Below are 72,089 nucleotides of genomic sequence, written 5' to 3'. Positions count from 1 at the left end.
ACATCTAATTCGATAGGGTACATAGTCCATTTATGTATATTGGATTTCAGATAAATTATAAGGGGCTGGTGGATTCCAAGTCTAAGCTCTGCTGGTGTACTCGCTAATAGTGAGTCATGGATCGCGATCGCAATACCCTTTTTTGTTCACCATATGTTTTGATTGCAGTACATTGGGTCATGAAAGCAACTCACCTGGAAGCCACCATATTTTACAATCGCTATAGCGACTTTCGAGCACCTGGGAAGGATATAAATACCCCCATTTCATCCTCTTTTAGCCAATTTCTCATCCATTCTCAAGAGACTTAACCCTAAAGAGTAGGAAACCTTAGAGATATCAATAGTGGGTGATAGGGGAGCTTGGTTAACAATTGTTTACATGATTTTTCATTGAATTCTTGGTAAGATCCTTCGATTTCGTTGTTAATTTTCCCTTTTCTTTCCTAAATCGCTTAAACTTGGTGTCTTGATTTTAATGCCAATGTAGCTTTGATTTTAATCATTTTATAGGGTAATTAATCCCTGAGCATGAGGGAATATTGGGTTCTCTTTAGAAATGCAATTTCTATAGATGGGACCCACATGGAATTTTGAATAATTTTGTACCCGAAGAATAATAGTGTAATGTGGGCATTATGGTTCTCGTCTTGATGAGCAGATTTTTATTTTGATAGCGTGACATCTTGTTTAAACTTCTAAAAAAAGGAAAGTTAGTAATTTAGTTGATTCTTTGAGCTTTCATAGGTGTCTGGGTAGGCTAGGTTTCACTCACCCTATAGATTGAGCTAGTTCATAGTATATTTATGGTATTGTATGGATTTGGGATGGCTTGTAGGGATTGGTGTGATAAATGGCGAAACTTTATTTTTTTGGACCGTCTAGGATATTCAAAAACCGTTATTTAGGCATAATTGGCTTAGTTTCTCTTGTTTTAGGTAAAATCTTTATCTTAGGGTTGATTATGGCTTAGATAACATCTAAGAGTAGAATTAGGTAACTTAGCTTAGTCTGGGGTAAACTTGGACTTTTCAAGGTTTTCGGGGAGTTAGAGGTAGGTCCTTTGACCCACCATAGGCCAAGACCTATGTTATCTATTGAAAACCTTTTATACGTTTGTAGTATGCCCTGAAAATGCTTATAGAGGTAATATTGAAAAACTTTGACATTTGATGGTTATGATGGGTTGGCATTAAGAGATTATGTTATTGATTACTAATGATCATTCTTTTTTATTATGGTAGTGACTAGTGATTATGTCTTTGATTATGCTAGTGTTTTTGCTATTAATTATGCTAGCAATTATGCAATTGATTATGCTAGCGATTATGCTATTGATTGTGCCAGTGATTATGCTAGTGATTATGATGCGAATTATACTAGCGATTATGCTATTAATTAAGTTACTTATTTTGCTAGTGATTATGTTATTTATTATACAAATGATTATGTTAGTGAATATACTAATTTTCATGCTTTAGATTATACTTATGCTGATATAGTTATCGGTTCAAGTCTTGATATTGGTGATGATAATGATAATATCGTTACTGGTTCATGTCCAGTATTGTTGATGATCATAATGATATAATTAATGGTTGAAGTCAAGAGATTAGTTATGATAATAATGATATAATTACCAGTTCAAGTCCGGATATTTCTTATGATATTGATCATGTAATCACCGATTTGAGTCAGGAAAATTTACTATGATATGGAATTCATGATATTGATGATATGACATTGGAAACATTAGGGTGTGATACTGATTATAGGGATACTGCTAAGTCTAACTATGGGAGAATGGTTATAATGAGGTATGTCATAGATGGATTCTAGTTGTATCATGGAAGTAATTCCTTTGACCCACCATAGGCCAAGACCTCATCAACTGTTGGACTCGAACAAAACTCATTTTTATAAATCGTGTCAACAAACCATATCAACAAGCAATGTTGATAAACTAACTCAATAAACTATACCAATGAACTATAATTATAGACCAACCCTTTTATTTATCTTTGTACACTAGACTAAGAATCACAACCATAAGTCATATCAATACCCAAACCCAACAACTACACCATTACCGTATTAACTAAGTCGTGCCAATAACCATGCCCTACAGGCGATGTCATTCGTCATATCCATAAGATATATCAATAACCATATCTATAAGCCATTAATCATATCTATAAGCCATTGATCATATCTAAGGCCATAAGATTAATTATATATATAAGCCATACCATAAGCAATATCCAAAATTATTATCAATCTTTCAATATCCATCTAACTTACTCATTTCATATATTAAATCTCATCAAGTCCCAAACAAAAGATTAATAAGGTTGTATCATGCATAAAAAATACTACAAGGCTAACACAAGTCTTGACCAGAGGTGGGCTGGAGGAGCTTACTTTTAATCCTCAAAATTTATTTTAGCAATTCCTCCCAACCATGAGCAGCTAACTCAATCCAATCAAAAGTAATAGCAACTAATGCAATTTAACCTAACTTGAGAAACTAAGGAAAATTTCAATCTTAAGCCTAAGCCACTAAGGTAATTTCACCTAAGACATGAATAACGAATCTAATTTCACCTATGTTACGATTTAAAGATAGCTTAAATCGTCAAACCAACCCAAATACTGTCATACTTACCATCAACACCTAAATTCCATCCCATATCTAGAATAATATAATAATCATACTACGAAATAGCTCAATAAGTGAAAAGGGTAAAGCTAGCTTACCTGGATGCCGAAAAATCCAAAGAATCTGATAAACCATCTTTTTCTCTTTTTAAGAAGCTTCTGCAAGGTGCCATGCTATCAAAATCACAATCTACTCATAAAAATAATATCAATGAGACCCATATTGCACTATATGATTTAGGTTCAAAATTACGTATCTATACTATGTTAGGCCCATTTATAGAATCTAAATATTGATAACAACACAACGTCCATATATGCGCAAGGAACATTTACCCTAAAATGGGTGAATTTCGAGCTCTAATGGTTCTATAATCCAGACAGAAAGAATTTAGGAATTTTGAAAAAGATAAAAGATTTAATCCTAAAAAAGATGAAGCTTACCCCGAATTTGAGGAGAAAATGTGTAAAAAAACTTTACCAAGGCTCCACAACCACCCAAAATTTATTCTTCAAAGAATTCCTACTTTCTAGGGTCAAAATTTTAAAGAATGGAAGAAGAATAGTGAAAATTGGGCTAAGTAAGGTATTTATATACTTCCCTGGCCAACGGGTATCATTTAAGCAATCACCGGGTCTCTTAAGCTTCCAAGTGATGCTTATGAAATACTGGACACTCTCAAAAGTTGTTGCATTTGCGACAACACCTCCTTTTATGAGATACTAAACTCTGTCATATCTATCACTTAAGGAAAATTTGTTGCGGCCTTGGTAGATCATTTGAGCAACAAAAATCATCGCTTAAGAGATATTTTCTAGGCTTTGGCATATCACTGAAGTGATCAAAGGCATCAGTTAAGTGATGAACCAACACCCACAGCTCCAAGTCTTTGCTGACCCTTTTGGATTCATCAGAATTCCATATACACAAATATACTATTCTACTCTATCAAATTTGATATTTAAGACTCAAGGGTGCAGTCAAAATTTCCATTTGAGGTCATTTTTATGAAAAGTAGGTCCTATACCTACTTATTTTTTTCATAGTTTTCTACCAATAGCAGAAATGAGTGTGGGAGCTGTAGGACCAAAATCAAGGGTCCTCCAACCTGAAATTAATGTTCTGGAGCTGTTGGACAGTCAAAATTAGCATACGAGGTCCTTTTACTAAAGCTTTTGCCCAGTGGACAAATTGAACCAGCGAGGACTTTAAAATAGGGAATCGGCTCTAAAAAACAAATAAACTACCCAGTAACTGCACTGTAAGTTCTAACAAGTCATACGCAAAGTGGTGCAGCTATAGGAAAGCTCTAAATAACAAAAATAAGAGTAAATACGGAAAAAAAAACCTGGAGGGCTATTATTATATCCACTACTAAAAGAACTTTCATCCACAAAATTAAAGGATTAGAGTGTACCAGAAGTCACGAATAGGTGAGGATACTGGGTCTGGATATCACCCTTGATCTCCCAAGTAGTTTCCTCTACTAGGTGGTGCCTTCACTTTTAATGCCCCAAAATTTGATTCTTGAAATGCCACATGGTGCTCTGAACTACAAGTAGTCCTAAGCTAACCCTGGCTGCCTTTTTTTAAATCTGAATCTCAATATAGGGAAATACGGGTATGAAAACATAATAGATGCAGAAGTTTTTATCTAAAACATAGAAATCTCATAAATCTTGGTAAGGCAAATATTGAGAATCAGAGGACTGAATCTAAAGTCTAACACCAAAACTATCTAAAAATAAAATGAGAAACATCTACTAATAAATAGAAAGTGCAAGAAACTAAGTCCCCAAACTATGAGGACTCACTAACTGCAGAAATGTAGAAGAGATACTTGAAAATCAATCACGCTTCTGAGACTGAGCATCTGAACCTACATTATTAGACAATGTAGCATATAAACATATATGTGGATCAATAATTTGATGATCTACTGAGTATATGGGGGTGCATGCAATAAGTAAACAATAGCATCACAATTTATAAAATCATGCATACTAAATATAAATGACTCACTTAGGCTTGAGTAATCTGAAATCTAGATGTAAAGCATGAATAATAAAACGTGTAATTTAAATCTTGTGAGTTATCACACTTAGTTCTGAAATCTGTAGTTCTATTCAATTTCACAAATCACGTAGGCTAAGTGAAGTCTGAAAACTTATTTTGTATATCTTAAGGTTTCAAATCAATACACTGTTTTAAGAATAGGGTTCATCTTTTGGGAGGTTCTTCTAACTGACAATGCACCATGTGATCATCCATGGAGTCCCACGACTGGTCCCCATTAGATAGGGTTGTTCTACCCTTGCCATCAGAATAGAACATTCTAATCTAAGTGATCACAATCTGAGTCATCCACGTAGAATTGGGAATAATTTGATAATCTATACCTACGGTGACACGTAGTTTTGGGGTATGAAACTATAGTAACTTACCCATCTCGTTGCTAAATATTACTCAAAATCTTAAGAAATCCACTTTAGAATTTATAAAAAGGTTTACAGAAAAAACAACTATGTTTTGCTTTTCTTTAAATCTCAACTCTTCTAAAATAAAGTGGATTCTTTATCTAAAATTTTAAAATAATCTAGTCATGGGGTGCTTATAGCACAAACAATCTTGAAAAAACAATCTTTAAATGGGGTGTATTGACCCTAGCATCAATCACATGTTAAAACATCTAAAAATTCATGCATGGTAATGTAAACATTCATAAATCATCTTAAAATCTGGAAATTTCAGCAATATGCATGGAAACATAAACAAAATCATATATTTCAACTTCTAAATCATGGAAAACCTCATAATCTTGAAAAGAATGATAATGGGTATAAATCCTAACTTAATTTTCATGGAAAATCATATAAATTGCAGTAAATTTGTAAACAAAAATAAATTTTTGGGCACAAGGGTGAAAGAATTATCCTTGCTCAAACCCCACATATCTTAATTGATGATCTTTGATGAAAGGCTTGAATCTTGAATTCCTATGGATGCTTTGGAGATGAATTCTTAGTGTTCTTGTATTGGGAATCTTCAATCTTAACTTATCTTTTAGAGTTAATGGATGAATTCTTGAGTTTTTTGGAGAGGAAGTATAAGCCTTAGGGTTTTGTTTAAGAGAGAATGATGAATGGAGCATAAAGTGCTCTCAATTATGATAAATCTTCTATTTTTGGGATAGACTAGAGGTTAGGTAATTTACCAAAATTCCCCCTTTAAACTTTTAAATAGAACTGGAAAACATACATTTTCTTAATCTGGGTGGCCACCGCGATATGCCACTATCGCGGTGGCTCACTGGAAAATGACAACTTGAAACTGGGCAGATTCAGCAATGTAGAGTCATCGCGGTACCCCTTTGGAATGCCATTTTGGCACATCGCGCAACGTGCTATTATTGTGCTGGACCTCTGGAAATTCACAACTGGTAAATCGGCCCTCTCCACCACCGGAGTACACAAGGATGTCAACTATAATACTATGACAAACATGTATAGATACTGTTTGAACACTTAAGTCATGAGGTCCATGAAAGCTGTTGGGGCATTGGTTAGCCCGAAAGACATGACTAGAAACTCAAAATGACCATAACGGGTTCTGAAAGCTATCTTTGGAATATCACCTTCCCTTACTTTAAGCTAATGATAACCGGATCTAAGGTCTATCTTTGAGAAATAAGTTGCACCTTGGAGTTGATCAAATAAGTCATCAATTCTAGGAAAGGGATACTTGTTCTTCATTGTTACCTTATTTAGCTGACGATAGTCAATGCACAAATGCAAAGAACCATCTTTCTTTCTCACAAATAAGATGGGAGAACCCCATGGATAAACACTAGGCCTTATGAAACCTTTATCTAGAAGATATTTGAGTTGCTCTTTCAACTCCTTAAGCTCCGTGAGAGCCATACGGTAAGGAAGGATAGAAATAGGCTGAGTATTCGAGAAAAGGTTAATACCAAATTCTATCTCTCCATCGGGAGGTACCCCAGGGATATTTTCTTGAAAAATATCAGGAAACTCATTGAGCACTCGGATGGACTAAAGTGTTGGATTCTCAGAGTTTGTGTCTCAGACTGTTGGATTCTCAGAGTTTGTGTCTCAGACTCAAACTAAATGATAAATGCAACCTTTGGATATCAAATTTTTGGCTTTAATATAAGATATGAAATGACTCTTGGGAGACACCGAATTACCTGACCACTCAAAGACTAGCTCATCTAGGAACTAAAATTTCCCACACGGGTGCTACAGTCTATAGAAGCATAAAAAATTGAAGCCAATCCATGCCAAGAAGAAGATCAAAATCAACCATGTCTAACTCTATCAGGTCTACTAATATGAATTTATAAAGAACAGTGATAGAACACTTTCTATAAATTTGTTTGACAACAACTGAATCACCTACTATAGTAGAAATCAAGAAAGGCAGAGGGATCTTTTCAGAGTTTATCTCAAAATTCACAGAAACTAATAGGGTCACATAAGAAAAGCTCGACCTAGGGTCTAACAACATATAAACATCGAAATGTAAGACACGAAGCAAACCAATAACAACATCTGGGGAATCTTCCTGTTCCTAGTGGGATGGCAAAGGATAAAACTAATTCTGATGCTGACCACCACCGGTACTAGATGATGTGCCCTGAGGAGGGGCGGCAACCTAGAGGAGCTGGTGCACTATTAGCCTGAGTATGGGGATGAACATCTTTATTTACCCACCTAGCACACGGGTACTCTTTGATTCTGTGACCCTCCTGGCCATAACCATTACAAACTTTCTGACCCCACAAACATTTACCTCCATGATTTTTACCATAATTAGCACATGGGGGTTGATTAGGCCTATTACCCACATTATTCTGAGATCTAGACATAAAGGACTTACCCCACTGCTTCTGCCTATCTTTGTATGGAGTAGCATTGGCCAAAGAAGGTATAGGCATAGATGAATGATTATGAAACTGTGAATTATTTCCTCCTCCAGACCTATTCTGACCATGATCAAATTTCCCTGTTCTAGCCCTCTTATTTACTCTCACTCTTTCCTTCATCTTTTCTGCCTCATCTATTGAGCCATCATCATCAGTCTAGGAAGATCCATGTCCCTATTAAGCATAGCAGTCCTACACTCCTTAACTATTATCCCAGACACACCAGTCATAAACTTACTCATGCATGACCTAAGGTCAGCCATCTTATCAGGGGCATACTTAGGCAACTGGTTGAACTTGAGGCAATACTCCTTTATTATCATATAGCCCTGCCTCAATTTCATGAACTCTTCTATATTAGATTCCCTAATCTTAAGTGGGAAGAACTTGTCTAAGAATGCATCCTACAATATCTGTCAAGCCATGGGAGCTGCATTCTCCCCCTACTCTCCTTCCACATCACTACCCAATCATAAGAAACATCCTTCAGCCTATAGGATGACAATTATATACTCTCCTCTTATGAAATATATATAATTCAGGTAATCTTCTTTACCTCATCAAGATATAACTGTGGGTCCTCTCCTACTTTTGACCCTAAGAATTCTAGCAGGTTCATCCTTATAAAATCTCGAATTCTGGCTGCGACTAAGTCCTTATCCTGCTGAGATGGGACTGCAGCCTGACAGTTGCCCTGAATATTAGATGTCACAGCTTGGGATGGCGCCTGAAAGGCAGCCTAAAACTATGCATATGACACATTCTCATTCAAAGGATCTGTGGGTTGAGGTGGCTGGTTATCGTTTCTACAGGCGTTAGCTCGACAAGGAGGCATTTTCTATCACGTGAAAGCACAAGTTAGAAGTAAATAGAGACAATGAATACATAATAGATCATGAAAGAAGAGATGATTCCCTAAATTCTCCATAGCCTCTTTCTCATAAATGTGGTGCGCTTCACACCAATTATCAAGACTCTATGTAACGTGACTTGTCTGACTCCCTGGGACTCTCTAAACCTTAGGCTTTGATACCAAGTTTGTAACGCCCTGAAATCTAATTCTCGAAAGGCCATATGGTGCTCCAAACTACAAGTAGTCCTTAGCTAACCCTAGCTACCTTTTTTTAAAATCTAAATCTCAAAATAGGGAAATAGGAGAATGAAAACATAATAGATGTGGAAGTTTTTATCTAAAACATAGAAATCTCATAAATCTTGGTAAGGAAAATACTGACAATCTGAGTGCTAAATCTAAAGTCTAAAACCAAAACTGGTAGTCCGACAAGCTTCTACTATCTAAATCTACAGAGTCACTGTGACAATCCCCTACTGACTCAAACTATCTTAACATAAAATGAGAAGCACCTACTAATAAACAAAACGTATTAGCAACTAAGTCTACGAACTTTGAGGACTTACCAACTGTGGGAATGTAGAAGAGATGCTCAAAAATTAATCATGCTGCTGAGACTGAGCACCCGAACCTACATTATGAGACAGTGTAGCATATAGACATATATGTGGATTAGTACTTTGATGATGTACTGAGCATATGGGGTGCATGCAATAAGCAAACAATATCATTACAATTTATAAAATCATGCATACTAAATGTAAAGGACTCACTTTTGTTTGAGTAATCTGAAATCTAGAAGTAAAGCATGAATAATAAAACCTATAATCTAAATCTTGTGAGTCATCACACTTAGTTCTGAAATCTGTAGTTCTGTTCTATTTCTCAAATAACGTAGGCTAAGTAAAGTCTAAAAACTTATTCTGTATATCTTAGGGCTTTAAATAAATAAACTGTTTTAAGAATGGGGGTCATCTTTTGGGAGGTTCTTCTAACTGATAATACACCATGTGAGCTTCCATGGAGTCCCACGACTGGCCCCCATTAAGTAGGGCTATTCTACCCTGTCCATCAGAATAGAACACTCTAATCTGAGTGATCACAATTTGAGTCATCCACATAGAAGTGGAAATAATCTAATAATCTATACCTTCGGTGGCACTTAGTTCTGGGGTATGAAACCGTAGTAACTTACCCATATCGGTGCTAAATACTACTCCCAATCTCATGCTCAAAATCTTAAGAAACTCACTTTAGAATTTATACAAAGGTTTACAAAAACACTAACTATGCTTTGCTTTTCATTAAATCTCAAGTCTTCTAAAATAAAGTGGATTCTTTTTCTAAAATTTTAAAATAATCTAGTCATGGGGTGCTTATAGAACAAACAATCTTGAAACAACAATCTTTAAAAGTGGTCTATTGACCCAAGCATCAATCTCATGTTAAAACATCTAAAAACTTATACTTGGTAATGTAAACATTCATAAATCATCTTAAAATCTGAAAAATTCAGCAATATGCAAGGAAACATAAACATAATCATGTATTTCAAATTCTTAATCATGGAAAACCTCATAATCTTGCAAAGAATGATAATGGGTATAAACCCTAACTTGATTTTCAAGGAAATCATATAAATTGCAGTAAATTTGTAAATAAAAATAATGTTTTGGGCACAAGGATGAAAGAATTAGCCTTGTTCAAACCCCATATACCTTAACTGATGATCTTTGATGAAAGGCTTGAATGTTGGATTCCTATGGATGATTTTGAGATGAATTCTTAGTGTTCTTATATTAGAAATCGTAAATATTAGCTTATCTTGGAGAGTTAATTAAGAAATTCTTGAGTTTCTTGAAGAGGAAGTATGAGCCTTACGATTTTGTTTAAGAGAGAATGATGAATGGAGCATAAAGTGCTCTCAAATATGATAAATCTTCTGGTTTTGGACGGAGTGGGGGTTGGGTAATTTACCTAAATGCCCCTCTTAAAATTTTAAATGGAACTAAAAAATGTACATTTTCCCGATTTTGGTAGCCACTGCGACGTGCCACTATCATGATGGCTCACTGGAAAATAACAACTGGAAACTGGGCAGACTCCGCGATGTGGATTCATCGCGGTACCCCTTTGGAATGCCATTTTGGCACATGGAGTGACGCGCCATTATCGTGCTAGACCTATGGAAATTGACAATTGGGATTTGACACTACTTCGTGGTGCCCTAAGGGTCTAAATGACAGTGTTTAGCGACTGGAACTTTAAATAGCCATAACTTCTTACCCGGTTATCAAATTTAGGCGAATCTTATACCGTTGGAAAGCTAATTCAATTTCCTATACCATGGAAAGTCTAAATCTAAAGAATTCCACACAAAATAAATATCAATCATTCTAGAAGCTAATCCTTGTTATTTTCGGGATGAATTTAAGCTAGAAAAAATCGCAGGGTATTATATCACTGAACCTTAACTGCTGGAATCTTTCTAGTACACAACCTCCATATATCACTAACAAAAATGAGCACAAGCTCCTTTATGAAGGTCAACAGCTCATCCAACCATGTTGAATCCCATTAAAGCACATGAGAAGGATCAAGAATGTATCGTCGCAACTTAGAACCATTGAAAACTATGGACAACAATGAAATCTAAGGGTAATGCCAAATTATAAGCCACCTTATCAATTGCGCAAAAAATTTCAAAGGGTACTATATATATTGGGCTGACTGTGCCTTTCCTCCCAAACCTCATCAAACCCTTCATGGGCGACCCACGGAGGAAAAACCGATTATAAACTTTAAATTTCAAAGCGTAAGTTTACTATATTCATAATCCTTTTACATAATCTGAACTTCCCTTTACCAATCTAGAATCACCCTGACACTATCTAATGACACCTGAAGCAAGTTAGTACCAAGATGACTAATCTCGAAAGCCTCAACACATCCAATCGGAGAATGATATTACCTACCATATAAAGACTCTAAAGGTGTCATTTCAATACTTGAATGATAGTTATTATTATATATAAACTCTAGCAAGCCTTAGTATTGCTCCTACTAACCTCCATAGTCTATAACACAAGCTTGGAGCATATCCTTGAAAACCTGAATAGTTCGCTCTGACTATCCGTTTGTCTGAGGGTGAAAGGTTGTACTAACAGCCACCTGAGTACCAAACTCCTCCGAAAAAACCTCCAAAAGAAAGAAGTAACATTGAACCCCAGTCTGAAATGATAGATATAGGCGCACCATGCAAATGAACTATCTCACTAATGTAGATAAAAGCTAACAATTTGGCCTTGAAGGACATTTGAATAGGAATGAAGTATGTTGATTTGGTCAATATATCCATAATGACCCAAATATAATCAGAACCACATGAAGTATGAGTTAAACCACTAACAGTCCTTGGTGATCCACTCCCATCTCCACTATGGAATAGGCAATCTCTAAATCAAGCCACCAGGTCTCTGATGCTCAAACTTTATTTGCTGACAACATAGGTAATGAGCTACAAAGTTTGCCATATCCCTCTTCGTATCACTACACCAATAATATTATGTATAATGTCTTCACATCTTAGTAGTACCTGAATAATTAGAATATTTGGAACTATAAGCCTCACAGAAAATTAGCAGAATGAAGTCATCAACTCTAGGATCATAAATACGGCTAACAAATCTTAAGACATCCTCAATATCTATGGTATCTCTCCTGGACCCAACACTTAACACCTGATTATAGATGATGCAAAGTATCTTAACCTTAAATTGGCTATCTTAAATCCACTTTAATAGAAAGGAACTCACCTTAACACTAGCAAGAATCCTTCCAGGGTCTGAAATATAAAGTCATACTATCAGGTTGGCTAAGGATTTAATATCCCATGCTAATATCCTCTGAGAAATTGAAAAACAAGACAAGATACCCATGCTTACTACCTTCTGGCTCAGGTCATCCACTACCACATTCGCCTTTCTCGGATTATACAAGATAGAGATATCATAATTCTTAAGAAATTCCATCCATCTATGCTACCTAGAATTAAGCTCTCTCTGGGTCATAAGATGTTTAAGACAATAATGACCTCTTAATATCTCACAATGCACAGGATAAAGATAATGTCTCCAAATTTTAAGTGAGAAAACTACCACCACCAACTCTAAATTATTAGTGGGGTAGTTTCACTTATACACATTCAGTTACCTCAATGCATAAGCAATAACACAACCCTATTGCATCAATACATAAGTTAAATCGACAACAAAAGCATCACAATTCATGGTGAATCCCAAATCCTTAATAGAACAAGCTAAAATTAGAGATGAAGTGAGAAATCCCTTGAGCTTTCCAAAGCTCTACTCACACTCCTCAGACCATCAGAAAGGAACCTTTTTTTGAGTCAATCTATTCATCAGTGCTGCAATAGTAGTAAAGTTCTCAATGAACCATCAATAGTAATCGGCCAAACTAATGAAGCTACAAAACTCAGTCGGAGATATAGGTTTTTTCCTATCACGAATAGCCTCAATCTTCATTGGGTCTACCATTATCCCATCCTTAGTTATTACCTTCCTAAGGAATATCCCTGATTTAATCCAAAACTCACAAATGTTGCATTTTCTCCTATCTACACCTCAAATATAAATAGATGTCATTGATGAATACAATCATAAAAGAATCCAAATAAGTCTTGAACACAAGGTTCATCAAATCCATAGACACAGCTAGGGAATTAGTCAACCCAAAAGACAAACGAGGAACTCATAATGACCATTAATTGGTCCTAAAGGTTGTATTTGGGATATCCTTGGTTTGAATCCTCAACTCATTTTAATTGGACCTCAAGTCAATCCTAGAGAAAACTGCTACTCTATGAATCTGGTCAAACAAATCATCAATGTGAGGCATAGATAACAATTCATCATAAAATACGTTAATAAACTGTTAATAATTAATACAAATATGCATTGATCCAACCTTCTTATTCACAATAAACATAGGATCTCCTTAAGGAGACACACTCAGTCTAATGAAACCCTTACCAAGAATATCCAAAAGCTGAGAATTTAGCTCCTTAAGCTCAATAAGAGGCATCCAATAATCTACCATAGAAATAAGTCATGTGACTACCTCAAAATCAATAGCAAATACAATATTACACTTAGAAGTTTGTCTATATAGATCGATAAGGAAAACATCATAAAACTCATAAACTATAGGAATAGAGTCAAGTGACGGACTCTCCACATAAACATCATGAATATATGAAAGATAAGAGTAAAAAAAAACCTTGAAATAAGACTCCTAGCATGAATATAAGAAATAATCCTCATCAATTTGCAACTAATAGCACTCTACCATATAATCGAGGGTATACCGAGCATGTCTAAGTTAATGGTCTTGGCACAACAATCCAGGGTTGGATGATAGTGGGATTACCAGCCCATACCTTGAATCATATCAAAATCCACCATATCTAACAAAATAAGATCCACCTAAGTATCAAACTCTTGAACAATTACAACACATGATTGATAAACTCGATCCACTACTAAAAAATCACCCAAAGGAGTAGATACATATAATAGAACATATAATGAATCCCAAGACAACTCTAACCATTAGCATAATAAGCAGACATATAAGAATAAGTAGATCCTAGCTCAAATAAAGCAAAATCCGACTAACGGCATACCAAGATTGTACCTATATAACACCATCTAAAAAATCAATATCGGTCCTAGCATGTGTGGCATATCACTAACCATGCCCGTAACCTAGTTTGGTTCCTAATATATATCATGTCTTACCTGCCTGAGAAGCTCTATCAGCACCCTCAAAACTACCCCTACAACAATGTATACCACCTTTAGGTAAGGGATAAACTACCCTAATAGGTGGAAGACTCTAAGTAGAAGGAACAAATACTCCACGACTGGGGCACACTCTAAAGAAAAAAACAAAATCTCCATGTCCATAACATGCCCCAGGTGTTGGACTAAAACTAGAAGATTCCACTAACCCATAATAATCATCAGGAGTAAAATAACCAGAAGAAGAACCCCTTAAAGATAGACCATGACCCTGGCTAGGATGAGTAGTAAAGCTAGTTAGGCCCTCATCAATAATCTGAAGTGGGACATAAAAGGGTCTACTAAATTAACCCTGATGCTAATTTGATAGATACTAAGGGTAACTACCCTAAGAAAAACTACCGCTAAACCATGAGCCACTACGACTCCTATTAAAACTAATATGATATTGCAGCCTTTTATTGATGCCCCTTTGGGCCTCACGATGCATCTCATCCATAAATTGAGCATGATTAGAAAACTAATCAAAAGCTACCCACAACAACCAAACTTTGTATTTATATGTGAATAAAAAGGATTAATCCTCGAACAAAGTGATGAGCCCTCTCATGCTTCGTAGTTAGAATAGAAGTAGCATGCCTAGCCAGCTCATGACATCGAGAAAGAAGCCCTACTCCAACTTTTAGAACTAATTCCTCAATGATCCATAAGATTATGGGGCATATACTTATCCAAGAAAATCTCAAAGAATTGATCCCATGTTAATGGTAAGATCTACCTGGCCTGGATTCAAGATGACCTCTTTACCAATATCAAGCTACTAGTGAACCTAAAAAGCAATGTAATCTATATAATGAGTCTTAACAGGGCTTAAATTATTGATCCTATCCTTATAATAAATTAAGAACTCATACACAACTATATCACCCCGATCGTTCCTTATGTCTTAATCTATCTTTTGAGTATATGGAATTGACTTCCAAAGTGAATAATGATTGAACCATGTAGAATTTCCCTAATTTTCACTTTTTTCCTGTAGAGCATTGAATAATATTTCCATCGATACTAAATTTGCCCAAATCCAACACTCGGGTGAAGAGTTAAAGTCATTTTAGTGAGACAGTGTGCCACCTAGCACTTTAGCGCATCGCGGAGACAACCAAAATGACAATTGTCATTTTCCAGTGAGCCTTCATGATATTGACGCATCTCGCCAAGGCTCAATATTAGGATTGTCAAATTCTAGTGCACCAATATGATTCCACAGCATCGTGGTGCCCTTCTAGGTCACAAACAAAGGGACAACGTGATTTCACCGCGTTATGGCATTGAGTAGTTTCCTAATTGTCCAAATCTAGAAAAGGACCGCGATCGCGCTAGGACCAAAAATTGGGCTCTAGTTCTAGAATTTGCTCAAGGGTATTTTGGTCTTTTCCACCCGTTCTTATCCTCTATATATGTATATATCCAAGTAGAGAAGAGAAATTTATTTCTCTCTAATTTTTTTCCATGAACATTCAAAAAGCTAGGGTTTTCTCTCAATCCAAAAATGAAATCTTCTCTTAGAAAATTCAAGAACCTTCCATAAATACCTTCAAGTGGTTCAAGATTTAAGATATCTAAGTCAAGGCCTCAAGAAATTTAGCTCAAGAGTGCGAGAAAGAAGTTCCAATCAAGTTTCTTCATCTCAAAAATCATAATCAAGGTATGTGGCGCTTGAACAAGAATATCCTTTCATTCTTGTGCCTACAGAATTGATATTTACTATTGGAATTTCATGATCCTTGCAAGTGGGTTTACACCCAAATTTCTTTATTGATGATTTATGAGATTTGAGTTGAATAAGTTTGATATTTATGATTATTTTACCATCATATTTCTTAAATTGAGAATTTATGCCATGAGTTGTATATTGCCAATTTGTATTTATGATTTCTAAGCAATTTAAGACAAATGTCATGAGTTATGCTTTTTTTTTCATGACAAGTTTGAGTATTGAATATATTTATTGATGTTGAGCTTGAGAGTCAAGAATGAGTCCTATGACATTTTCTTAAAGCTTTTGATACTTGATACGATTTGATAAGTGTACTTGATGTTGGGAAAGACTGTTTTGAGTTTGAGTTGAGTTAGGAATCCACAAGTTGTTTATGATTTACAGATGAGATATAATTATGATTTGGTCTTCATGATAGACCCTTGAGTTGATTAAGGTTGATTTCCTAACGTGTTCTAAGTTGAGTGTGGGAGGAGTTTTAGCACTGAGTGGGAAGTGTGGGTTTAGCGCATCCTACTTCCCCAGAACTATGTGCCATCGTAGGATTGAGATTTGAGGGCCAAAGAGCCGAGTTTGTGATCACAAAGATGAGTTTGAGGTTATACTCTCTGGCAAGAGTATAATGCTCCCTCCAATGTGGTGTTCCTTCCTTATCAAGGGAATATGTTGGACTCTATGCCACTCACATGGTTTATGTCGGTTATAAGAAACTCCCAAGTCTATAATAGTCTGAGTTTCTTGAGTTACCGAGTCACTCTAAGTCATGAATCAAAGAGTTTGAGTTGAGTCCAATGATTTATGAGATTTATGAAGCATGTGTTACTGTTGATGATTTATGAGAAACTATATTACAGTTTAATTCAAGTGAAGAGATTTATTATTATCAGCATGCATGATTTTATTTTACACTTATGATAATATTTAAAAATTTTGCATACACCACCACATACTCAGTACATTCTCAAAGTATTGACATATATATATATATGTCTATGTGCTACATTGTCTCATAATGTAGGTATAAGTGGTAGCGCGCATACCGTATTCAGTCAGTTTGTAGTTTCCAGTCAGTAGGTGGTGAGTCCTTTTGATTCAAGGTCTTGAGTTAGTTATACAGTTCGAGAAGTATTGTATTTTCTTATTTTAGTCGTATTGAGCTTGGATAGTTGGGAGTCATGACCTGGCTATCTAAAGTCAGTACCAGTAGAGGCTTTATAGACAGTTAGTAGAAGTTGATGTATTCAGTTTCAGTTTCATTTTGTACAGGTAGAGTTGTAATCTTGTAAAGTTCATAATTGTATTGATCAAGTTCAGAGAAGTACTATGTTTTTGCTGATTTTATATAGATTTAAGCATTTTATTCAGTCGCTTATGAGTTATGCTAGCATGAGGGTTAGCTTGGGGTCACTTGTACCCCTAAGTACCATGTGATATCTCGGGACCCAAATTTGGGGCATTACAACAACCTTTACCAATGGGAAAGAAAACATAGGCAGATCAAATCTCAAGAATCTACCCAACAAATTTTTCTCTTTCACAAAAATTGTAGGATAGGAAACTACAGATGACGGAAGGACCTAAACTCTAGGAACCACAGCTACAAGTTGTTCCCCCAACTCATTACCACTCTAGTAAATAGACTGTGCACTATGCGCACTACTAACCAATCCCAAAATCTAAACCAAAGAATCCATGAGCATTGAAGAAGAAATAAATTTTGGTGGATCTTGGGCTAGTCCTTGGCCCACTTTTGGCTAGGGTAGAAAAATATATAGCTTAGGAGCATGAATAGAGCCTGGTAAAGGCCTCCAATCATGGTCCCTGGGTGTATACATCTCTAGGATATCCACGACCCCTAGGTTGTCAAAAAACTATGACATAATCCCTCGGTTCAATCTCGGGACCATCATCTAATATAGTGGTCGCACATGTCCTAGACATCTTTAAAAGAATGAAACAAAAGTAATGCTTAAGAAAACAACTCAAACTCATAGAATGAAATAAGTGAAAGAAATGAAAAACTCCTAATAATATCCTATAGCTTCTCGAAGATAAGAAACGAACGTCATCGTTCCAATCTGCAAGACTTTACTAACGCTTACTCTTGTACCAAAAATATTGGTGAAACCTAGGATCTGATTTCAATTTGTCATGACCCAATTTATGAGTCATGATAGCACCTACATTATCCTGCCAGTAGGTAAGCCAAACTATAGATCGAAGCTAGATGCACCGATATAACTCGATAGAAAATGGCCTAAAAGTCAAAAATTAACAATTAAAGACTTGAGTAGCGATAAAATAGTCATAATAGTCTATTAGATAGATAGAAAATGAACAACCAACCTAAGACTCAATAATGTCGGCACAAGAGCTACTAGAAATGAACTATGAACTAAATAGTGAGAAATAATATATCTCGAAGATTAAATACTAGACATAGATAAGTGGATGGAAAAAAAGGTAACTCCAACTCCAAGACCTCACTCAATATTCAAAATCAACCCTGCATGAGCGTCGAATCAACGGTTGTAACTATTACTTAGATATACACCAGTATACATAGAAAGACCATATGTACAAAGTAGGCATCATCAATTGACTGTGCTAAATCAAGATATATATATGATAAGACAAAAAAAAAAGCTAAGCTAAGGTAAAAAGGACAAACCTAGAAATAAGCTTCAATACATTGTGCATAAATAAATAAATGCATACAAAATAGTATCATAAAGATCATAGAACTTTAACTACAAGATTTGCCCCCATAAACCAAGAATACAGAAAAATAAATAACCCATCGCAGGCCCGCATAAGCCTAGAGGGTAAAATCAAAGAAACTAAGTAACTGAATAGCCACGAATTACAAATTTATCATAACATAACAAAAGATCCATCCAAAACATATCATTTCATACAAAAACATGAATGCCAGACTTGAATTGGAACTCAATAGTATCATCATCATTATCATTATTTGCCAAACATAAATTGAAACTCATATTATCAATATCATCATCAATTGCCAGACTTAAAATGGAGCTTAAATTTATAAACATTATCAACGAACAATCTCAACAAGCCATTTCAACAAACTAACTCAATAAACTATACAAATGTCCTATAATTATAGACCCTCCCTTTTACCCATCTCTATACATCGGACCAAGAATCACAACCATAAGTCATATTAGAACCCACATAAATAAACCCTACCAATACCGCATCGACTAAGTTATGCCAGTAACCATGCCCATAGTCCATATACCTAGTCATATCCATAAATTATATCAATAATTATATCTATAAGCCATTAATCATATCAATAAGCATTTGATATTATATATATATAAATATATATATATATATATATATATATATATCAATTACCATGTCCGTAGGCCATATTATTAATCATATATATACGTTATAGCCATATTATTAGCAATATCAAAAATTAGCATTAGTGTTTTAATATCCTACTAACATACTCATTACATATATTCTATATCCCCAAGTGCCTAACAAAACATTAGTAGGGTTATATCATTAATAAATTAGTCTACAAGGCTAACACAAGCTTGGGGATAAGGTGGGCCAGAAGGGCCCTCTTCTAATCCTTAAAATCCATTTCAGATAAATTCTACCAGACTAGGATAAGGTATCAAAATTCATTTCTAGATGTTGAATAAGACAAAATAAGCCCTAGGTTAGAAATTCCTCCCAACCGTGAGCAGCTAAGTCAATCCCACCTAAAGTAATAGCAACTAAGACAAATTCCTATCAAAAGCCGGAGCCACGAAGAGAACTTAATCTAAGACATGAATAACTCAGCTAATTTCACATATGTTATAATTTAAAGATAGCTTAAACAATCCAACCAACCCGGATAATATCAATATTACCTTCAACACCTAAATCTCATCCCATATCTAGCATAATATCATAATGATACTATGAAATAGTTTAGTCTATGAAGAGGGTAAACCTAGTAGACCTGGATGTCAAAGAAAGCCCAATGATTTGCTAAACCATCACTTTTCCTTTTTAAGAAGCTTCTTCAAGGTTCCACACTATCAAAATCATAATGTACTCATCAAAATGAGAAAAAGTATACTAATATTGCACTATTATGCTTTGGGTCCCGAACTACATTAATGTACCATATGGGGCCCATTTACAAAATCGTATTATAGAGACCAACACAATATCCCTCTATGCTCAAGGAATATTTACCCTTTAGATAGGTGAATTTCAAGCTCTAATGTTGCCATAACAAAGCCACCAAGACTTTAGGGGTTTTAGAAAAAGAGAAAGGATTTAAACCAAAAATAGATGGAGCTTACCATAAATTCAAGGGGGAAAGCATGTAAATAAACTTTACCAAGGCTCTAAAATATCCCATAGTTGATTCTCCCAAGAATTTCCACTTTATAGGGATCAAACTTTTAGATAATGAAAGATAAATGGTGAAAATTAGGCTAAGTAGGGCTATTTATACCTTTCTAGGCCCACTAGTGTCATTTAAGCGAGCACCAGGTTATTTAAGAGACTAAGTAACCCTTATACAATACTGGCCTTTCTTAGAAGATGTCGTGTAAGAGACAATTCCACTTCTTATGTGATACCAAAGACTTCGCTTAAGTGACTAAGGGTATTGCTTAAGCGATACAGATTGGGCCTTGGCAAATTATGTAAGTGCCCAAAGTTATCACTTAAGCGATACTCTTTAGGCATTGTTAGATCCTTTAAGCAATCCAAGGCATCTCTTAGCTTAAGCGATGCACCTGTACCTTAGATTTGGAATTTATACATGTCTCTGCCAACCTTTCGCTATTTATTCAAAATCTTGTAAATAGAAACAAACTATGCTACTATATCAAATTTGTTGTCCCAAACTTAATAGCGCAGTCAAAATTTCCACCCAAGGTTATTTTAGTGAAACACGGGTGCTTAACATTTCCTTAACATTCGGTCGATAGAGTTAAATAAGTCTGGGTGCTTCAGCACCCAAACTAACGGTCCTCCTAACCTAAAATAGACATTTTGGTACTATTGGAACAGTCATAACTAGCACATGAGGTTATTTACTAAATTTTTTTCCTGGTAGATAATTTGAACTAGCAAAGACTATAAAATAGGGAATGGCTCTAAAAACAAATTAAAATGTGCGGTAATCATCCTATCAATTCCAACAAGTCATAAACTACTTCAGTATCTATAAGAAAACTCTAAATGATGAAATGAAATGGAAATACAAAAATAAACTAAAGGGTCATTATAATTTGACAACTTCAAGGTGAAAATAATTTCTCTATGATAAACCTTAGATTATTCTATCATCATCTCAGATTCAAATAACGTGACATTTTGAAGACAACCTTCAAAACTTAGTATAGTTTCTTAAAATTTGATTTATGTCTTTATGAGTAACAAATGCTCTTAAAAATTTTTGGACTATATATTTAGGGTGTTCAAATAGTAATTGGACATGTTCATCATTGTATTTATTGATAATATCCTTATTTATTCTTAAAGTGAGGACAAATATTCAGACTATTTTAGATTTGTCTTGCAAACACTTACAGATCGCTATCTATTCCCTAACTTCAAAATGTATGAATTGTAGTTGAAATAAGTAACATTCCTTGGTCATATTATTTTTTGTAAAGGCATTGGATTTGATCCTTAAAATAATGAAGATGTAAGAAACAAGTCTAGACTCATCTCTCCAATAAATATTAAGAGTTTTTGTGGCTTAGATGGATACTAAAAATAGTTTGTTGAAGGATTTTCCTCCATTTATTATCCCATGTCCAAGATAACTCAGAAAAAAGTCAAATTTTAGTGGTCTAATTTTTATGAGAAGAGTTTTCAGGAGTTGAAGACTCTACTAACCATCGGTCTAGTTTTATATTTACCTAGGGGCTTAGATAGTTTTTTGGTTTACTGTGATGCTTTAAGATTTGGACTTTGTTGTGTGTATATTTAGTGGGGCATGGTTATAGGATATGCCTCTAGACAACTCAAGATACATGAGGAGAACTACCCGAATCATGATCTTGAATTGGCAATAATTGTTTTTGCCTTAAAGATTTGTAGGCATTGCCTCTAGTGTGTTCATGTTGATGTGTTCAATGTTCATAAGAGCCTTCAATATGTGTTAAGTCACAAAGATATAAATCTTCATCTAAGATAATAGCTAGAGTTTTTGAAGAATTATGAAATGAGTGTCTTGTACTATATAGGTAAATCCAATGTTGTGGCCGATGCTCTTAGTAGATTATTTGTGGAAAGTGTTTCTCATGTATAGAATAAAAAGAAACTGTTAGTTCATGGAATTCATAAGCTTGCTAGATTGTGAGTTTTATATTCAAAATCCTCTTTGATAGTTGAGGTGAAAAAAAAGCAAGATAGTGATCTTATTTTGCTTAGATTTAAAGTAGTGGTATCTAGTTAGAGGGTTGAGGTTTTCTCCCAAGGATTAGATGATGTTTTTTGCTATTTGGGTAGACTATGTGTTTCAAATTTAGATAAATTGAGATAGTGGATCCTAGTAAAATATCGTCATTATTGATATTATATTCACCTAGGATCCACTAAAATGTACTGTAATTTATGGAAAGTCTATTGGTAGAATGGTATAAGAAAAGATATTGCAGAGTTTGTAGCTAAGTGTTAAAATTGCCTACACGTTAAGGTTGAGCACCGGAGACCTACTGTTATTCTTTAGGACATCAGTATTCTTACTTAGAAGTAGGAAGTAATTAGTATGGACTTCATCATAGAGTTGCCTCATACTTATCGATAGCATGATTCTATATGGGTTATTGTGGATTCATCAGGAAACTATGTAATGCGGCTTGTCGAACTTCCTAGGACTCATAAAAACCTTAGGATCTGATACCAAGTTTCTAACGCCCCAAAATCGGGTCCCAAGAATTCACACGGTGATCAATACTATGAGTAGACTTAAGCTAACCCCGTCTGCCTTCTACTAAGTCTTAATCTCATAATAATGGAAATATAGACATAAAAGTCATAGTAAATGTGGAAAATTGTCTAAAATTAACTGAGAATAATCTGAAGTAATCTCTGGTATCTCAATACTAAATAATCTGAATCAAAACTAGTAGTTTGGTAAGCCTCTACTACTAATATCTAGAGAATCACTGGGACAGACCCCCAGATAACTCAAACTTTCTGGAAAAAATACTGAATTATATAGACTACTAAGCTGCAAAATCTGAATGAATAAGTCCCTAAACTATGAGGACTCACTAACTTTTGGATGTAGATGGGATGCTCGAACTACTCATGTTGCTAATATTGAGCACCTGAACCTATATTATGAGACAATGTAACACATAGACGTATATGTGGATCAGTACTTTGAGGATGTATTGACTATATAGATTGAAATTCATAAGTAAAACATTATCTTATCATCATAATTTGTAAAACAATGAATGGTAAATATAAGTAACTCGCATAAGCTGGAATATCTGAAATACCGAAATCTGAAACAATGAATAGAAATTCATACTTTGTAAATCTAGTGAGTCATAACATTTAGTTCTAAAAGTTGTACAAGTACTCTATCTTTAAATCATACTAAGTGTTGAAAGGACTCATTTCTATGTCTGAAATCTAAAAGCTGAAATTTGTAACTATTATCTTTCTGTAAAGAATAATATAAATAAATTGTGAGCCTTTACACTTGGATTTCTAAAAGTTATTATGTTATTCCTTTCTATTCTGAAATCTATAGTCTGTAGGGTATTTCTTCCCCCAAGGCACAACTAGGGTTCATCTTCTTCAAGCTTCTAATTTCAAGGAAATCTTTGGGTTCTCATCTACAGGTATCTGAGAGTTCATAAATAGTTCTCCATTCACCGATTAAGTGTAACGCCTCAAAAACGGGTCCCAAAGCGTTACACGGTGCTTAAGGCTACAAGTAGCCCCAAGCTAACCCTTTGAGCCATTTTCATACCATTCAAAATTCATCGATAGGATTACTATAATCCAACATCAAGATATTCTCCATAATATCATAGTTCAAAACGAAAGAGATGCAGAAAGTAACAAAATATGACCTCTCCACAAGACTGATCAATCTAACCATCTAGTCTGACAAGCCTCTACTAAACTGTATAACACTAAGCCATTGGGACAAACCCCAACTGACCCTAACATCAGGGAATACAATGATAACCTAAAATAAAAGAGTGAAATCTGAAATAACCAGTCCTCGAACCATGAGGACTCACCACTACAAAAAATGTAGACCAATGTGCTCGAAGAATCACGTCAAGCCTTGGAATGAGCACCTGAACCTACATTATAGGGAAAATGTAGCCCACGTACGAATACATGGATCAGTACCATGGAATATGGACCGAGTATATGGGGGTGTATGCAAGTTTTCATAAAAGTCCTATATCACAAATATTCATAGGAAAATATGCATGCTGTAATAAAAGACTCACATAGCTCAAAATAAATTCATCATAATCACCATAGAGTAAAACACATCGGGTGAAAACATGTGAGTCATCATAGTAAATCCCAATCACTTTCATAATCATTTTCAAGTCATCAAAACGAGTAGCTTTCATAATAATTGTCTTTAAGATATAGAAATATCTATTAAATTCTTCAGAAACGATAACTTTCTCAACTCACACTTTCAAACTATTACATTTTTCATCTCAATCAAAAGAATACACACACACACTGGGAGTCTCTTACAACCGACATAAACCATGTGAGCTACAAGGAGTTCAATGTCCAACCCACGTTGGGGAGAACTGTCCTATCCTTTCCAACAGAGTAGGACCTTAATCTTTTGTTCACTAGTGATCACTATAACAATCAGCCTTAGGCTCACATCCTACGGGGGCACGTAGTTCTAGGGAAGTACCAATCACAGCTATACCTCCCACTCGGTGCTAAAGACTACTCCCCCACTTAGCTCAGATCATTTCTAAAGCAAATCCACAACAATGCAATTCAACAATTCATATCGGGAGCCATCATGCTACTCATTTTTCATAATAAATTAACATATGGATTTCTTTTCTCATTTAAGTTCAAAAATAACTCTTTCAAGACCAAAAGATCAAATCATTCAAATATCAAGGTGTGTATAACACATTACTTCACCATAGATCATTATCTCAAAGAAGGTTAAAATCCCATATATCAATACTTGAGCAAAACATTTCAAGATTCATACTTTGTTTAGGAAATAAGTATAACTCATATGAAAATCTGGAAATTCAACTTGAAACATGATATTAACATCAAAACTCAAGTAATTTATCTTTAAGACATCACAAAAATATCATAGTTTCTTGAACAAGAATATAAGATAATAGTTTCCATCTCAAATTCATAATTAAATAAGTAAAATCATGTATCTTTGAAAAATAATATAAATTTTTGGGCACAAGAACGAAAGGATGTTCTTGTTTAAAATCTAGAAGAATGAGACACATACCACCTAATTATGATAAAATTAGATTTAGATATCCACCAAGATATTATAAATATGGTTTAAATGAATAAAGTACAAAAATACAAAGAATTAAAACAAATTATTTCTGAAAAACGTAAAGAATTAAAAATAAGAATAGAAAGACTACATTATAATATATTTGCCGGAGTTAGTGAAAACTCAATAAATACACAAAAGGATGAAATATCAAAATTAGAATCACAAATAGACAGTTTAAAATATATATATCAACATGAACTATTCACAATAAAATGAACAAAGAAGAATTTATAATAGATGAAAAAATATATGAAAATCACGAAGGATTAAAAATAAAAATAGTATTTTCAAATCTAGGAAGAAGATATAAGAAAATAGGTGAACATTTATATTTAATGTTAGAAAAAGAAGAATTAAAATTAGAAGATAAATTGACAGCTATGGTAAGAATAGAAAGAGAAAATGAAGAAATAGATAGGAAAAAGGAAATAGAAAAAATTAAACAACAAACTACAGAAGAAATACGAAAAATAGAAGAAACTAAAAATAGTAGGATTGCTGAATTAGAAAAAGAACTACAAATGTTAAAAGATTTGTATGAACAAAGATAAAAGAAAAAGGAAAAAAAAGATAAAGAACAAAAATTACTAAACGAGATAAATCAATTTAAAGAAAAATTAGAAATAAAAAACAAGGAATTAGAAATAAATAATATAAATGTTGAAGAGATAGATAATTATGATTCAGAAGATAGTGAAACATATACAGAAATATTAACAAACACAAAAAGTTTAGAAATCAATGAAAAACAAGAAGTAATTAATGAAGAAAACTTAGAAAATATCAACACAGAAATAAATACTCTTGATAAAAAAGAAGATGAAAATATAATACCTAGAACATCAGAAATAAGAAAACCTACATATTATAAGAATAAGTTTAAAAGATATAATCTAAAGAATGAATATGACAAATGGACACCAAAACAAATAGTTAATAAAAATTATAACTTTCTAGACTTAGACTATGCAATAGATACAGAAAAAACAATACAATTATGGATAGGATATATGACAAAACAATTATTAGATAATAATATAAACATAACAGATGCACCAGAATATATAGAAAGAACACTAATAGGAACAGTGAAATTATGGTTTTCAAATTTAACTGAAAATAGCAAGAAGGTATTAAGAACTAATAAACCTATAGAAGGAACATCATCAACAACAACTAAACTAACCCCTATAGAATTATTAAAAAAATATGAAACAGCTATAAAAGATGAATTTGGTAGTATGACAACAATAGATGAAGAACAAGATGAAGAAAAAGATACAAATAGGAATTTAATGTTAAAATTAGCAATATGTAATATGTGTTATATAGATGAATATACTTGCGCATTTAAAGAATATTATTATAAAGGAGCATATAATATAGAAGAAAGTAAAGAAATAAGAAAATTATATTTTAATAAATTACCCGAACCATTTAGTTCAAAGATAATAAAGAGTTGGGAAGAACCAAAAATAGTAGATACTTTAGGAGCAAGAATAAAATTTTTACAACAATGGTATAGAAACTTATGTGAAAAATATAGAGAAGAATTAAAAATGAAAAAAACATTGATAAGAAATTTAGCATGCTGCAAAAATAAAATAGCACCCCAATTTGGATGTGAAGAAAGATATTATAACAAAAGAAAAAGACATAAGAAATATAAGAAATATAAAAAATCAAAATATAAATACAAGAAACCAAGAAAAAGATATTATGTAAAAAATTATAAATACAAAAGACCATATAGTAAAAAGAAATCTATAAAAGAATGTACTTGTTATAATTGTGGAAAATTAGGACATTTAGCTAGAGATTGTAAATTACCTAAAAATTCAAAAAATAAATAAATATCAGAAATAAAAATAGATAATACAGAATATATGCAGATAGATTATATAGATTATGAATTAGAAAGTGAGGATAGTATATATGAAATTTCAGAAAATGAAACAGATAATGAAATAGATAGTGAAATAGATGAATCAAATGACTGAAGAAGATATAAAAATAATAACAAAGGAAGAATATTTAAATGATGAAGGAACAGAACAAAAAATAATATTTGAAAGTAACATATTTGATGAAATAAAAGGAAAGGAATTAGACTTAAGTGTAGAAAAAATATTTAAAATACCAACATTAAAAAATATTTTTACTAGGAAAAAAGATGAATATTATGTAGTATGCCAAAAGGAACATGTAATAGACTGTAGATATGCAAAAGGTAAAGCTAGTATACCACTAGTAACAAAAAGAATAATTAATAAAGAGATAAACGATATAAAAAGTAGAGGAGACCCAATAAAATATGTACACCTTGGAAGTACAGAGATATTAATAAAAACATGTTTTAGAGAAGGAATAGATACGCCAATAGAATTATATTTAGCAGATGATAGAATTATAAAACCTATAGAAAAAAGCATAATAACTGTCGTAAAAGGAAATCTAATATACCAAAAATTTAAATTTATAATAAGTGCAAATTATTCAGTAGTGGTAACAGATAAAAATATAGATAAATCATTAGTATCATATTGGAAAATATCAGGAATAGAATTAACCCCAGGAAGTAAAATATTTACAGCAAGATGCAAAAATTTATATGTATTAACAACAAAACATAAAATAACAGGAAAAAATAAGATCAACAAAAAATGAATAGAAAGTCCATTCGAACAAATTGTAAAAATAATAGATTATAATGATTATAGCTATAGAGACATAGATATAGAAGAAAATTTAGAAATAGTAAATGATAGAATAGGTACAACGAAAAGAATAGCTGATGAAAAATCAGAATCATCAAGCTCATAAAAAAGAACAAGTTATGAAATAAATTCAACAAGTAATTTTAACCAATATTATATAACAGGAAAAATAAATGAAAAAAAATATTTAATACTCTTAAATACAGGACAAGAAGAAAATTATATAGCAAAATATCTAGTAAAAAATGAAGAAATAAAAACTGATAATGATATGTGCCCAGATCTACCAAGAAGTTTAATAAATAGTAAAAATATAGTAGAAAAAGAAATAATAAGAGGAATTAGAAAAATAAAAATAGAATTTTAAGTAAAGGAAAAAATGCAAAAAACAGATATAATATTAGGAATAAAATGGCTAGAACAAGTAAAACCATATAATATAGAACATACACAATTAACCTTAACATATAACAGAGAGAAATCATTCTTAAGAAGAGCCTTAACATAAAATGAAAATATATGTATTAATGAAGATAGTAGTAGAAGGATATTACAGTAGATATTATACGCCTATGATAGATACAGGAGCAGAAGCTAATTTATGTAGATATAATTGCTTTCCAGAATGTAAATGGGACAAATTAAAAACACCAATTATAGTTAAAGGATTTAATAATGAAGGAAGCTTAATTACTTATAAAACTAGGAATGTAAAAAAACAAGTATGGGATAAGATATTAACAATAGAAGGAATTTATAATTATGAACTAACATCAAAAGATATACTTTTAGTAATGTCATTTTTAGATAAATTATACCCACATATAATAACTAGAACAGACTGGTGGTTTACAACACCATGTAAACAGAAAGTAAGAGCAAAAAGAGTTAGTAATAAAATAAGAAAGAAAACTGATTGGATAAAAGGAAGTGAAAAAATTACACAAAAGTTAGAAAATATAAAAAATACTGAAGATACAATAGAACTAGTTGTATTTTTGATAAATAAAACAGAAATAACTATATTTTCAATAAATAAGATAGAAATAATTAAGAAAAAATTAGAACAATTATATAGTGAAGATCCATTAAAAGGATGGGAAAAACATAAAACTACTATAAAAATTGAATTAATAGATAAAAATAGCATAATAACCCAGAAACCATTAACATATAATTTTGACGATTTAAAAGAATTTAAAATGCATATAGATGAATTATTAGAAAAACAATATATACAAAAAAGTAATAATAAACATAATAGTCCAGCATTTATAGTAAATAAACATAGTGAACAAAAAAGAGGAAAAAGTAGAATGGGTATTGACTATAGAAATTTAAATGCAAAAACTATGACATATAATTATCCAATACCAAATAAGATATTAAAAATAAGACAAATACAGGGATATAATTATTTTAGCAAATTCGATTGTAAATCAGGATTTTACCATTTAAAGTTAGAAGAATAATCTAAAGAATTAACTGCGTTTACAGTACCACAAGGATATTATGAATGGAACGTATTACCATTTGGATATAAAAATGCACCAGGTGGATATCAACATTTTATGGATAGTTATTTTAAACAATTATCTAATTGTATAGTATACATAGAAGATATATTATTATATACAAAAACTAAGGAAGAACATTTAAAATTATTAGGACAATTTATAGATATAATAGAAAAATCGGGAATAAGTCTAAGTGAAAAGAAAACTGAAATTATGAAAAATCAGATAGAATTTTTAGGAATACAAATAGATAAGAGTGGAGTCAAATGCAACAACATATAGTACAAAAAATAATAAATTCGAAAGAAGAATTAAATACAAAAAAGAAATTACAATTATTTTTAGGATTAGTAAACCAAGTAAGAGAATATATTCCCAAATTAGTAGAAACTTTAAAACCACTACAGAAAAAATAAAAAAGGATGTAGAATATAACTATAATGAAGAAGATAAAAAACAAGTTCAGAAAATAAAATTACTTTGTAAAGAATTACCAAAACTACAATTTCCAGATGAAAATAGAAAATTTATATATACAGTAGAAGCAGATGCTAGTGAATGTAGTTATGGAGGAGTACTTAAATACCAATATGAAGCAGAAAAATTAGAACACCATTGTAGATACTACTCAGGTACGTTCAATGAAACATAAATAAAATGGGAAATAAATAGGAAAGAATTATGTTTATTATATAAATGTTTGTTAGCATTTGAGCCATATATTGTATATAACAAATTTATTGTACGAATAGATAATACACAGGTACACTGGTGGCTAACAAAGAAAATACAAAATTCAGTTACAACAAAAGAGATTCGGAGACTAGTCTTGAATATATTAAATTTCATATTTATAATTGAAGTAATTAGTACTAACAAAAATGTTATTGCAGATTACATATCAAGACAAAGCTACACAGACTGATATAATAGAAGAAGATACTCTAGAAAAAATACTCAACACCCTAACTATGCTTTCAATGAAAGTAGACAGTATGGGTAATGAGATAGAAAAGCTAAAGACTAATGAAGATAAACTGAAGTCTATAGTTACAAATCAGCTAACTCGGCAGTGTGTAGAGCTATGTCGATCGGAAGACATTAAAGTTCCAGAGCTAGAAGAAGACGATGGGACACTCCATAAAACCCATAACGCCTGTCAATCTACTTCTGCAGGTACAAGCAGATGAGTTAGTAGACAAAGATATCAGAACATGAATATGAATAAGATAATTGAGAAATCATTTATACCAAAAACACAAAAAGACCCCTTGTTCATACCCCCACAAATTACCACATACTGAGATAGTCTAAACCAAGATAAAAAAGTTTACAACTATACAACCCAAAAATACATAGAAAATATCTACAGAGTACAAACTTTCATAAACCTTAACCCCAAAGCTACAAATATCAAAGAACCAAACACAAATTATATAACCCAAAAATTACAAGGTTACAACAAGCTAATTGCACTACCCAAAACCAACCCAAACTTAATAAAAACTTGTTTTGACTATGGATTATTGAATACCAAATACACCCAAGACGGAGAAGAACTAACAGCTATGGAAGAATTACATAAAATATTCACCACCTATAAAAGAATAACCAAAGGAAATCTATTTTATATAAAGTGTTATACTGCACCAGCAGAGATATTATACGATGAAATAAAACCAGTTATACAAGTTGTAAAAATAGGATTAACCAGAGATATGATTATACTGGAAGATATTATGCAACAGCCAGAGATATCCAGGATTAAGATACCTGATTTCTACGCAAATAAATGACTCATTGGACTAGCTACAATTATACAAGAATTAGCAAATAATTATACCAATGGAAATCCAATATGGAGCTATTATTCAAGAGACCATCAGATGATTTATTCAAATTTAAAAGAACTATGACAAGCAAATATGGAAGATGTTAGGCAATGGACAATGACATTACTTAACCCAGAAAAATAATCTACTGCAAGAGCAATTAAGAGAGGATTTATTTCAGACGGATTATTGACAAGATATTGCAAGATAATTGAACACAAATATCCAGACCATCAATGTTCAAGATGTAATGAAGAAGATAATATTATCCCAGAAGTCCACCTAGAATAAAAGAATCAAGAAAGATAAGCATGCCAACTAAGATAAGATAAGATAAGAAGCAATAATGGAGATATAGAAAAGCAGCAGATACGACAACAAGAAGATATCAACGGAGTAATAATAGAAGACAATATATTAAATACATTTTACGTAAAGTTGTTGTATAGATTTTTAGCCTTTTTTAACCTTTAGAATTTGTAGGCTATAGCACTAATAATTCTTGTAGCCTTTTAAGCCTTTTAGACTTTTTAGGCTATAATTCTTGTCTCATTAGGAGACTTTTTTTTTAGAATTTTAGAAAACGTGCAAGAAATGTAAATACTTTTGTAAAAATTCATTCTATAAATAAGAGGAACCGAAGGCATTACAAGGCAAGCCTTCATGTGTTGAAGCACAAATACTCTCTCCTGTCCGCAACAAATATTTTGCTTAGTTAATTAAAAAACAGATATATTTTAATGGAAAAAGCTATGGAGGAACAAACCTCAGAAATATCAAACCTACCCGAACAGGTATATTTATTTATGATTATGAATAGCTAAATTCATAATTTCCAACAATCATGGTATGATAAAATAAATTCATATTAGTTACTTTATAGTAGAATTATTCGAAGAATAATATGTTAAAAAGTTTATTAGCAAAGTGGAAACGGAGAAAAATCCCTAAGAACTATGCCATCCTAAAGGTAAAACCAATGAGGCAAGAAGCCGTGGTGGGGAGTAACCAAAGTAGAGGCGCTGTTTAAGGGAAAAGTATCCAAATTACCATGCTAATAGTGACCGAAGAACATGTTATTTAAGAATAATCTAGTATATAGTAATCTAAAATGACCATATTTTGTTATGTATATGATTGGAGGGAATATTTTGAAAATAGCAATTTTATGAAAATGAATAATTATTTATCTGATGTGATGGTAGATAAATTTAAAATACTTATTTTGTATGCACTTAAGGATATAAAAGTAGTAGATATAAGAAAAATCATATTAGAAAAAGCATTTGGTAAATATTATATGACTAGAATAAATTACATACCATACCTACATAACTACTCTTACAAATACTTATCATGATAAATTACATATATCTAGAAATTTTGAAAAAAGATATGAGAAACATACAGTTAATAGAAAAACAGATGAAAGTAAATATAGACAAATACATGGAAACTAAAGATATAAAATATATAGAATTTCTTAATGAAAATATGCAAGAACTACCAAGACTAAAACAAACAACTACAAAATATTATAATAAAATATTTAGTCAATTTTAAATGATAGATAAACTTAAAGTCTTAATCTTATATATACGTAGAGATATAGAAATTATAGATATTAAGAAAATAATATTAAAAAAAGTATTAAACTATGAAATTGAAACTATAAATTGTATAGCACAGTTATACTTGGATAATTACCCAGAAGGATATTATTCAGATTAAGAGATGTTAGAATATATTAGAAAAACTAGAGAAAATCAAGATAATCTAAATAAAGAAATTAATTATAGAAACCGAATTAGAAAAATAATGGAGAATCTAAAAGAAAAATTAATATGGATAGAAGAAACCTTAGAAAATTTAGAAAAAAATACATGTGATAGTTTATATAATTTAAAAAACTCGCTACGAGAAGAACAACACAAGATAATAAATAACATTGAAAATCTAGAATTAGATATACATTACAGTACAATTAGGATAAATTATTATACAGAAATCTGTAACTCTGCAATTACCACAGGATAAAATAATAAACTACACAAATTAATGAATACATCTTACGAGAAGAATAAATCATTAAAAGATATTGAAACAAAATTTAAGAAATATCCACGCACAAAGAAAAATAGATTCATTATACATATAATAGATCTATTTCATAAGTTAGTTATCCGCATAGATCCGCACCCCCTACTAATGGTATCAGCGGATTCGTTGAAAGATTAGACCCTCAATGTTGATTGTGCAACCCTAGTTGTTTTTCTCCTTTAGTGCTCGTGGACGATGAACATAGATTGATAATAGGGTTATGGTGTGTTTAGATTCTATTAAATTCGTAAGGTCAAGTTTAGGGGTGTGTAAGGAGTACCAAAAGACTTAATTTCCCTCAAAATAACTCAAAACGGAGTGTTTTTACTACTTGAAACACCAAGTGTGCGCTGCATTACTTATCGCATACATTTACGTATGCGCTGTATTGCTTATCGCACACATTTAAGTATGCGCTGCATTGCTTATTGCACACATTTAAGTATGCGCTGCATTGCTTATCTCACACCTGTTCCAGTAGCCATGTACTATTGGTTAGGCAACGTACTCTACTTCGCAAAGCCATAACTCCTTGCTCGAGTTTCAGATTTTGATAAAATTGGTATCGTTGGAATGCTAATTCGATTCTCTATAAGTTTGTGGGTAGAAATATGCAGAAATATCACACATTTATCAAGTTATGCTCATTCAAAGATGACCCTTGCAAATTCAAATACTAAAACTTGATGGATTTTGAAACTCTTAGCTTGTACTACCTTAGGTGACTCATATAACCACACTTAACAGATCATAATCTCTCGCATAACTAGGGTACTCTTGGTAATTAATGTGCCCAAATATGGCTTACAAAATTAGGGGTTTCACATGTATGAACAATGATTGGCTTTCTAGCTTAGGAAAGTGCGGGGCATTATAATATCTCCCCTTTAGGGACATTCGTCCTTGAATGACGCTAGGTATACTAAGAGTAAAGAGAAAACGAAGGGTACATAGCTGAAGCAACTTTCTAATCTTGCCTCTACTTCATTCTACATTTCGGACACAACAAGGAGTGCATGACTCATGAAATCACAGCTGAATATTATAAAATAACTGCTGAACTACTGTGATTCTGCATAGAAAAGGAATGATTTAGAGCAGAATGGTACCTTTGAATTGATCGGGGCTTGCAGAAAATAGGTGCGGATACTTGGATCGCATATCCGTCTCGGTTTCTCAAGTTGCACCTTCAACAGATTGGTTTCGCCAAAACACCTTGACCAAGGGAACTTCTTTGTTCCTTAGTCTTCGGACTTGGTGATCTAAAATCTCAACAGGAACTTCCTCAAAAGAAATACTATCTTGCACATCAGGGCTTTCTGAAGGATCTACAACAACACAATCACCAACGTGTTTCCTAAGCATAGAGATATGGAAGATAGAGTGAACGGTAGATAACTCTGAAGGCAACGCAACCTTATACACTACTTTACCAATACGGCTAAGAACTCTGTAGGGTCCAACATAATGGGGACTAAGTTTCCCCTTCTTCCCGAATCTCTTCACTCCCTTCATGGGTGAAATCTTCAAATACACTAAGTCACCAACTTTAAATTCAAGGTCTCTTCTCCTCACATCAACATACAACTTCTGACGACTCTGTACGATTTTCAATCCTTTTTTAATCACTTTGACTTTTTCCATAGCCTCAAAGACTGAATCAGGACCACTCATGGAAGCTTCACCCACTTCAAACCAACCTATGGGTGACCTACGTTTCCTCCCATACAAAGCCTCAAATGGATCCATGACAATGCTAGAGTGAAAACTATTATTGTAAGCAAACTCTATTAATGATAAATGCTCATACCAACTCCCCTTAAAGTCAAGAGCACACGCTCTCAACATATCCTCTAAGGTCTAGATGGTCCTCTCAGCCTAACCATTTGTCTGCGGATGGAAAGAAGAACTCAAATGCACTTGGGTACCAAGACCCTTCTGAAAAGCTCTCCAAAATTACGAAGTGAACTGAGTACCTCTATCTGAAATGATGGACAAGGAAACTCCATAAAATCTGACTAATTCTTGAATGTATAATCTAGCGTAATCCTCAACAGTATAAGAAGTATGCACAGGCAAGAAGTGCACTGACTTAGTTAATCTATCCACAACAACCCAAATGGAATCATGATGGCATCGAAAAGAAGATAAACCAGTCACAAAATCCATGTTTATCTCTTCCCACTTCCAAGTGGGAATACCAAACTCCTGTATCATACCACTAGGTATTTGGTGTTCTACCTTAACCTGTTGGCACGTCACACACTTAGCCACAAATACTGCTATATCCTTCTTTATGACACTCCACCAATAGATTTCCCACAAGTTGCGGTACATCTTGGTGGCACCAGGATGAATAGAATATCGCACACCGTATGCTTCTGCCATAATTCTCTGTCTCAAATCATAAACATTCAGAGCACATAACTTATCCTGCAATCTCAACAAACTATCTCTCTCTTGGGAGAAAACCTCTACCTTTTGGTCCTTGACTGATTCTTTCAGTCTGACCAAACTAGCATCTATGTTTTTCTTCTTCTTTACTACTGAAATCAAGGAGGAGTCGGAACTACTCTGCACCCCTATACTACCTTCAGCAGAGTCAAACAACCTAACCCCCAGTCTAGCCAAATGGTGCACATCACAAGCCAACTCTTTCTTACCCTCTTCAATAAGCGAAACACTACCCATAGACACCCTGCTTAGGGCATCTACCACTACATTGGCCTTACCCAGATGGTACAACACACTCATATCATAATCTTTTAATAGCTTTAACCACCTTCTCTGCCTAAGGTTCAACTCCTTCTGGGTAAATATATATTGCAAACTCTTATGATCAGTGAAGACATCAATGTGAACACCATACAAGTAGTGTTTCCAAATTTTTAGAGCAAACACAATAGCAGCTAACTCAAGATCATAGGTAGGGTAATTCTTCTCATAGGGTTTCAACTATCTAGAAGCATAAGCTATTACCTTACCCTTCTGCATCAATACACAATCCAAACCAACTCTAGAAGTATCACAATATACTATAAAACCCTCAACACCATCAGGAAAAGTCAAAATAGGGGCTAAAGTGAGTCGAGTCTTCAACTCCTGAAAACTCTTCTCACAAGAATCGGACCACAAAAACTTCACTTTCTTTTGGGTCAACCGGGTTATAGGAGATGCTAAAGAGGAGAAACCTTCAATAAAATAGTGGTAATAACCAGCTAGACCCAAGAAACTTCGGATGTCAATTGGAGAGATAGGTCTGGGCCAGTTCCTAATAGCTTCTGTCTTTTGGGGATCAACTCTAATACCCTCGAAAGAAATGGTATGACCCAGAAAAGCAACTGACCTAAATCAAAACTCACACTTGCTGAATTTGGCAAACAATCAATGGTTTCTAAGAGTTTGCCAGAAAATTTGGAGATGATCTGTATGTTCATTCTCACTACGGGAGTACACCAGAATATTGTCTATAAATACGATAACAAAAATATCAAGATATGGTCTGAACACTAGATTCATGAGGTCCATGAAAGCTACCGGGGCATTAGTTAACCCGAAGGACATAACAAGAAACTTAAAATGACCATAGCGTGTTCAGAAAGCTATTTTCGGGGTATCACACTCCCTAACTTTGAGTTGACGATAGCCGAATCAAAGGTCTATCTTTGAGAAGTAACTTGCACCTTGCAATTAGTCAAACAAATCATCTATTATAGGAAGAGGATACTTACTTTTGATGGTGACTTTATTCAACTGGTGATAGTGAATACACATACACAGGGAACCATCTTTCTTTTTCACAAATAACACAGGAGCACCCCAAGGAGAAATATTGGGCCTTATAAAACCATTATCTAATAGATCTTTAAGTTGCTCTTTTAACTTCTTAAGTTTTGTATGTGCCATACGATAAGGAGGAATAGAAATGGGCTGAGTATCGGGAAGAAGATCGATCCCGAATTCTATCTCTCTATCAAGAGGTATCCCTGGGAGATCTTCCGGAAAGGCATCAAAAAACTCATTAACTATGCTAATTGAATGGAGAGTTAGAGTCTCAGACTTAGTGTCCTTGACTCTAACCAGATGATAAATGCACCCCTTGGAAATAAGTTTTCTAGCTTTAATATATGAGATAAAATGACTCTTGGGAGATACAGAACTCCCAGACCACTCAAACACAGGTTCATCAGGAAACTGAAACTTGACACTAGGGTACGACAATCTATAGAAGCATAACAAGAATGAACCCAGTCCATACCCAAAATAATATCAAAATCCACCATGTCTAACTCAATCAGATCAGCCTACATGACTCTATGAAGGACTGTAATAGGACACTTTCTATACACTTTCTGGGCAACAATCGAATCATCCACTAGCGTAGAAACTAAGATAGGATCAGGAATATTTTCAAGACTCATTTCAAAATTTACAGCAACCAGAGGTGTAACATATGAATAATTGGACCTAGGATCCAACAAAGCATAGACATCAAACTGAACTATACGGAGCATACCAGTAACAACATCGGGAGAGTCCTTCTACTCCTGGCGAGATAGCAAAGCATAGAACCTATTCTTGCATTGACCACCAGTAGTGTTAGAAGAGGCGCCCTGAGCTGGGGATGGGCGAGTGATCTGAACTGGAGCACTAGTAGTCTAAGTCTGAGTCTGAGGGTAATAATCACGACGCCCTTGCCTGGTATGTGGGCACTCCCTAAGTTTGTGACCCAAGTCACCACACCCGAAACAACCTTTCTTATCACCCCAACACTTACCTGAGTGGGTCCTACCACATTAGGACACAGAGGATAATTTGTCTTACTGCCAACACTGTACTGGGACCTGGCTGCATATGACTTGCTATTGTGCTCCTGCCCACCCCTAGGTACGGGATCACTAGCTGACGATGGTGCTGGTGTAGATGAATGATTCTATAACTAAGGGCAATTCCCTCCTTGCGATCTAGTCTGACCCTGTCCGTGCTTCTCGGACCTATCTCTCTTATTCCCTCTCATTCTATCCTTCTCCTGGATTTTGTCTGTTTTAATCTATTGGGTATGACTCATCAGCCTGGAAAGATTCATCTCACTATTTAACATAGTAGACTTGCACTCCTTAACAACATAGCTAGACACTACGGTCACAAATTTACTCATACTAGCCTGATTATCAGCTACTAAGTCAGGAGCATATTTGGCCAACTGATTGAACTTCAGACAGTACTCTTTAATAGTCATAGAGCCCTGTTGCAAGTTCATGAACTCCTCTACCTTTACCTCTCTCATCTCTAAAGGGAAAAACTTATCCAGGAATGCATCTTAGAACTCCTGCCAAGATGTAGGGGCAGCACCCTCACCTCTACCCTTCCTCTAAGCAACTACTTAATCATAAGTAAGGTCTTTTAATTGATATGTGGCCAACTCCACACTATGATCCTCAGGGACATGCATCACCTAAGTAATCTTTCGCACCTTCTCTAAGTACAACTGTGGATCCTCATCTAGTTTGGACCCATAAAATTCTAGTAGATTCATCCGTATAAAGTCATGGATCCCCGCAGCAGCTGATTCACCTCTCTGCTACTTGGAGCCAGGGATGGATTGGCCTGAACATTCACAGTGATAGCTTGGGAAAGTGCCTGAAAGGCTACCCAAAATTTGGCATAGGACACATTTTCATTCAGCGGGTCAGCAGGCTGGGGTTGCTGACCATCATTATTTCTTCTAGCTCGGCTAGGAGCCATATTTTGAAAGAGGAGAGCACAAATTAATAGCTGAAAGGAAATAACTGTCAACATGATGGACTTCTGAATGAAAGAAATAACACTTTTTCCTAAAATATCTCGTAGCCTCTTGCTCATAGATGTGGTACACTACACACCGATGATCAAGACTCTACTTAACTTGGCTTGCCAGACTCCCTAGGACTCCAATAACCTTAAGCTCTGATACTAAGTTTGTAATGCCTTGAAAATGGGTCCCAAAGCGTTACACGGTGCTTAAGGCTACAAGTAGCCCCAAGATAACCCTTTGAGCTATTTTCATACCATTCAACACTCATCGACAAGATTACTATAATCCAACATCAAGATATTCACCATAATATCATAATTCAAAATGAAAAAGATGCGGAAAGTAACAAAATACGACCTCTCCACAAGACTGATCAATCTAACCATCTACTCTGATAAGCCTCTACTAAACTGTATAACACAGAGCCATTGAGACAGACCCCAACTGACCCTAACATCAGGGAATAAAATAATAACCTAAAATAAAAAAGTGAAATCTGAAATAACCAGTCCTCGAATCATGAGGACTCACCACTGCAGAAAATATAGACCAATGTACTCGGAGAATCACGTCAAGCCTAGGAATGAGCACCTGAACCTACATTATAGAAAAAATGTAGCCCACGTATGAATACATGGGTCAGTACAATAGAATATGGACCGAGTATATGGGGGTGTATGCATGTTTTCATAAAAGTCCTATATCACAAATATTCATAGGAAAATATGCATACTGTAATAAGAAACTCACATAACTCAAAATAAAATCATCATAATCACCATAGAGTAAAACACATCTGGTGAAAACATGTGAGTCATCATAGTAAATCCCAATCACTTTCATAATCATTTTCAAGTCATCAAAATGAGTAGCTTTCATAACAATTCTCTTTAAGATATAGAAATATCTATCAAATTCTTCAGAAATGATAACTTTCTCAACTCACACTTTCAAACTATTACATTTTTCATCTCAATCAGAAGAATACACACATACATTGGGAGTCTCTTACAACCGACATAAACTATGTGAACTACATGGAGTCTAATGTCCAACCCACGTTGGGAAGAGCTGTCCTATTCTTTCCATCGGAGTAGGACCTTAATCTTTTGTTCACTAGTGATCACTATATCAATCAACCTTAGGCTCACACCTATGGGGGCACGTAGTTCTAGAGAAGTACCAATCATAGCTATACCTCCCACTCGGTGCTAAAGACTACTCTCCCACTTAGCTCAGATCATTTCTAAAGCAAATCCACAACAACATAATTCAACAATTCATATCGGGAGCCATTATGCTACCCTTGTTTCATAATAAATCAACATGTAGATTTCTTTTCTCATTCGAGTTCAAAAATAACTCTCTCAAGACCAAAAGGTCAAATCATTCAAATATCAAGGTTTGTATAACACATTACTTCACCAAAGATCATAATATCAAAAAGGGTTTAAATCCTATATATCAAAACTTGAGCAAAATATTTCAAGATTCATACTTTGTATAGTAAACAAGTATAACTCTTATGAAAATCTGGAAATTCAACTTGAAACATGATATTAACATCAAAACTCAAGGAATTTATCTTTAAGAATTCACAAAATTACCATAGTTTCTTGAACAAAAATATAGGATAATAGTTTCCCTCTCAAATTCATAATTAAACAAGCAAAAATCATGTATCTTCGTAAAACAATATAAATTTTTAGGCACAAGAATGAAAGGATGTTCTTGTTGAAAAACCCCACATACCTTTATGGTAATGAATTTGTTGAAAGATTGGACCCTCAATGTTGATTATGAAACTCTAGTTGTTTTTCTCCTTTAGTGCTCTTAAATGATGACTTAGATTGATAATAGGGTTATGATGTGTTTAGATTCTATTAAATTCGTAAGGTTAAGTTTAGGGGTATGTAAGGAGTGCCAAAAGACTTAATTTCCCACAAAATAACTCAAAACGGAGTGTTTTTACTACTTGAAACACCAAGTATAGGCCGCATTTCTTATCGCATACATTTATGTATGCGCCGCATTGATTATCGCACACATTTAAGTATGCGCCGCATTGCTTATCACACACATATTCCAGTAGCCATGTGTGATTGGTTAGGCAGCGTACTCGACTTTGTAAAGCCATAACTCCTTGCCTGGGTGTCGGATTTTGATAAAATTGGTATCGTTGGAAAGCTAATTCAATTCACTATAAGTTGGTGGGTAGAAATATGCAGAAATACCATATATTTATCAAGTTATACTCATTAAAATATGACCCTTGCGAATTCAAACAATAAAACTTGATGAATTTCGAAACTCTTAGCTTGTACTACCTTAAGTGACTCATATAACCACACTTAACACATCGTAAGCTCTCTTATAACTAGGGTAGTCTTGGTAATTCACATTCCCAAACATGGCTTACAGAATTGGGGGTTTCATATATACGAACAACAGTTCGCTTTCTAGCTTAGGAAAGTGCAGGGCATTACATTAAGTCCCTAAGTTAATCCAGTTCTTGAATTCAGTTCTTTCTTCACAATTTTGGGTTCATGGATGTTGTTAAATTCTTTGATATCATAGTATCTTGGTATGATTGAGTTGTATCCCATTTCAATTTCATTACATATCTATGATCATAATTCCTAATTAGATTGTGGATTCCACATTCTTAGACTTAAGTGTTAAATTCTTTAAATTCACTTTGATATTGAGACAATGATAATAGTTGCATTCTTCATAGGTTCTAGGTTATGAAAACCCAATGACTTAGGGTTTCATACATCTATTTATGAGGATAAAATCCTCCAGCTAATATGTTTTTGAATGCTTTAAAATAATGCATTAATTTTCAATGTTCATATTATTATCATCACTAAGAAATGTTATCACGACCTGAGGCTACCCCCCTTAGTCGTAATACGGTGCTTAAGGCCACAAGTGACATGGATTAAATTTAAATTACTAAGATATTATGGATTAAATTCATTTTTAATATGGATAAATTTCATAAAAGAGGATAAAATTCATACTTGAACCAAAAGGTATTTTGGTACTCAATGGATGGAAGGAAACCATTGATGAATAGACCACATACCTCAATTGGTTAGATTCTTAAGAAAACATGAAATTGCACTTGAATTCTTGTGGAGACACTTGAAATTATATTCTTGGTAAAAACAGGAATGAGTTTACGTATAATAACTTGTTAAGAATAGAGAAATTGATGCCTCTTTTGGATTATAAATCATGAATTTGGGTGTTTGGGAAGAGGGTAAAGAACAAAATACCCCTCTTTAAGTTCGTGAAATTTTTGCAGATAACATAGCCTCTATGGAACGAAGGTTATTATGGAGGCTAACCTCTGTGTCATGGACCTTATAGTAGAGGTCCTACCTCCGTGTCACGGAGGTTATCACAGAGACTAACCTTCACGACACGCCAATATCGCGAAGGCATACTAACTTCAGGGTCCGAAGTCACCCCAAAACCCATCCAAAAATTCCGAAACTCTTCTAAGACACCCTATAAACATTTCTAAACATGTTTGAACTCAAAAATAAATGTTTCGGATTTAGGAAGGCAAAAAATAAATTCCTTGAAATCTAAATGTCTTGAAAATATCTAAGTCCCTCATACTTAGTGTATAATTTATGTCTTGGACCCTTTAAACATACAAGTAAGAGCTCAAATGAGCCTAGGATCTTATGGGGTATTACAATATCTCCTCCTTGGGATTATTTGTCCTCAAATAAAATTGGTTAAATTGAGAAACTAAAAATATTGAGGTCGCACACTGAATACTTTGAAGCTGAATCATGATTAAATTACTAAGTCTGAAACATGATACATGGACTGAACTAAATTCATGAATGCATACAATGACATTAGGATGGTTATATAGCTAAAATAGAGAATGAGATAATAACTTAAGAAGAACCATTACCTTACGCTAAATCTGAATTTGTATTAAAAAATAGGGATACTTCCCTTGTATATCTGCTTTTGCTTCCTAAGTAGCTCTCTCAACAGGCTGATTTCACCATAGAACCTTAACCAAGGAAACTTCTTTATACCTCAACCTTAGAATTTGACGGTCAAGGATCTCAACTGGGACTTCTTCATAAGAAAGACTATCTTTTACATCTACACTATCCAAACAATAAAAACTTAATCATCAATACACTACTTTAGCAAAGAGACATGAAAAACCAGATGCACTGATGCTAAGTTTGCAGGAAACTCTTACTTCACTCCTTTCATGGGTCAAATTTTCCAAAAAACCAAGTTTCCGACATCAAACTTAAGATATCTTTTCCTCAAATTTACATAAGATTTCTGATGACTCTGGGCTATCTTCAGCCTTTCTCAGATCAACTGAACCTTCTCCATCGCCTTAAGCACTGATTCTGGCCCTTAGCATCCTCACCTACTTCAAACCAACCAATAGGCAATCAAATAGACCCATCTAGATATTGGAGTGATAGTTGTTATTATAGGCAAATTCAATCAAACATAAGTAGTCATCCCGAATACCCTTGAAATCAATAAAGCTACCCCTCAATATATCCTCTAAGGTCTAAAGTGTTCTCTCTGCCTGACCATCTGTCTGAGGATTAAAATATGTACTAAGATATTGGGTACAAGATCCTTATAGAAAGCCTTTAAAAAGTGATAGGTAAACTGACTGCCTATATTTGAAATCATGTTCAATGGAACGCTATCCAACTTTACCAACTCCCTGAGATAGAGTCTAGCATAATTCTCAGTTGAATACAAAGTATGATCTGGCAAGAAATAGGCTAACTTTGTCATTCGATCTACAATGACCCACATCGAATCATGTTGACGATGCGCCTGAGGACCCTTTTACTAAATCCATGTTCATCATTTCCTACTTCTAGGTGGGGATTAAAATCCTGAAGTGTACCAATAGGACTTTGGCGCTCAACCTTAACCTACTAATAATTCGCACACTTAGTCAAAAAATTTGCAATATATTTCTTTATACCACTCTACGGTACATCTTAGCAGCTCCTGGGTGAGTAGACTATCACTCACCATGCGTCTCAGCTAAAATTCATTATCTTTGACCATCAACGCATGAAACACGTAGTCTGCCCTGACAACACAGCACACCATCTCCCCCGTGGGAGAAAACCTCAACCTTTTAATCCCTGACTGCCTCTTTCAACTTGACAAAAATTGGATCCCTATCTTTCTTGTCTTTCACTTCGGCAACTAATGAATATTCCAAACCATTCTTGACACATATACTAATTTTGACCAAATCAACCAACCAGACCTAGAAAGTTGATGAACCTCATGAACTAATTCCTACTTGTAATCCTCAACATGAGCAACATTTCTCATAGATAATCTACTAAGGGAATTAGTCACTATATTGGCCTTACTCGAGTGATACAACATACTCATATCATAGTCTTTCTACAATTCAAGACACCTTCTCTAATAAAGAATCAGGTCTTTCTACGTTAACACATATTGTAAACTCTTATGATCTGTGAACATATCAATATGAACACCATAAAGGTAATGCCTCAAAAGTCATAAACCAAAGACAACTGCTACCAACTCAAGGTCATGGGTTGGGTAATATTTCTTATGGGGTTTAAGTTGTCTAGAGTCATAAGGTATAAACTTACCTCGTTGCATTAACACGCATCCAAGACTAACTCTAGAAGAATTATAGAACACCAAAAACCTATCCGTGCCATCTAGAAAAGTCAAGACTAGAGTAGAAGTGTGCTGAGTCTTCAACTATTGAAAACTCTCCTCGCAGGAATCTAACCACTGAAATTTAGCTTTCTTATGGGATAGTCTGGACAAGGGAGAAGCAATAGAAGAATACCCTTCAATAAATTGTAAGTTGTAACTAGCTAAACACAAAAAACTCTTGATGTTATCATCGGAATGATGTTACCAAGGAAAGCTACTACTCTCAACAAGAATTTTCACTTACCGAACTTAGCAAATAATTGGTGATCCGAAAGGATCCGCAATACAACTCTCAAATATTCTGCATGATCACTTTCACTACGGGAATAGATGAGAATGTTATCTATGAACACTATGATGACCATGTCCAAGTAATGCATGACCACCCTATTTATTAACTCCATAAAACCTTCGGGAGTATTCGTAAGTCCAAAATACATAACTAAAAGTTTGAATTTTACCGAGTCCTGAAAGTTCTCTGACTTTAAGCTGATAATAGCCAAATCTAAGGTCTATCTTAGAGAAATAGTTTGCACCCTGAAGTTGGTCAAACAAGTCATTAATTCTGCGGAGAAGATACTTGTTATTGATTGTGACTTTTTTGTACTGACGCTAATCAATGCGCAGTCTAAAGAAAGTTTCTTTCTTGAGCACGAAAAGAACTAGAGAACCCCATGGGGAAACACTCAGCCTAATGAAACCCTTATCTAAGAGATCATTCAACTATTCCATTAATTCCTTAAGCTCTGGTGGATCCATTCTATAAGGTGGAATAGAGATATGCTAGGTATTTTAAAAGAGATATTCAAAAGTTAAATTCCCTTTGGGGAGAAACTTCAGGAAGATCTTCAGGAAATATATCTATCAATTCAGTCACCACTTAAACTGATTCAAGACTTGAAGTTTCCAAATTTGAGTCCTTAACTCAAAGAAAATGGTAAATACACCCCTTGGATGTTATCTTGTTAGCCTTAATAGAGGAAACAAACTATCTTTTAAGCACAAAAATAGTACCCTACATTCAATAACTATTTCACTATGAAATTGGAACTGAACAACTCTAATTTGATAATCAACTGAGGTATAGCAGGAGTGTAGCTAATCCATTCTGATAATAACATCAAAATCAATTATCTCTAACTCCATAAGATCAATTAAAGTAACTTTCTGAGACAGTATTATCGAGCAATTTGTATATACCTATCTGTCTATAATAGACTTACCTATTATAGTAGAAACTGAGAAAGTCTCTACTAGCAATTTGGGACTGATACTAAAGTCTACATCTATATAAGGAGTCAAAAAGGAAAGTAAAGCTCTGAGGTTTAATAATGCATAAATATGAAGATGAAAGATTCGTAACTTTCCTGTAACCACATCAAGAGAAATCTTCTGATCATGTCGAGTCTAGAGAGCATAAGGATGATTCTAACAATGCCAACTGGTGGCAGTAGATTCGGCGCCCTGCTGAGTCAGGCAACCTACTAGAGATGATGAAAAGTTGGACTAGCCTTTTTGATGCAAATACTTTCCACTCCGAGAAACCATATCGTGTGTCCTGGTTTGCTACATCTAAAATACACATAACTGCCTGATCTGCACTCACCCTTATAATTCTTACCACATTCTACAAAATGGATTGGTGCGACCACTATTTATACTTCCTTGGGACTTAGATCCTGGCACTTTATCCGAACTTTCCTGCCTAAACTTTCGCACTAGATAAATATGGGGATAAAGAAGAGAATTTCTAGCAGAACGGAGAGTGTTAACTATCTTTCGACCTTGGTTGAGAGAAGTTAAAGCTACCTGTTTTGGCCCTCCAATTCTCTCTTTCTTTATTCTTGAGCTTCTTCACCTCAATTTGCTAAGCATGAACTATTATCATAGAAAGGTTCATCTCTGTAATCAACATGGTTATCCTACACCCTATCAGACATACTAGACATAAGCTTGCTTATCCTTAACGTATATTTAGCCACCATGGTCAGAGCATATCATGCCAACTGAGTGAACTTAAGTGAGTACTCCTTCACAATCATAAAACCTTGCTTCAGGTTGATGAACTCCAAAACCTTAGACTCCTTCTGCTTAGAGTTAAAAGAACATATCTAAAATAGTTGTATCAAGCTGTCCCACTCTATAGGCCCTACCTAAACACCTGTATCATCCTTTCACTGATTAAACCAGGTATAAGATACTCCCTAAAATTAGTAAGCAGCTAAGTCTATACTTTTACTCAAAGTGAATTACATGAATCTATTATTTTTTGTACCCCAAATAGAAACTCCTATAGATCCTCCTTAGACTTAGATCCAAAAAACAAAGGGGGATTCATCCGAGTGAACTCTTGGAGCATAGATGCAGCCATATTTAACACATGATTGGCTAGAGAAATATCCTGCTAGTTATTCTAAGTGGCTAAAGAAGGGACCAAGGTTATTAAATCAGCCCAGAACTCGCATAGGAAACATAGTCGTTCAGTGGATCTTTTTGAACAGGTGGTAGTGTAGGATGATCCTCATTCCTTCTTTTGTTGTTTTTCCTGGGAAGCAATGTCTGTAAACAGAAAGATGGACAAGTTAGAAAATGAAATTTAATAGAGCTCATACTCTTTCGCATAATATGAATACTTAAATAAGGGAAACTTTCCTAAAATCATCTCATAGACTCTTGCGCATAAGTGTGTCATGCTTCACACCCATGCACAAGACTCTACCTAATGCGGATTTTAGACTCCCTATGATGCTTTAAAACCTTAGGATCTGATACATAGTTTTGTCATAACTTGGGGTTACCCCCTAGTCATAAAATGATACTTAAGTCCACAACTGACCTCAAGCTAACCCATGATCTAGTACCTGCTATGGTTAGTGAATAATATAATATGAAACATTATGTGGGGAAGCTAAATTGGTACAGGTCTAATAAGACATACAATTGAAGTAAATACCACCATGTCTGAATTATGGAATGAATTTAAAACAAGTCTGAATAGCTGAATATCTAGTCTAAATATATGAATATCGAAGAATCTAGTCTTAATGCCTCTAAGAACTGTGGAGTTGAAGTTAAAAACCCTTAACTTACTCTGACTTATTTAAATGAAATAAATATTTAAAATAACTTATCCTTGATGGATGAGGACTCACTGCAACTGCTATTGAGTGGTTTTAAGTTGACTAAGGGTGACCGGGGAACTGAGCATCCGAACCTATATTGTGAAATCAATATAGCGAAAAAGAGAGTATGCGGTCAGTACTTTGAATTTACTGGCACATGAGATAAAGACTAACTAAAATACATGTGGATACTGATCATAAATGCATAAACATGTAAGAGAATGTAAGACAAAGCTAAGCATGCACTAAAATAATCATTAAAACTGACTTACTCAATTACTGATAACTGAATACTTGGTCATGCAAACCTGAATAGATACAATCAAAATACTATACTTAACTGAAACTATAAGATCTATCATTTAACCAACATACCCCAATCTGAGCTAATCAGGGTCTAATTTATAAACCTAGCTGGAAAGGTGTCAATACCTTATTAGGGGTACTAACACTGGCTATGTGGATCCACTAAAATGGTGTCCCAAAGGACTATGGAGTCATTCCTCTACTAGCGAGTGACCCCTTAGAGAATGTCAGTCTTCATAGACAGGTTTCATAACCTACGCTAGCTACGTAGTTCTAGAACATAGGGATTGCTACTAAAGGTTTTAGTCCTCTACTGGTGGCTGAGCCTTCATCCCTTGGTTCGCTCAGTACTAAATCCTACTCCTAACATAACTAACACTGTCATTGATTACTGTTAACTGAACTCATAACTAATAGTTCTCAGCTTGATCATAGCACAACTGAATATGATAATGGATTTCATGATTGGACTGACTTAGTACTTAAAAATATGAAATATGACTAAACACATATGTATCGGGTGTTCATAACCCTTCAGCACTAAATGATACTAAAATACGATCACACGCTTAAAATATTATGGGAAAGTCATTATTCAGAGACCTAAAAGATAATACATTTCAATGAACGACTTAAATACATGAATTTGAACATGGGGAGGTGTTAAACTTGGAAGGATAACAATTTCACATGGTTTAATTCATAAGTTCATAATTTGACATGGGATCAATTGAATATGACATGGAAAATTGCAATTCAAAGTATGAAATAACCTACTTTATATGAGAGAAAAAGTTCACATAGCTTAAATTCAAATTACTAAGAAAAAACATGGATTAAATTTATATTTAACATGAATAAATTCACTAAACAGGATAAAATTCATGCTTGAAGGAAAAAGGAATTTTTGGACTCAATAGGTGGTAGGAACCCAATGATGAATACCCCACATACCTCAATTGGTTGAATTCTTAAAGAAAACTTGAAATTGGAGCTTGAATGCTTGAATTCTTAGGTAGAAAATTTAAATTATATTCTTGGGAAAAAGGGGAATGAGTTTATGTATAATAACTAGTGAAGAATCGTGCAATTGATACCCTTTTTGGATTATATATCATTGATTTGGATGTTTGGGAAGAGGGGAAAGACCAAAATGCCTCTCTTTAAGTTAGTGAAATTTTTACAGAAAACATTGCCTCCATGGCATGGAGGTTATCGCAGAGGCTAACCTCCGTGTCATGGACCTTATCATGGATGTCTTGCCTCCGTGTCATGGATTTTACCATGGAGATTAACCTCTATGAAAATCTAATATCACGGAGGCTTACTGCCTTTAGGGTTCGAAATCACCCTAAACCCCATCTAGAAATTCAAAAACTCTTCCTAAACACCCCTAAACATGTTTCAACTCAAAAATCAACATTTCAGATTCTGGAAGGCCAAAATTAAATTACTTTAAAATGACTAAGTCCTTTATACTTAGTGTAAAATTCATGCCTTGGACCCTTTAAACATGCAACTTAGAGTTGAAATAAGCCTAGGTTATTATGGGGTATTACAACTGCAGTTGTTAGTGTCATTAAGTTGGGAATACTACTTAGCACCGAGCGAATACAGGGATAAAGGCTCACCTATTAAAATGGTTGAGACTTTTAGTAGAAGTACCTAAGTCCCTGAACTACGATGTCACCATATGTCATAAAGGGTCACCCATCGACCTAGGCTTGATACCTTAGTCCTTTCAGACATTATTTTATTAGATCCACGTTAGTCAGTTTTTATACCTTTGGCAATATCCTAAGCACTATTCCAGACGAGGTTATAGGTCAGACCACAATATGCTTAGATTGGGTATGTCAGTTATTAGTAGTTTCCACAGTCCATATCCCACATTTAGGAGTCAGATACTTGCATGACCTTGTATTTAGTTATTCAGTTTATTATACAACACATGTTTATTACTTGGTCTTGTATCAATTTACCATCTTACATGCATTATGTTCATCCTAAATTAGTTATTTCATTTCTCACATACTTAGTACATTTAAAGTGCTGATCATATATTTTTATTGGTGCTATATTTTCACATAATATAGGTTCTAAGGCTTAACATCTGATTTCACTTAGTATGACCTCATACCATATCATGAATAATACTTTGGGTAGTCCTCATCATTCGAGGACAAGTATCGCAATTTTATTTTGTTATATTTTAGTTGCAGATAGTTAGAGTTATTTGGGGTTTCATACATACGGTTAGATTTATAGCTTTGTGGTTTTAAACTTAGATATTGTCGTTGATTTTGATTATTATTTCATCACTTAGTTCAGCTTCAGCATAGTGTTTTTATAATTTATTTTCAATATTCTTAGTGTCATCAATTCCCATGGGTTAACTTGGGGTAACTTATGACTCTAAGCACCATGTTACGACTATGAAGTCGTCTCAGGTATGACATATCAAAAAAGAAGAATGTAAAGAGTTTATTTAGTCAGTTAACCTTTATATTTTAATTTTTACCTCCTTTAGCTTAAACTAGCCTTACTAACAATAAGTCAACATCCTCTTACCATAATAACCTCTAATCACCACCTTCTCAATATGTCAACATGTCAGGCCGTATCTAAAAATTAAATATGAACTTATCCATAATTAGCTTCAATTGTTAGCCACCCTTAGAAACCCATCATTTAATACTCTTACATAATATTTAATCATGTTCTAATTTTATAGTTATGCATTAATAACCTTGTATGTAGAAATTTATTTAAGATTATGAAGAAGTAAATAGCAGGACATCAACATCATGTTCACCTTACTTTAACACTACCAACCTATAGATTAAAACCATAACCATGTCTCAAGCACATTAGTGGGCACCCTTCAAGCATTTTATATCAAATATGAGCACTAAGCCTTTTCAAAAACATCATACAGTTTGATCAACCACAAGTCAAAATTGACTGCAAGTCAAGACAAGACTCTGACTACAAGCATCAATCAAGTAAGCAAACCATGACTTATGAACAACATACTAACCAGTCTCAAATACACATATAAATAGAAAATTAAGATGTATGCCATTTATCTTACAATTTAGCTCAAATAACTCAAGGACGTATTTTAACAACTGCAATGTTGATAATCGTGAATCCCGCTTTGATTAAGAAAGCAAATTTTAAAATTCAACACATAATTCAGATTCACTCAAGGAACCAAACATAAATAAATCAACAAATAAATTTATTTCACTCAATTAACAATCATGCTCACCTATACCGTGTACACACATGCTAAGGGTCCAATGGTTGCCGACTAGACATGACCTACAGGGGATAGGATCTTGTTATTTATCAAATCCAAGACATTTAGTACCCACCAACCTTATATTACCAATCTCGTAAAGATTTCCAAATACAAGTACATCACACAATAATCGATAGATATCACAATAATCACAACAAAAATGACAGCAATAATCATACTTATAAAACCAATAAGTTTTTTATATAATTTCATTGCATGTGTTAAAGTTTTGGATATAAAGTACTAACTATCTTTCCTTCAATCTACATTGCAACAAGCATATGAAGAAATAGTTAATATCCACACCTAAAATAATTATGTTTCAACTACATTAAACCATTAACTACAATATGTAGTTCAGTTTAGGGCTTAGATAGGAATTTAAGGGTCTAAAGTGTGGGTTCGCATAAATATGATTAACATCCGAACATATCCAACCTTCCCTCTTAACACTAAAAATCTTATCCTAGGCTGCCATTCCTCTAGTTACAACTATAGATTCATTGGAATCTACCTATACAAATCACTATATATCCTTCAGAATCCACCAATAATACTCTTTATAGATTCCTCAAAATCCACAAATACCTTTTAGTTCTAACTAGGCATTTGTTAAGTTCTAAAGCATATTATGGGTACAATACTACTTATAAATATTTAAGAATGATCAACACCAAAATAATGCACATTAATTAGTTGATCGATTTCCATATCACAAGCAACATCCAATTGATATTAAAATAATCAAAGTTTACCCTTTTTATCCATCCCAACACTATGCCAAAAGGCCTAAACATTAACTCTCCAGTAAATTTATTTCAATTATATGATTTTTTAACGTAAGTATGAACTACTCAATTACTAGCATTCCTGGACACCAAGCATATGTTTGGAGGCATTAACGTGAGCTTTTGTGTCCGTACTAGTGATTCGAGTCATTAAGCCTGTGAAAAAGTCATGTGTTTTATCTTATTCAAGCATATTAATGCCTCTTCATTAATACATGGCTATGAGGAAACCTTAGGGGTTTCATAGAACCCTCCTTCGTCATTTTACAATTGAAGACTAGAAAGAAATTAAATAAAATAAGGTTTGATTTCTGTATTTGGCATCGCGTTACAGCAGTTGGTCGACTACTATTATGATTCTGCTATAGTGAAAAAATTCTTGCTAGAGAAGGTTGACTTCAACCTGATAAAAAATTTTAAATTCTAAAATATATGCGTATGAGGTGAGTCTGAAACTTGAAATTTCTTTCAGTTGTCCCTTTCTCACAATGCACCCTCAAATTTTGACATCCCAAATTATCCACTTTACGTTATGTTCGATATTCGAAGTTCTACTTACTGGACTTCACTTTTGAAAGATCTTACAAATTTCTTATTGTCTTTATCAATTATAGAAAAACATTAATCCACACTTTGACATACTAAACTTACCCATTGCGACAGAAAGGGTTGTTACATGTATAGTGTTTTTCATGTTTTCTATTCAATTATCTTTGGAAGTAAGATAGTTTTATAGAATTTTATAAAGTGATTTTAGGTTGCCTTTTTGTAAAATATATATTTATATCTCTCTGTCCCCCTCTCTCTCTTTCTCCTTCTCTCTCTCTCTCTATATATATATTTCTCTATCCTCCTCTCTATATTTACACACACTTATATTACCCCCTAGTCAGACGAATGGAGAACTGATCGACATGAATTTTCACAAGCTTTAGCGGGTTTGGGAGTGCATGTAAAGTCTGTTAATGCATACTTCGAGGAATAATGTTGTTATTAAATGGTCCTAAATCCAAAAAATTGCACTATTTTAGTGATTTTCTTATAGATTTGTAATTTAGTCTATGAGAAAGATATTATGTACATATAGACAAATGTATATGTTACAGAAAAAGTAAGAATATAAATTTTACATGCTAAGTAAAAGACGTACAAGCAAAACCATCAGCCAACTTGTATTTGATGAGCTTCAAGATGTCAAATACCTTTAAGAAAAAATAAAAAATAATTAATATACATAAAATATGTAAGTATGTATGTACCTTATGTACATTAGTTTTACCAATATATATATGTTGTTCATAAATGTTGAAGGAAATGATGAGAACAAAATAATCATCATGCTTAAATAAAAATAAAAGATTTAATTTATAATGTTATGTTGGATTACTGCTGACCTGAAAATGGCAAGAAAAAATGGTTGAATTTTGATGGAATATTATATATATATAAATTTAAGAAGATTCAAAAGTTCCTCCACTTGATCCCCCAACATATCCACTTATACAAAAAAAATTGAAGAATATTAATCAAGATGCTTTAATATTCTAATAGATTTTTTAATTAAATTATATGAAGGTACCTCAGTTTCAGCAATTTTTAGATTTTGACATCTTGCTAAGAAAGCCTTCTTGTAAAGTAATTTCTTTTTCTTTATTATGGCAACTGGTTCAAAAAATAAATTGTGAAATTTTTATTTCAGCTCCTCTATCCTGAAAGAAGGTAATAACATTCTCATTACTTCTTTACTATATATATATTATATGGTTCTTCATTATCATATTAATCATAAAAAAGTATTGAATACCTCAACATTTTCTTGTCTAGATTTCAAATGATACTGACCTCAAATTCTTGAATCATTTGATGAAAATTTGCTAGCAGAGCTAAGATCGAATTAGAAGATGGTTTAATAAGTGAAATAGACTCTTGTAATAATTTTTCAGTTTCAACCATAAGACTAGTGTTTGTGTACATACATTCATCACATCTTTCTAATGCGCCAGGTAAAATGCCAAGACTATACTCTAAATCAAACAACAATTCCTTTCTTGAAGATAATTGTTTCATTGCTATCTCTAATTTTTCATTCACAAAAATTAAAGTGCTTTCATCATCATTCAACAATGATTTAATAGTCGCAAGCTCCTCAATTCCTTCACATTCCAAGATTTCTTGTTCATGGTATTTTTTTATTTTTGAACTTCCTTTCATCATTAGATCATTCTTCGATTTGATATATTTTAATATATAATCATATTTTTAAATCAGTCTTTCCTCTATTCCACTATTTTTCACCTTCTCATTAGCAGAATTCAAATATTCTAAAATTTCAATATCAACATCTTTCATAGCTTCAACCATAATAAGCTTATTTAAATCTTCTCTTATGTAAACTGCAATATAAAAATAATCTATTTTCTCCATCCATGCCTTAAATATCTCTTTGTAGACATCCTCTTTCAATAGGCTCCCAATAGTAACTGCTAATATACTTTCATCTCTAAAATCTTTAGTAAATGTTTTTTATTTACCATATTGTGCATCAAATTGGCTTAAGAATAAAGTAGTAGTTCGTTCAATTAATTCAAAACAAACCAAATTCTAATCAAGGGTTAATCCTTCATGAAGGATCAAATAAATCTCTTCCAAGATTGATATCTGCATACTTAAATCATTTACCTCCTCTTTTAGTAATTTCACATCTTTTATGATTTCAAAAGCACATTCATTAGTTACTTCTTCATCTTCCATGGAAGACTTGGATGAAATTTTCCTAGAAATATTCTCTTCACATTTCACATATTTTTTGTTGACTGACATAACACTTAGTGAACTTATATAATCCAATCTTGTGATAAGTTTTTGGATCAATAAGTTCAAAAAATCAAGTTTTTTATTTTTATAGGTAATGTATATTTCTCCTCTCTGTGCATCTCCTTTTTTCATACAATTTTTTTCTTCTAATTGCTTTCTTGAAACTGATTTATGATTCTTAATCAGCTTAACAACATAATTATTTCCACTAACTTCTTGGTCCTTCTGATCAACTTTTGGAAAAGGACCATTACATTTTTGTCATATTTTAGTCAAAGGGCTTAATAAATCTTGATTGATCTTTGTTTTATTTTATCGTCATATCTTCTATAAAATGGCTCTAGTTCCTAGAGTAACAATGTTATCTCACTTAAAAATTCTTTCAGGCTATCCTTTAAACATTCATGTGGAATTTGATCACGTAAAATATTCCTTAATTCTAGTTCAAACCTTTGTTGAATATCATTGATAGAACCTTTTATCAAGAAATATAATATACCACTCTCAATCTTAAAACTCAATTGCTTCTCGAAGATAACCATATCAACATTGCTTCCAATTGTACTATTTAAGGTTTCTTTTGAAGTATCCTTAAATCCTTCTTTGATATCCCTAATTAAGCCTTTTATCAAGATAAATAGTGTATCTTTCTCAATGTTATATCTCCACTGATTCTCTATAGGAACCATCTCACTATTATCCATTCTCCCAAATACAATATCTAAGGTTTCTTTTAATATATTTATGTCAATACTCATTTATTTAATAACATTATTTTGCTCAGGCCTCAGTGAATCAATCATTTGATTTATTTTTGGAATATGGTGGTAACTTTCATAGAAATTATCTTGTCAAAATCTTTCCTCATTTAGAAACTCTGAATAAGATTTTGTCACTAGTTTCACCTTTATCTTCATACTTTAGTAGTAACATAAATCAAGAGAGCCCTCGCTCATTGTTCTTTGATTTTCCAACTTATCGCAAAGAAAAATAACTTCTCTTTCTTAAGATTTCAAAACCTGTCTAAGCTTTAATTTAGTTTATGTCCTCTCTATTAATTCTCTATCTTTGTCATTGATTAACTGTTTCATCACATTAATCCTTCCCAAGAGTCAAACCCTTATTTCTATTAGGTTCGAGATAAATTTTTCATAGTTGTTTTCAAGAATATCAGTCTCTGAACAATGCTTAGGCCCGATTCTACAAGGATCACTATAAATTCATTAAACTTTAATCTCTCATGAAGAAACTCTATTGATCCAGCTTCAGACTGCACCTTTGCATGGGCTTTGTCCATTGCACATCTTAGAATTCCCATCATTATTACATCTGACTTTGATCTACAGTTTATTTCTCCGAACAAGTTATCCATTTGTTAATAAAGAAATTCAATAGACTTTTAACATGTATCTTTTTTACCTAACTATTTTATATGCACATACAGACTCAAACAAGTGTTGAAAGAGATTGAGATCGATAAATACATAATACTAATAATCTGTAATAAAAGATGCACATATTTGTTTGACTTGTTCTAAATTGTCAAACACCCAAGTAAATTCCTACGAATGCGGTAGAAGCATTTTATTAATTTAAGTTATACACCACCAATATTTTTTGAAATTATCAATAGATCTTTTAATTTATATAAAGAAAAGAAATTAATTAGATGACATGACATGCATCATTGACTTGAAAAAGCTATTTATAATATTATTTTTTACCTTTTAATAGGTTCTCAAGGATTTAACCTGATATTCTCTATTTTGGTGTTATAGTGAAAAATCAAAATATAGTTTTACTAACTTTGACTCATCACACCAGTAACGTCCCAAACAACTGTAATCTTCTTTTTCTCTCATATGTTTCTCAAAGCATAGAAAGGTGATTTATTTTTTCTTTGGAAGTACTCTGTACTATAATGGGAGTTTTTGATTATTTACCATCAATTATTTTTCCTTTTCATGTATTACCCATCAACTCGATAATAGAATATCATATCCCCAAAAAAATTATTCAATCTTATATGTTAGCTTATAATGAATGTTTGGGGATTCATAATGCTTGACTGAATTGTTTTATGGAGAAATTGGGAGATCTGTGTTGGGTCTTTGCAATCTTTTGTCTATATCTTATATGATTTCATCTCTTTAGGAAATATGTTAATTTTACTTTTTTTAATTGAGTTACCTTCTATTTTGATCATACAAGTAATTGATAAATTAGCGACTACTTGAGGATATCAAAATGGATTCTTAGATTGAGGAATGATTTGGAAATGGGAAAGAAAATATAGTTGCATAATGTTGTCATCCAACTTCGTGTCTCTACAATATACGACTTAAAATTATTCAAACGATAAAAAAACTGTCATTTTATTGTGAAAAATATTTTCCTTTACTCATATTATATTTATATACATAGGTGACAATGCTGAGCAAAATATTAGCTGCATGTAAATATATTTATTCAATGATTTAAATGGAGGACCATGCCTATCATCAATTTGGTGTTTCTCTAGCTCCAATGCTTTTGTGAGTTTTTAGTTAGTTTGTTACATAGACATGTGTTATTTTCAATATTGTAATAGTTTCTTAAGCTATATTATGAACCAACACATATCATTAAATTAAAGTAATTTGTAGAGTGGTATAGGTTTCTTTGACAAGTTCTGTTTTTTGTACTTCTGCTATGATGTAGGAAGAGTTAATTACTTACCACTCATTTTTCCCCAAGAGAATGTGTTTGATTTATGTCACGACTCAAAAACTTAGATCATGATAGCTCATACTAACCACACTAGTAGATATGCCAAATCAAGAGCCCATAATGACAAGTAACATCCTTATAAGTGGAAGAGGAAACCATGAGATAAATAGGCCCAATAAATGAATAACCTCAAGAAATATGACCCAAATATGCACACATACAAAGAGAAGGAACAAAATATATAAAATAGTTCCCCAAGACCTTATATCTGTAGGTAAAGAAGTTACTAAACATAACAGGATATATGCTGAACCATTATTGAACCATCTTTGAAATATAGATTAAAGATATGTCAAGAAAAATAGTTGTAGAATGAAAAAATACGAGCATTAGGAAGCCACCCAAAATCACTAATCCAAGAGAGCTCCACATGAGAAACACGTCAATAGAAAGAACATGTACTAGTATATGTATCAAGGGAAAATGATATGAAAGTGTAGTATGAGTATCAAAGTACACAGTACCCAGTAGGCATCATACACCGCCTGACCACAATAGATAAATGCATGTATAAATAACATAAAATGAAATAATGAACAATGTATGTAAAATGAAAGGAGAAATGTACTAAATAGGTAACTAAAAGAAATATACTTTCCTACGAAAGTTATCCTAAAATTCAAACACTATAATAATTAACTCATGGAAAAAGTGATAACAATAGTATACATACAGGGTACCTAACTTATTAGGAAGAAAAACTTCCTAATATAAAATAAGATATGAAGATACTAGAAATAAAAGTCCAGAAAGGCATACTTGAACCATGAGAGAAACGTTCAAAACTAACACAACTTAAGTAATGAAAAAATGATAAAAATAGCCTAACTAGGGCCCTATAAGTCCACAAGGTAAAATCAACAGACTTAACTACACACAAAAATTAATAACCTAACTCTATATCATAAGCACAATATGTACAAATAGTACCACAATAACCCATCTTTGGCCCATACGCATGACATGTACAAACAACAAATATATTGGTGATAGGTGGTGCATTAAATAGATGAGTTGAATAGAAATTAGAAAATGCAATACTTGATGTGTGCCATGTCTAACAATAGGGTATACACCTCCGCCAACCATGTTGATTGAAAAAGGCAAGACCCATTATGAAAACCCATCCTTCGACATTGTTGCTCACAAATGGAAGGACCCATAGAGGACTAAGAATATCTTTATACACTGCCCAATCTAGAAGTGGTACTTCTAATTAATAATCAGTAATAGATTTCTTTTAAGAATCGATTAGGAAGTAATCTTGAGTATATAGGTTCCTGAAATCAAACTAATACTAAGACGAACCACATTCTTTACTTTTGAAAACTAGTAAGTAGGTCAACCTCTACAAATTATGTTCCAAAGTGGAAAACAGGAAGTGGAGTCCAATTTAAATTTTTTGTAAATTGAAATAAAGAAACTATTTAAAAGTGTTATAATTCCCTTAGATAGTCCTAGAAAACTTCAGTAAATGTCGTATATTTTAGTCTTGAAAACTAACATCCAATCGTATGGGTGGTACAATTCTCATTTTAAATTTAGTATAAGAGCAAAAATAAGTGAATTCCTTTTTAAAATTCGTAGTGAAGATCATTGTTTTGCATGGAACCACACCATACTACAGGTGTATGCAGGCATGAATGTATGCATGTCATCATTAGTATACACAGAAATATTGTATAACTACATAAGTATCTGCAACTAGAAATTATAGCTTTTTAGAGCAACGTACACTAACCTAGAATGTGATTGAATTATAATAATAACCTCGAAACGCTCAACGTGTAATGTAGTATATATACAACATGATTATTCAAAAACAAGAGTTTGTGAGATAAAACATGTTACTAAAATAGTGGACCTAGGAAGTCCAACTTTATCACAAGATTCTACCCTATACCTATGCTAAGGATAAAAATTTTAATTCTAAGGTTATAATATAAACAAGTACTCTAAACTTAATCCTAGCACTACATTAGGTTTCTAATAATGCTCAAGCTAGTATTCTATTCTAAGATCTGCTTAAAGAAGGACAAAAATGGGGAAAAGATAACATAAATCTTAAACCTATCGTATAAACTCATAACCCATATACAATTTATACCGAACATAATCTCATAGAGAAAATTCCAAGAGAAAGTAGATCGTAAGATACCTTAAAGCTAAATAGTAATCTCAAACAGTCCACAAGTTGGTCGTCCCTTGCACTCGACCTTAGAAAGTTGTTCTACTATCACAATCATAATCAATATGTAAATACAAGTAACATGAGACTCAAATGACAAAGTTATTCTTTGGCACAAATATTAGGCCTAAAATAAAACCACGGGGCCCACTTTGAAAATCCAGAAATTGAACACCCAGTAATTACCTCTTAGGACAAGGAACATATGCTTAAAATTAAGTGAGATCAAAGCCTAAATTAGAGCTTAAATCAGCTCCCAAAGCCCAAGAAAATAGGAAACCAAGACTATGAATTTAACTAGTAATCAAGCCAAATTCAACAGAAAAGACATGAAGAATTGATCAGGTGTCACGATCAAATCATTGTGAGTAGAACCCACCGAACCCACCTATGAGAGAACCATATAACCTCGACCAAACACCCGATACTTAATAGTTTTAAAAACTCAAAATAACCAACGTTCATTATCTAAGGGGAAAATTGTCTTAAATATTTTTAACTATGAAGAAACAGAAAAAAATACTTGTATTAAAAAAAATCCCCAAGAGCTTAATGCAAAGGTACCAAAATCATAACTATCAAGTATATTACAACTAAAAAATTGATGACCAAATAAACTGCCTTGGTTGAATCAGTAAACACAAGGTTAAGAAGAGAAGGATCCATGGGTGGTCGGAGAAGAAATGCTCACTCTTAGATCAAAAATACACTATCGTCTAAAGGTGAGGTCTCATATAAGCCACAGGAATATGCTATGCATTCATAAAAAAGGAGAATAAAATTGTATCATCACAAACCACTATGTACTAGTATGTCTCACCGGAGGACTCAAGAAATATGAAAACTTAACCAAAACTTTTTAAACAAGTATCAAGCATGACAATTAAATCTTTTATTAAAATAGCTTACAACAACAGATCTTTAAATTCAACCAAGCCAATAATGTCAGATATGCATGTTATGCTTAATTTAGTGCTATTAGTTGACCATTTATATAATGAAAATCTTAATATCTTATCAAAACTTAATAAATAGTTCATATCAAGAATTATAAATTATAAATATCTCAATGAAATTGGTTCATAGAAGGAGTACAAAGTAATATCAAAATAAATGATCCACACAAGAAACCTAAAGTAATATAAACAACCAATGGTACACATAAGAAATCAAAATATTATTAAACATAACCTGGTCCACATAACCTAGTCCACTCAAGAAATCATCAAACTCTTTGTACCATAGTTTGCACACATGCTATAGAACTTGTGATTATCAACTAGCCAGGACCTCAAGGGACATGCTCGATCTATGTACCAAATATACTAAACATCTAGTGTCTTGACACATTTTTCACAAAACAAGTGTTGTTACACCCTTATCCCAACACTCCCATTCTTATACCTCTTTAAATCCTTGAACTCAGTGACAACCATTCATTTAACATAAAAAACTCACAACAATAATTACGTTCTATTTAAAAGTATAATTTCAAAGCAAGTTTTGAATGAACAACACTTGCATATAAATAATGTTCATTATCATTTATGTTGTAAGATATCAATCCACAAGACTTGTGTTCAACATTGAATGTGTTTATCATTTAATAGTATGTGTTGTAACTAAATAGACAAACATTTAGTTAAAAATTCACACATATAATAAAATGTAGTCTTAACTCCAGTTTAACAATAACAATAGCTGAACCAAGCCTTCCAGTGCCCTAAATCACTTGAGTTTTGCCCCTACTTTCAGCCTCAACTTGATTCTATCAAAAATTTAAGAATAAACCATTTAACCAATAATCCATAAATTCTAAGCATTATAAACCTAATTCTATATTTTTGAAACATTATATAATAGCTTCTCCATCTTAAGGTTTTATACCATTTGTTTCACTCGGTAATCCTTATGAATCAAGATTAAATAATAATTTCTGGACTAGGAATCATAATTTAACACACCTAAAACATTATTAAAAGATTCTTACACATCAATAAAAAATTCATTTCAAGTTCTTCAACATAGTTTACACTCGCAACTCCCACTATGAACATTTCTAATATATTTTAAGTATAAAGAAAAGTAATTTACATTATGATGGTAAAATTTACTTACCTTGGGAGTGAAAATTTGTCCAAGATCCTCAAATTTCACCCTTTTCATCCTAGTTCACACCTAAATATTTATGGAATTAGAAATAATATTTGGGCTCAGATCTAGAATTTTACTGACTCAGTCCTACTATAGCAGCCCAATTCCTTTAAAAAAGAGAATGTTATAAAGGGATCAACCCGTTGTTGCAGCCTTGAATCAAATGGACTTATACTAAAATTGTCCTAATCCTGACATAGCAGGATTGCTATTGTATCCCTCCTACCAACTATTATAGTAGTGAGAAAGATACTCAAAACAAGTTCCTATATTTTCTTATTTTACAACACAATGCTTAAACTTCAACAGTATGAATTAACCTTTTAACATCAACTTCTATAACAAGACTTCTCGAATATGATTTCTTTTAAAAAAAAATTATGTGAACTCCTTAATCTATTGGCTAACCAAATCAATAAACATCTACACCACAAATCTCTAGAATTATCTAGACCAGTAAATTCATGACTTTTATTTGAATCCAACATAGCCTAAAAATTTCATATTTTCATCCTGGATAAACTTAACCCATATTTTAGCATGTTGGACAGTAGTGTAACAATGGAAAAGGTACTATTTTGATACTAATCTACCCATTCATTTAGGAACAATAACAATAAAGAAAAGAAGAAAACTAGCAAAGAGCATACATGAATCATTAAGCAAGAATGTATACTTGCTACATATTTTTGCTTCTATCAGTTTAGTGTCCACATCATTAGGAAACTTTTTCCACTTGAATTTCATAGACTTAATCTATTTTGTTCCCAATTTCAAGACATCTTGATTAAGTTTTGCAACTGACTACTCCTCAAAGAAACGATTCGTATCTAATAAAACCGAATCCTAATGGATAATGTAGTTTCCATCTCTATGATACTTTTTAATCATGGAAATATGGAATACTTGATGGAATCTCTACAATTAAGAGATGATGAAGGTCTACCCATTATTCAAACCACCTTCTCAAGAATCACAAATGGACCAATGTACCTGTGGCTAAGATTGTTGTGTTTGCTAGATTCCATTACTCTCTTCATTAGTGAAACCTTAAGTAATATATTCTCATCTATATTTAAAAATATATAACCCACTTTTTAATTTAGATACTTGATAAGTCATCAATTTTGCAACTTATTAAACTTTTTAAGCTTAAATTATCATGCTTTTTCATTGATTTGGTGTTAATCTCATGTATAATGCTTATTTGTGTAGTTAAATATTGAAAATAAAGATGAGAAAGCCATTCAAGTCAATGGAAATTCAAATATGAAAGAAAAATTTTCCTAAAGTTCACATGGACGTGTAGTGAGGCCACCATCATATGCGTGCAGCCAATACAGCCAAAAAAGTATCATTTGCATCCAAAGTACACCTCCTCTATTCCTAGGGTCCGTCCCACCTGTGCCTAATCAATTGTGTATCTGTTCAAGTAGATCAAAAGTGTGGTTCCATTTTGGTAATATCTATAAAATGATAAACTAGGGTGAAAATAGTGTTTTTAGCTTATTTCTACTATTATTGAACTATTATTGTACGTTTAATGAGATAAGAAACATTGAATAGATTCTCAAGTGGAGAATTAGTAGCTCTTACTAAAGATTCAGTGAAATTAAAGCTTGGATATTGTATTCTCTTTGCTTCCTATGGATCAAGTTGTAGAGAATTTTTATATATCTTTACTTTCTCTCTCTATGAGTAGCAAATTCTTCATCTTAGGATTATGCTTTAATAGGTAGTGATTAGTGTAAGGATTTTAATTATTAGACTTTTAAATTATCTATTTAATATGGGTTTGGTATTCATTCCTTGTTTAAACTAAGATTGGAGGTTACAAACCCCAATTACCTTAGAACCTATATCATTTTTGATAGAGGAGATAGTGGCAAGGAATAGGTGTGAATAATAACTTTAATTAGTTTATTTAATATCATCTTTTAGACATAAAGATGTTAGTTGATGCCATGAATTGGTAAAATTATTACACTTATGAGGCATTTAAAAGAACCCATTTGTGATATTTGGTGTTTTATTGATAAACTGACACTAAAATCTCAAATTCTAGTGTACCCATGACTTCTAGATAAATTTTGACAAATAATCAAATACCCATGCATCAACCCATACTTAGGAAGGCATAACCCCAAGTCCCATCTACACTTGGTTAATCTCTAGTTATTTATAGCTTCGATATAGTATTCTGAAACCACAAAATTATTATATTCTAAATCATTCAAACAAACCCCCTATTTTTACTTTTATGTTTATTTACTATGCATTATGGGTCAACTCTTACTTGACTTCTAACAATCTCGAGTATTAAATTTATTATTGTCACTCCCTGTGGATTCAAAACCAACTCATAGGTCACTATATTAATGATAATCACTTAAATTTTAAGGGTGTAGTCTTAGCATTATGAAGATTTTGGCATTGTAGTCAAGGAGTGAAATATAGTTTTTATAACTATAGTGTTATTAGTAACTTTGGGTAAGTCATAGTGTTTATTTTACATTGTTTGTTTTTTTTGTTCTTTCTTAGGTAAGTATAATAGCATAGATGATACTATGAGCCAACACGGTAGTAATGTCGGTACTTATAATATGCATCTTGGGATGAGGATAACTTAGGAGATGCAATTTGAGCTAATGCTATCCATATTCCATCGAAGGAATAAAATAGAGTATTTCACGTCACTAGTATGATGTTTTATTTACTTCAAATGAAAGGATTATTTAGGTGTTATGCACATGAGGATGCTAATCCACACCTGAAGAATTTCATTAATGTGTGTGCTCTAATTGATATTTCCTACATTTCCTAAGAATTAATCTATTTGCATATTTTCCTATTCGCTTTGATGGGAGAAGAAGTCTTATGGTTGCGGTATATACCCATAGGATCTATCACTTCATGGTTGATCTCACTTAAGAATTCTTGGATAGGTACTTTCCTTATTCTCAGATGTTACAGCTAAGAGATGAAATCATTAACTTTTTCCAGCTTAATGGTGAACCATTATATGAGGCTTAGAAATGTTTCAGTAATAATCTAATGCAATTCCTAAATTATGAGGACCCATATAAAATGATTCTTTAAATTTTTTTAAGGCATTGTATCACTTGAACAAGATGGTAGTCAATAATGTGGTCGGAGGATTACTTATCACACAAACTTATGGTGTTGCAGCATCTCATTGGATTAAGTGGTCAAGAAAAGTTAAGGCTTATTATTTTCAGTATTTTTTAGTATTCCATTTTGGATTCTTTTTGCCATGCTCAGGGGCAAGTCCTGACTTAGTTGTTATTTCTGGTTTTAGAGGCTTTTGTGGACAAGTGTGGGTTGGTTAATTATTTGGATTATTATAACTGTCATTTGACATACCTATACTTTCTAGTACAGGTTGGTTGACTTTCACTATTTATATTTATGTGTTATTGAGGTAAGGTTAAGGGGCTGATCTTTGACCTATGGTGGGCTTGAGATACCTATCACAACAAAACCTGGGTTTAGGTTGTGACAAGATTGATTTTAGAGCATGGTTCAGGGTCATTGGGTGCCCACAAAGTCATGTCGAGTTGAGTTCCTTTTATGGGTGTGTAGCATGCCACACTTATAAAGGGGAGGCTACAAGCAATTTAGGAATATTTCCCTTTCTTGTGTTCTATTTTGGGCTTTAGAATCTAGTGCTATGAAAATTCTCTAACTCCTGGATTACTCGTATTTTAGGTCATTCCTCTTCAAAGATTTGATGGTCATAGAATCTTTTCTAGACCCTCTATCCTACCTGAGGAAATATGGAGGGAAATCACCCTTATTATAGAGTACAGACCTAGTATAGGGTCCTTGCTCCTGACAGTACCGCTCAATGAGGGGTTCCACCTGTCCCTACTAGTTCTCCATGGGCTAGTGATACATATGATGAGTCGCCTAAAGGATATATCTATAATGCGAAGTTCAGTAGTCTATTCATATGCTTTCTAAAATGGTGGAATTTCAGTCTCACCAGTTTGATCATGTTGGTCCTACTGTTAGTTCATTTGAAGTCACTCAGGTTGGCCAATTTTAGGTTGGCCAAGTTTTTAAGTTGAATCCTCAACCTTTACAAACTCTAATGTTAAGGATGATCCTCAAGGGTTTATACATGGGATAGAGAAACTTTGTAGGGTGATTTATGTTAATGATTCAGATAGTGTGGAGTTTGTTGTGTATTAGTAAAATAACATGGATTATTAGTGGTATGAGGAGTGGGAGGCAATGAGGGGTGATTTTTATGAACTGGCATTGTGTGATGACTTTTTAGGATCTTTTCTTGATCACTTCTTTCCTCAAGTGTTGAGAAAAGATAAGGCTGAAGAATTTGTGAACTTGAAGAAGGTTAAGATGTGTGTTAAGGCGTATGCTCTGAAGATTCAGTAGTTAGATCATTATTCTATAGAGTTAGTGTCTAATATGAGGTCCTAGATGAGGAAGGTTGCTTCTAGTTTGTCCTGTGATTTAGTGTTAAGAGTGTATGGCTGCTAGGTTAAATAATGAGATAAATATATCTATGTTGGTGGTTTATATATAACAGGTAGGGGATGACAAAAATAAGCAGGTAGAGATGGGAAAGAGGTATAAAGAAAGTTTAGATATTCTGAGCAGGGTGCGAGTCAGCAGAATAGTGGGAGAGATGGTAGGTAGTGGATTAAGAAGAAGAATTAGAGAATTTCTTATTCAATAGCTAGTGCTCCTTAGCCTAAGCCTTCAGATGATCATAATTTTAAGGATAGTAGTTGTCCTAAGGCACAGGATGCTTATTCTTAGTCTAGTGGAGCTCGGTTAGCCCTACCTTATCCCTCTTGCCATTTTGGTGGACACCTTCACAATGGATATTGTGAGGAGGTTAGAAATTGGTGCTATAATTATTTCTAGCTTAATAATATGCAGCGAGATTGTTCTTTGGCTAGAGTTTTTACTGTAGATAATAAGGTCCTTGTTGCCACTTCTTCGGCTCATGCACCTAACGGTGCCACTTCAGTTTCCGTCAATAGCCAAAATTATCTATATGCTATTGTGACTCGTAAAGAATCTGAGGCATCCCTTGATATTATCATTGATCTTTTATAGCTCTTCTCTAGTGATGTTTATTATTTTCTTGGTTTTACCTTTTATTATGTGACCCCTTTTATGGATATACACTTGGTTTTTGTCCTGAAAATATTTTCGACCCCTTTTCTGTGTCTACACCGATGGGTGATTCTATTATGGATAGAAAAACTTATTGGGGTTATGTTGTGTCTATCTTTCCTAGGGAGACATTAGTGGACTTGATAGAACTTGACATGCTATATTTTTATGTAATCTTGGGGACGGATTGGCTTCATTCGTGCTATGATTCTCTAGATTGTATGACTCAAAGGTCAATTTCCATTTTCCTAATAAACCAGAGATCAAATGGAGGGTAGTTCCTTACTACCCTAAGAGAGGTTTATTTCCTATCTTAGAGATCAAAAGTTGATTTCAACAGGGTGTCTGTACCATCTAGTTCAAGTTTAGGGTTCTAATTCTGAAAGTCCTTCTTTACAATCCGTCCCGCTGGTTAATGATTTTCCTGAAGACTTTCCTAATGATATTCCTGGAATTCCTCCTTATAGGTAAATAGATTTTTGGATTGATCTTCTATTGGATACCCTTTCTATTTCCAATCCTCTTTATAGGATGGATCGGACTGAACTAAAGGAACTAAAAGAGCAACTAAATGATCATCTTGATAAAGGCTTTATTCACCCTAGTGTGTCTCCGTGGGGTGCTCTTGACTTTTTTGTTAAAGAAAGATGGGTCAATTTAGATATGTCTAGACTATCATTAGTTGAATAAGGTTAGAGTGAAAAATAAGTACCCTCTTCCTAGGATTAATGATCTTTTTGACCAACTTCAGGGTGCTAGGTATTTCTCTAAGATTAATCTTCTTTTTGGCAACCATCAATTAAAGATTAGGGAGGTTGATATTGTCAGCTTCTAAAGTTTATATTTTAATAATGACAAACTAACAAGAAAAACCATGTAGGCTATTAAAGACCAATGATGAAGGAAGTCGGCTCTAGAAAAGAAAGGAAATTTGATCGCAAAGAAATTATGACATTCTATCAAGCATGGCAGATAAATCAAATATGCTGAAAAGGAAGAAGAAGAATCATCCCAGAATCATGGCAGAACGGCAATCACAACAGAACAAGATCAATCAAAGAATCAATAAAGATCTAAACAAAAGAAGAAAGGACGCAATCATCACATAAGACATCCAAATTAAAAGAAAAGAAAGATCACGGACATATCTGATATGGACGTGATCCAAAGTCATATATCAACATATCAAATGGCTATATTCCTCAAATCAAGGAATCAATCTAAGTCTTTTATTGATAATAAATCTCATGGGTTCCCTAATGAAGAATAACAACCGAAGACTATAAAAGGAAAAGACCAAAGATAAATACTACTTACGCAACTTCAAGGAGAAAATTCAAAGTGTCTAATTCTTAGTCTTACAAAGCTCAGCAATGTTAGTTTATAATTGTTATATAAAGAATAGGATCGAGTCATCTTTGTAAGATCAACTGAAGCTGTGTCGCAAGATCTAAAGAGCAAAATAAATCTTCAGAACTTGTTTCCTATCATTATACTCAAACCAAATCTTCAACGATCTAAAGGAAACTTGAAACCCAAGGGGATTGGACGTAGGCACTGGATTGGTGTGCCAAACTAGGATAAATCTCTATGTTGTTTACTTTACTTTTATTATTTACGTGCTTAACTATTTAAGCTTAATTTGGTTGTGAAATGTTTTGATCTATAGGCGAGTCGACTATGAAGAGACAATAGTCGACTCATAGAAAAAAATTTCAATTCACCCCCCTTCTTGAATTTCCATTGGTATTAGAGCAGGTCTCACAAATAGCATTGCTTAACCGCAAGTGAGCAAATATTAAATGGCCAGTTATTGGATTCCCTATGCTCTCCTTCAGGATGGTCACTATTCTACAATACCATCATACTTTAATAGGTAATAATACTCTTACTGGAACAACAAATAAGGATCATTGTCCAATTCAAAGAATTCCAAGCTTGGGTTGTCACTAAGAAAAGTCCAAAGGCAATTCCAAGACTCAAGGAGAAGTCAAAAGAGAAAGATAAAGAACCTAGTAGCTCTGACATAGAGGACCGTGAAAGCTTCGACGTCACCAAAGAACAACGAAAGGTAATCCAAACTAACGTACATGTTATAAGTTTAATTTTATGTGCTGTTAGCTGAGAAGAATACGATAAGATTTCAATGTGTGAGACAACAAAAGAAATATAGGACCAACTGGAGGTAACCTATGAAGGAACCACCAAAGTCAAAAAGTCAAAAACTACTCCTCTTATGAATAAATATGAGTTATTCAAAATGGTGAAAAATGAGTATATTGAAACAATGTTCGCTTGATTTAGCAAAATCATATGCGAATTGAAGTCACTCAGGATGAGCTATCTTCATAGCCTGCAAGTCCAAAAGTTAGTTTGAGGTCTCCCAAGGACTTGGGAAACCGAAGCTGCTATTTTGGAAGATAGAGATCTGCACAACATGACATATGATGAACTATGAGGTAACCTTATCACATATGAGAAAAATTATATCAACAGGTTTCACAAAGATAAAAAGATGAAACCAGTAGCATTCAATGCTGATCCAATCAAAGAGGAGGACATTCTGGAAGATGTTAATGGCAAACTAATGGCCTTTATCAACCATGGAGTAATCAAAATCATGAGGCATAGAAAATAAAGATCCCAAGAAGGCAAAAACAATTACTCCACCAGTAATGATGATCTCTGTTACTACTGTGGGAGGCCTGGACACTTCAAACAAAATAGTCCAAAATTGAGATAATGATCATCTATAAAGAATCAAAATTTTAAGCCTAGAGTGATGAAGATAAAATTGAAGAAGAAATAGAAGCTGCAAATATCTGCTTCATAAGAACAGGTGAATTTAGTAAGGTAAGACTACACGATTGTTATAATTATAACACTCTTGAATCTAACTTAACCATGATCACTGATGAGCTTAAAAAAATTATAAATGAATATAACAAACTCGGTTAAGAGAATAAAATTTGTGAAGCTTAATTTTAACAAAAACTTGAAGAGGAATGACAAAACTGGCAAATAGAAATTGAGGCATGTCAAATTAAAATTGACCTACTTTATGAAGAGCTTGATGATGCAAAAATAAAATTAAACAATTTTAAGGCATACCCAAGCCACAATTTTGCAAGATCAAACTCTTTTAAATTCTATTTGAGTTCCTCATCTGGATCATTTAAATCAGCTAAGAGCTAATTCTCCTATCGAGGGCCTATTTGTTTTATCTATCGATAGAGAGGGAACAAATACTATAGTTCTAGGCATAATCCTAAAAGTGTGTGGGTTTGCAAGACCAAAGGAAGAACATCTAACCTGAAAGAACCCAAGACTGCTTGGGTAGCTAAACAGAATTAATCTTCTTATTTTGCAGGAACATATCAGTAAAATTTAATAAAGGGGGAATTAATTTCTAGAAGTATAGCTGGAATGAAAAAGGTCCCATCTGTTTGTACAAAATATTGACAAAACATTTTTATATTCAGTGACAATGACGGATGTAATGTCACTAGTGTCGACTATGCCCCCTTTATAGTCGACTCTTCAAATAGATATAAAGGCAGAGGGCACAGACTTTAATAAAAGTTAGAATTAAATATGAATTATTCCTGTCTATTGATAATTAAGAGATTTTCGTGAAACAATATCAAAAAATTGAAAAAAAAATAAAACCTTCTTAAAAGGGAGGCAAATTCTCGTTTTACGAAAAATATTGTTCTAGTATCTTTCCTATATGTTTCAATACTATTCTTGATAATTGTAAACTTTTTTGTGATAATTTTTGCTATTATGATGAAAGCTTCATTTCATGAGTAATATCCCTAACTTATGGCTTAGAAAGGAACAAACCTTAGTTGACTCCTCATCAACTGGAGTAGTATGAACAACTCTTGTTAATTATGTTAATCTATCTATTGAGTTTGTTCCCAGAACTATTTTGTGTTAGTATCAAGTGATCTATGTCCATGATCTTGAAGAAAAAACTAGATCTTATAAAACTCTTAAATTCTCAGAAAAAGATTTGGTGTTAATTATTTCTAAGTTATAGTTTTGGACGCAAATTATTTTACTTAGTTCAATTTTATTTTTACAAGAAGAAAGATCTTCAAAAATATTCTGCATTTAAGACTCATAAGCTATTTTTGACCACAATATTCTCTTTACTTGA

The sequence above is a fragment of the Capsicum annuum genome, chromosome 12, assembly GCF_002878395.1.
Source record: "Capsicum annuum cultivar UCD-10X-F1 chromosome 12, UCD10Xv1.1, whole genome shotgun sequence".
Taxonomy (NCBI): Eukaryota; Viridiplantae; Streptophyta; class Magnoliopsida; order Solanales; family Solanaceae; genus Capsicum; species Capsicum annuum.
Note: the sequence above shows the minus strand (reverse complement) of the source record.